We start from the raw sequence: 72,089 nt of genomic DNA, 5'->3' as shown, positions 1-72,089 counted from the left end.
CATAATAGGTCCCCTTGGAACTTGATGGTTACAGAAACAATAGAACCCAGATTCTCCTGCTTTAAAACCACAGATCTCTATTATTTGAAGTAAAGAGGAATCTCCACTAGTTAGTAATAGTACAGGATTTATGAAATGAAGCTGAGCATTCATTTTATTCTCTCCTAATGGGAAGTGGTACCCATACACAGTGACTAGCTCATTACACTATTAACAAATCACAGCATGCATACCCATTTATCAAAGGGATCAAAAAAGAAGTACCTCACTTGATTTTTTCTCTATTACATGGTAACTACTTCAGTCGTTACAAAAGCTGCTGTGTGACTGTTGCCTGTGGAAGGAAAGAATGATTTAGTAGAGTGCTAATACAACAGTCTTAGTGGGGTTCGGTTTTAGCTACCACTATAAGAAATATTCTTCTGTGGTTTAATGGTCCCTGGTTAGGGTTTGTTTTAAGACAGATTAATCCCATGCCTGTGTGGTCAGAACAATGTCATCAGCATAGACAAATATCCATGATGATGTTTGAGGAAGGTCGCTGGTATAAATATAACAGAAGATCGGTGCTACAATTGAGCCTCTTGTATACCATGGCTGGAAGTGTTTTGGCCAGCTCACCAGATCACCAAGGAAAATGCAAAACCAACAATAGTCAGAATTTGTTGAAAGGATTCCACTGCTGCATTGCATGGGATAATTTCACTATCTTTCAGAAGAAGGCCATTCCTCCATATGGTATCATAGGTGGCAGATAAGTCTAAGAAAGCCGCCCCAGTCTTGAGTTTTTGGTGGCATCCTGTCTCAATGTGTGGTATTAAGGCAAATATTTGGTTGGTGCAGCTACTGCTGCTTAGTTGAAAACCCATTTGTTCATTCGATAACATTGCTTCCACAAGTAGCATAATCCTTGCCAGTAACATTCTCTCCATGAGTTTGTACAATGTGCAGAGGAGTGATATGGGCCACTATGATGGGGGATTACTGGTTGGCCTCCCGGACTTGGCAATGGCTATACCACAGCCTTGCACCAAATCCTTGGGACAAGCCATGAGGAATGGATATTGGAGAACAGCCATGTAGATAGAGCTGCCAGACAGTTCCCTCCTTTACCTCTGATATATTAAAGAAATTCTGGAAAGATGACATCAGGTCCTGTGGGTTTCCTGGCTTTTTGGAGAGAGAGGGAATAGTTCGTCCTGGACTATGATGGAGATAATGATGTGGTGATGAGGCAAGTAGTGAGATGACTATTTATCAGAGCTCTCTTCACACTTTGTGCTTAATAGACTTGTCCCCTAGTGCTTTTGAATGTATAAGCTGCATCCTTGCAATCACATCTGCTGAGACTTCAGGATTTTGATGTTTCACTGGTTTTGCAACCCCAAACTCATGCAATCATAGCCAAGTTTTGCATCTGGACTAAGTAAAGCCAAGAGCTTTATTCATCTTTGACAGTATACTAAATTCAGTGACTCTAGCAGGGATGTTACAGAGTTTGGGTCACAATATGTTTAGTACTTCTTAATAGTTTATCAGTTTCTGATTTCTGGCATGGAGCGTACCTTTTCTGTAGACACTGACGATTGTTCTAAGATATGAACACCTATTTAAAGAGGAACTAGAGTGAAATGACCAGCTCATTTCACTTACACCAATGGTTCTCAATGTTTTCCATACCCCAGGACCCTCCTCCCATCTAGCTGAAACCCTCTTCTCATTTAATAATATAGGGAGTGCAGTGTGGTCATGACCCTCTTACATGGTTAGGCCACTGATTAGGCATCAAATTGTTTAAAATTTCTCTGTTGATATGTATTGGCAAAGAATTGAGCCAGTGATCTCCCCTGGGCCATCCAGTACCTTGATATATTATTTTATATTTTTTTTTTTTAAAGTTCTGTGTTGTTTGCCCTTGGCAAAATGAAAGTGTTCTGCACACATAGCAGGGACAGACTGATTATCTCCTTCAAACAGAATGACTTATACAGATATAATTAATAAGAACATCTGTGTGTATTTCAAACAACAGGCATGAATTTTTCTTTTATTAAACTATAACTATCACACAATGAATTGAGTTAAAAATTATGCATCTTTCTTATCATTTGGGAGCTGCTTTGGGGTTCCTGCAAAGTTCAGTTGTTCCCTCATGACATATTGATCAAGTTAATGTGGTTACTTTGTTCCATATTGGCTCCTTTGCTAGCAGGAAATAATCAGATACAAATCTTGCAGGTATTTGGCAAAAACCCAGCAAGGTAATTTTCAATGTGATAAAGCAACTGGTAAAAGTTTAATCAACATCAGTTAGAACAATTCCTCATAGTCATTAGTTAAAATACCACTAATGCTGTATTGGTCAATGTTCTAGAAATATAGGAAAGAAATATTGTATCATTTGTTCAGATAAATACATTCACAAATTTAAATATGAACAGTTCAGCCAACAAAGGAGCATCAGCTAGAACATCATCTTAATTAGGAAACTGCTAGTTACAAATTACAGCCTGCTACTGCTGAGAGATGTGTTCTGCGCACTCTATATTGTGTTGTGGGAAGGGAAAGGTGTGAACTAGGCAAAACATATCTTACGGGAAATAGGGATGGCTTAGGTGTTTTGTTTCGGGGAGTGAGAAAGAACATCCAATTAAATACATAACACAATAAAAAAATCCTTTTGTATGGCTGCTACTAGCCTATCAACTACTTATCATGTCCAAAGGCAGCTCCCTCTCATTAGTCATTTAGGTAAAGCCCTGCCACTGGCAATGTTCATCTGGGACTGTGGAAATGCTACCTAAGACTGTCACTCATGCCACTTACTGCAAGAGAAGCATTATTGTGTGCCCACACTTAAAGCATACAGATTTCACCCAACGTAGAAATTAAAAAGTCACTGAAACCATGATTGTACCATGAAAATACCCCTACCTTCTGCTGTTGCTGTATTTCTATTCATACTCAAGGAACAGGCTCAGCAAATAACACAGATCCTACTAGCAAGCATGGTACCTATGCTGCAAATTAGATCTACCTGCTATGCATATGAGACCACTTGATACTTTGTTTCTTCATTAATGCACTTAGGGTCAGCTGCTAAGTGGTGACTCCGACAATTCGGCAGTAAAGCACAGTCAAGCAGGGCATTTGCTAACAAAATTAAAACACTTTTATTTTATTCTGCAGCTAGGGTTAAGCAAAGACTTTGCTTTTGCCCCTTTCCCTCAACAATCCAACAAAAATGCTAGGAAACTACTCAGACCCTTTTACAGGCAACTGCACTTTGCAGGCCAGATCCTCAGCTGTTGTAAATCAGCATAGTTCCATTGAAGTTAATGGAGCTACATTGATTTACATCAGCTGAGGTTCTGCCCTGCCTCTTTACTATCATGCTAGGTGCTGATTAATGGCTACTTTTCCATTAGTCCTCACTTTGTGTTTCCTCATTTCAGACTCATCCAACAGTGGAAATAACTAAATACCACAAGACAGATTATTTTTACAATAGTTCTTTTCCACTGTGAAATGGGAAGCAGAAAGAATCTCATGCATGCTAGCATGAGATTTCAAACCCAATTTGTGCAAATTTGGATCATATTTGGCTCTCCAAATGTTTGAGGGCTTAACCAGGCACCAAACTAAACCTCCAAGGCTCTTGAAATTATCCATCACTGAATACATCATTTTTTTAATTTTATTAGCATATATAGCCATTTTTCTAATTTTTCTATGTTCAAAAATAGTAAATATCTTCTTTATGTAGGTTTCTTAATAGATCTAACTCACAGGGGAAGAGTTTTTGAGAAATGCAAGAAAAGATGCAACAGCTGTCAGTATTCAGGACAGAAAATGAAAATATAGATTCATTTTGGGTCTGATCCAAACTCCATTAAAGTCAAGGGAAAGACTTCAACGTTCTTTGGATCAGGCCCTTTAGAACTAAGAGTTCTAATCGGTTTGAGATCACCATATATTTTTTAATATATCAAGACAGGTAATACACAATGTAGAATAAGGAACCCACTATAGTCATTTTTTTTATTTACACAGATATAAAACTTATTTTTAGAGAAATGCTGCCCCAAGCCAGACCTGAATGAAAATCTGATTGATTTATTGATTTGTTTGTTTATTTGGTGTGGTGGTGGTAGTGAAAACTGCAGTTCTGTAAAAGCAAGATTCTTACAAACAAATAGTAAATACATATACCCCTTAAAATTAGATCGTCACCTTCTTGAGTCTCACAAAGCTACCTTGCATTTTGGCAGTCTCATACCTATGCTGAGTTCTGCCTTTGCCAGTAAAAATGATACCTGGCTTCCTGGCTCAAGGGAAAGGAAAACTGTCAACTGTTGATCATGCTTTGAGAAGGAAGAGGTATGTGAGTGCCTAAAATACTATTTATGCTACAGTATCACCTAGAGGCCCCAGCTAAAACTGGGCACTGTTGTGCTAGGCATATAGATGCATAGTAAGAAATGTCGCCTACCCTGAAACTCTTACATTCTAGCTAGACAAGACCAAAAATGGGTGAGAGAGGAGGTACTCGCACAAGCTCACACAACTAGTAAATGAAAGTGCCAGGAACAGAATGTTGGCCTCCTTAGTCCTAATCTAGTGCCCTGGCTGCTGAACTACACAGCCTCTCCTGTACCCTGTGAACAAATGTCCGCTCTCTTCTTTCCCTAATGTCCAATAAGTGAGCCTAGTAATTACCTCCACATTACCCTTTCATGCCCTAAGTACACACTGTTTTTACCTTAAATAAGATAGGACAACAGAAATTATTACAAATGAGAAATGACTTGTCTTTATAAACTGACAAAATATATCAGAACTTGTACTGTCTCAGTTGTCACATGAAGCCCATCTGCCAGGTGGTGCCAGCAGCACTAAGAGCCAGGTTCAATATCTAGGGGTTCCTCTCAACAAAACAAACAGAACCAACTTGAGCCCCCCACCCAGAAATCTGGGAAAACTAAATACATTCCCACTCACACGCCCTGAGTCTGTGTGTAACAAAAGAAAATGTTCATTGAAATGGAGAGGGAAGTCAACAATAATTTGGGAAAAGAACACCACAATGATTCAAACCATAAGTAAACACCTGCCCCACAGTATCTTGGGCAATGTCCTTTGCCTCAGTTTCCCATCTTGCAATATGACAGGCCCACGAACAAAAGTCCCTTTAACACACCACTCCCCTTTCCCTCTGCTGCATCCCACTCACAGTTGGTTGTCCAAAGCCAGTGAAGTCCAGGGATGCTTTCACGTGGGTTCACCTCCCACCATTGATAGTGTGTGTGGCGGGCATGGGGGGAAATTGAGCAAAGCCTCTGCTGCTGGTCACCACTGCTACTGTTCTCTCTGGTGCAGCTTACCACTCTCTATGCCACTTTTGCTGTTGCAACTTGCTTCACTGATACTTTTGATGTTCAACATTGTCCCTTCTGCTGCTTGGTACCACCTTTGCTTTTAGTTATGATGCTGTATTCTGAGGTCACACCAATTAGCACAGGTCTTAATGATTTCATCCGGTAACCTTACTGCTGCTGCACCCTCTGCATTGTCTTTCACTGCATCACTGTCCTCTTACCCCATCTAAGGTTCAGCTCCGTAGACCTGCTCATCAGTGATTTCAGCTCTAGTGACCACTGATCAGAAACAAAGATGCTCAATTCAGTCTGATGAGCTTTGTCTTTAAACACTGGAGGGGGAAGGTCAAATAGTATCTAGAACTTTTTAAACAAAATACATGCATGCATGTAAAAACACCTGTCCCCACCCCCATCTGACTTTCACTTGGATTTGGCATCACTACACAGACCCTTCAGATAAAATCTAATAATTTCTCAGCGGGGCCTAAGGATGGAAGGAGCTGAGTGATGATTGCTATGGGGCTTCTTCATCTTAAGTAGTTTTTCCAGGAGATGATGTGAGTGCATGTGACCAGCTACAGCACCACATTCCAAATTCTTGCTCTTGTTAATTTTCTAGCTAAGGGGGAAGTACCACCCCTAGATAACTCACTTCCATAGAGCAACACATTCTGATACAGAAATAGATGAACAACTTTCTATGTCAACATCTTGAGAAAATTAAGACCCTGATTCTGCACTCCATAGCATGCAGATGGCCTGCTCTGCCTGCACCAAACACTGTTTACTTAATTGGGCTCTTCACAAGTGAAGCAGTCCATCTGCAAGATGTCAGTTGCACTGTTAGGATCTAAATATGAATTTAAAAAATCTTGACATTATAATAAGAATCAAACAAACCCTTACAGAAGCACTACCATGTGCCATTGTAGGTCATCCCAGATACACATCATTTAAAAAATCATAATACTATTCAATCATCCAAAATGTATTAATATTAAGTAAGAACAGGAACATTTGCCAATAAAATAAAAGTGAACGTGCATGGGGAGAATAATACATCCAAAGATTAATTATAGTTACCAGAAAGTGTTTGTATGTTTAGCCTCCCTTCCTTGCAGAGAGCTAAGAAAACACAAGCTTTTTACGAATGGAATTGATTGCATAAGTGAAAATGTACATATGTATTGTAAAGACCAGAGAAGAATGACCATTAAACAGTTTCCCATTCTTCTTCACTAATGATACTTAAACATTTTCAATAAGGTTTGCTAATTGTGCATTGTCAAGCCTCCAACAACCATATATTGGTAGGCTGTCTTTCTCCTTTGTTCTTTTTGTTTCTAGACAGCAACTAATGAACTGGAATGATCAAAACTGGCAGTGTACAATTCATTGGAAAATACATTGCTTGAGGAATTCTTTAAGTGTCGGTGTGAAAAGCACATGAAAAATCTAGCAAAATTGAGAACAATATGGATTTGAATTCTGTTCAAATTTGATAGAGCCACATACTATTAATGTGACAACAGGGACTGAACAGCAGACATACAGAGCTTGAGCAAAAAGAGAATTTCTGCAGCTTAAAGCTATAACAAACCCACTCCATGAATCCTCAGTCCTCTGTGGATTGGACACGGAGTAACACACACACACACACACACACATAACACATGATGGTCATGGGTTACACTAATGCAAATAGATTTATACAAATTTAAGACTACATAGCGTTACGATATTGGGGAAACATTTTAATAATCACTTCTGCTTCAGGTTTGCCATGGTGGGAAAAAAAGTCAGGGACAGTATGATTTTCCCAATTGTCTGTATTTTTATGTGTGTCTGTGACTCACGCTGCAGTGGCAGCTCCACCCCAGGGGGTTGGGTCCAGATCCTCACTCCAGGTGTTGTGTGATCAGGCGTGTGGGGTCACAATGCCTCTCAGATTTGGCCCAACTGTCCCTCCGTCATGACGGGGGAAGACAAACCTGAGTGTTGCTGTGACCAGGAATGGCCAGGATCCCCTGGGGGACTAACTTGAAGGGGAAAGGAGTCCAGGAGAGCTGGCTGTATTTCAAGGAATCCCTGTTGAGGTTACAGGGACAAACCATCCCGATGAGTCGAAAGAATAGTAAATATGGCAGGCGTCCGGCTTGGCTTAACGGTGAAATCCTAGCGGATCTTAAACATAAAAAAGAAGCTTACAAGAAGTGGAAGGTTGGACATATGACCAGGGAAGAGTATAAAAATATTGCTCGGGCATGTAGGAATGAAATCAGGAGGGCCAAATCGCACCTGGAGCTGCAGCTAGCGAGAGATGTCAAGAGTAACAAGAAGGGTTTCTTCAGGTATGTTGGCAACAAGAAGAAAGCCAAGGAAAGTGTGGGACCCTTACTGAATGAGGGAGGCAACCTAGTGACAGAGGATGTGGAAAAAGCTAATGTACTCAATGCTTTTTTTGCCTCTGTTTTCACTAACAAGGACAGCTCCCAGACTGCTACGCTGGGCATCACAAAATGGGGAAGAGATGGCCAGCCCTCTGTGGAGATAGAGGTGGTTAGGGACTATTTAGAAAAGCTGGACGTGCACAAGTCCATGGGGCCGGACGAGTTGCATCCGAGAGTGCTGAAGGAATTGGCGGCTGTGATTGCAGAGCCATTGGCCATTATCTTTGAAAACTCGTGGCGAACCGGGGAAGTCCCGGATGACTGGAAAAAGGCTAATGTAGTGCCAATCTTTAAAAAAGGGAAGAAGGAGGATCCTGGGAACTACAGGCCAGTCAGCCTCACCTCAGTCCCTGGAAAAATCATGGAGCAGGTCCTCAAAGAATCAATCTTGAAGTACTTGCATGAAAGGAAAGTGATCAGGAACAGCCAGCATGGATTCACCAAGGGAAGGTCATGCCTGACTAATCTAATCGCCTTTTATCATGAGATTACTGGTTCTGTGGATGAAGGGAAAGCAGTGGATGTATTGTTTCTTGACTTTAGCAAAGCTTTTGACACGGTCTCCCACAGTATTCTTGTCAGCAAGTTAAGGAAGTATGGGCTGGATGAATGCACTATAGGGTGGGTAGAAAGCTGGCTAGATTGTCGGGCTCAACGGGTAGTGATCAATGGCTCCATGTCTAGTTGGCAGCCGGTGTCAAGTGGAGTGCCCCAGGGGTCGGTCCTGGGGCCGGTTTTGTTCAATATCTTCATAAATGATCTGGAGGATGGTGTGGATTGCACTCTCAGCAAATTTGCGGACGATACTAAACTGGGAGGAGTGGTAGATACGCTGGAGGGAGGGATAGGATACAGAAGGACCTAGACAAATTGGAGGATTGGGCCAAAAGAAATCTGATGAGGTTCAATAAGGATAAGTGCAGGGTCCTGCACTTAGGACGGAAGAATCCAATGCACCGCTACAGACTAGGGACCGAATGGCTAGGCAGCAGTTCTGCGGAAAAGGACCTAGGGGTGACAGTGGACGAGAAGCTGGATATGAGTCAGCAGTGTGCCCTTGTTGCCAAGAAGGCCAATGGCATTTTGGGATGTATACGTAGGGGCATAGCGAGCAGATCGAGGGACGTGATCGTCCCCCTCTATTCGACATTGGTGAGGCCTCATCTGGAGTACTGTGTCCAGTTTTGGGCCCCACACTACAAGAAGGATGTGGATAAATTGGAGAGAGTCCAGCGAAGGGCAACAAAAATGATTAGGGGTCTAGAACACATGACTTATGAGGAGAGGCTGAGGGAGCTGGGATTGTTTAGCCTGCAGAAGAGAAGAATGGGGGGGATTTGATAGCTGCTTTCAACTACCTGAAAGGGGGTTCCAAAGAGGATGGCTCTAGACTGTTCTCAATGGTAGCAGATGACAGAACGAGGAGTAATGGCTTCAAGTTGCAGTGGGGGAGGTTTAGATTGGATATTAGGAAAAACTTTTTCACTAAGAGGGTGGTGAAACACTGGAATGCGTTGCCTAGGGAGGTGGTGGAATCTCCTTCCTTGGAAGTTTTTAAGGTCAGGCTTGACAAAGCCCTGGCTGGGATGATTTAACTGGGAATTGGTCCTGCTTCGAGCAGGGGGTTGGACTAGATGACCTTCAGGGGTCCCTTCCAACCCTGATATTCTATGATTCTATGATTCTATGACCTAGCATGCCAGGTTGCAAAGCCCAGACTGGGGAGCTGGGCCTGGCCCCATTGGACACAGGAGCTGCTGCTTCGTGACGTGAGCTCACTGTCCACTGCCATGCCCTCCCCCTGTCCCACCTCTCCTCTGCACCCAGGTTTGGGTTACGGTTGTGGTGCCGGTGCAGAAAGTGCTGCAGCAGCTGATGGGTGTCCCCTCATTTGTCAGGGAATTTTTTAACCAAAGCATCACAGAACAGTCACTAAACCCATGAATTTTACTAAATTCACCATGGGTGTGTGCAATACCATATTCACACTGGATTATTGCTGGAATCTCTGGGTACAGTTCTGGGGCTGATACAGAGGCAGATTGCATTAGGAGTGTCACAAATGGAAAACGGTGACACATTGGAGTCCAGAGTAATATAAATCATGACTTGGCTTAAACTGGCAATGCTGTAAATATTGTTACGGAATTGAACCTTTTAGACTCTTTGAATAGTACATGAACAACAAAACAGAAATGAAGAAAATGTAAGGCAGGTGTTTCCAGGAGATACATATTTGCTTAGAACAGTGCATTCCGTTTCAGGTTGTGAGGATAGTTACAGATGAGTAAAAAAGATTATAACGTCTATCTATAGTCAGATAAGTGTGCTGTTTCATAGGTGCCTGAAACAAAGAAATGATTATTTTTGTTTTAATATTATCTTCAACAAACACTACACACTAAAGTCCAAAACCTTCCACTGCCCCTTAACCTTAGCCTCGGTAATCTGGCTTGAGGCAGAAGCTTCCTCCAGGCTTGGAGCAGAGGAATGCTCCCACCACAGACTACACAGCAGCAAGAGAGACGTTCTACTGCCTGTAAAGCAGGACTGATACTACAGAAGCCCTTGGTGTTCTGCAGGGAGCAGTGGTTAGTGAATCCATTGGCCTGGCCCCCACTTCCTTGTGCAAGCTCCACAAATCCTGCCCAATCCTAGCCAGGAGACCCACATTGCTTCTGGAAGCCCCCCAGTTGAAATTAGTAGAATTTAATAGGGATGCAAGAGGTGCTCATAAAAAATAGGGTTTTTCCCCCCCTGGAATAATTTGATGAAAATGAAAAAAAATAATATCAAATTTTCATGGAATATTTTGATTTTTGGCAAAAATTTGAATACCAAAATATTCTGGGCAAAAAATGAAATATTTTGACTCAGAAATGTTGCCACAGTGCCTTATGATATCTGCAATTTGAATAATTCATACTTCCATTCTCTTCTACACAATGGGCTCTCTGGTCAAACTACATCATGGTCTCACCTCTTGTAAAAGGAAAGTAGTGCATTATGGGAGTTAATCCAGCCTGAAAACCCAATAAATCATGTGCAATATAACCAATTCCATCCAATGTATTGTACAGTGGTCTTTAGGAGTCTAAAATCCTCATAGGCCAGATCCTCGTTTGCTATATATTGGTGGAGAAATGCTAGTTTACACCTGCTGAGTATCTGGACTGATATTCTTCAACAATTGCTGCCTGCACGCATAGACTGAAGATTTGTGATTATCACAGTCTATTGCATGTAGGTGTTATCTAAATGCCCTCCAAAAAAAAAAAAAAAAATGGAATAGAACTCTCTTTGGTTGAAAAGAAAACCCTGAATGTAAATATAATATTTTAGTTCTTGGGTATCCTTTGGGAAATGTTGGTTGAAGGGAGAAAGAAGCACAGAACAGAAGAACAAATACAATTTATCCTGGTTCACACAGTTACTTTAAATATCTAACACCTACAAATAATTTTAAAATTTAATAATTTTAGTTTGAACATGTAATTTTCTCCAGTGGTCCCAAAGAAGTCTTCTATATACATAGACAAATTTCACAGTTGTCCAAGTTTTTATATTAACCTTCAGGATAGCAGAAGAGAATCATCATAGGTTTTGCAATTAGCTGTGGTTTTGTAATGTCACAATCAAAGGGAAGAATGTTACTGTAAAACTGAACATCCGATCAAAGTAAAAATGTATTTATAGAAATAAATCTGTTGCTGTGGCAACTATTTTCCACTCTTCCCTGAAAACTACCAAAAGCAAAAATGACAACAATAGCAATAACACACAAACAAAATTATAATCTGTTTTATTGTGTGGAAAAGTGTCAACTAAATACAGAGTTGCAGAGTGAATCGTTTGAGAAAACACAGGCCTGTAAGAGGTGTTAAATAACAATGAGTAATGGTGAAAAAAAAATTAAGGCAAAAATGATTTTTGGGGTGCTAAGCTGAAAGTTCAGATCACTTCCTCTCTCTTACCCAAACTTTGTAATTTGTAAAATTTGTAAAATTTTGTAAAATTGAATTTGTAAAATTTGCTAGAAATCTTGTGAGAAGAGAATTTCTTGTGAAGTGGCTTGTATGCCGCACATCACAGCAAAAATATCTCCCTTCTTGCAGCACTTAAACTTCCCAACTCCCTTTACACTTACAATCACTGGCATTCTTCAGCTCAGTTCCTAAAAGATAAAATGCTAAGGGCCCAATCCTACTCATGGGAAGTTGCCCCATAAAAGTAAGGGAGTAAGGCTTACTCAGAGATAGGAAGGTTGCAGAATTTGTCCCTAAATGACTTTCTTGTTATATTTATAAATAAATGTAATTCACTATTCAACACTGAGTATAGGAGCAACTGATGTGTAAAATGTCTGCTCATATGCTTCAGAAATATTACCAGAAACAGCAGAACCTACCTTCACAGTCTTGTTATTCTAATGAAGCTCTCCTGATTTTAAGTGTTTTGCCATAGAAGTAGGCACAAGCACAGAATGAATTGGAGCATGTCATATAGAACTAACTATGAAAGCAATGCCTTGTTGTCCTGTTACTAGATGCATCCGTTTGAAAGTGACCTTTTTGGCCTATGAATTTCCTAGTAATTTCCTAATGTTCAGAAGCTTATCTTCTATGAAGATGGGCATTTCTTCACATTGTAAGTAGGAAAAGGGGTATAAGGAAAAAACAAAATAAAAGCTTTAGATATATTTGGGTAAATTCCAGATAGTAATCTCAAACTTTGGGGGATTTAATGAAATTCTCAAAATCTTCAGAAGTGTTTTCATGCTCATAATCATCACTTTATAAGGAGAAAAAAAAGATGTATAGTATATCTTTAAACTCACCGCACATCTTCCTTGCACCAAAACTGATACTGGTCTGAATAACAGTTCCATTCATAGAGTTAGCCAAACTTACTCCAATGTACATTTATGGATTTAGCAATATAGAATATAGCAATTCTGATGCACCGAGAGTTGATATGCACATTGGTCATATAATAATCATAAATATTATAATGACTATAGCACCTTTCACCACAAGGTCTCAAAATAGTTTACAGACTTTATTTAAGCCTTGCCACACCACTGCAAGGTTAAATCATGTGTGATTGTTTTCTCATCTGTAAAATGGATCTAAGACCCCAGGATAGCAATGACAGATTTAGGAATAATTAATCCAGAAAGCCTGATACTTATCTGTCCTGCCCGAGATAACATTTCATTGTCAGTATCCAGAAGACTGTTTCAACTCTCAGCATTGTTGATGTCTAGTTTTCATAAAGAAATAGTCCTGGATATGTTGGTGGGTGCACTTTCTTTGTGTGTGTATGTTTTCTAGCCAGAATTATGGAAGACATTTCCCACTTTTATTGTCTATACCAACAGTAGGTCTGAGTTTCTCAATCTGAATAATATTGCACTACTTTATGACAGCTATGTTGAAAAGTGTATTGGTATTACCGGGGTACCTGGGGTTATACATTGTCAGACTATTGGCCTCATTATGCTGCCCCCCTTCATGTGCTCTCCATCCCCATAATACTAAGTATGCAATGTAGGAGCTTTTCTCCCATGGTGCTGTACAGCAGCCAGGATGCTCCTAGCCCATCCTCAGGGAGGGATTGGGTTAAAACATGGAGGAGGAACTCAAGTCAGTAAACTTACTTCATGATACCCCATGGGGAATTGTGTATGTGTGGGGGACAATGCAAAGGCTAATATCTATTCCCTCACCTGTGTCTCTGGCCCAAATTCTCCCCATTTGTGAAGCCTAATAGCTGTGGAGAATACACAGAAGACCTACTGGGAGACTGAGGGAAAGTAAAGTGCACGATGTGGAGCCAGCACATCACCCTCTTCCATGCCTCTCCTGACTGGATCCATGGCTGTTTCCTATCCATGGCTGCTTTTGGCTCCCTGTTAGTAAATGAATAAAAACTGTCTTCGTTATTTAGCTAGGTGCAGTCTACATATTTAAGAAGCACAGTGCATGTCAAAGAGTAGACAAAATTGTTCTTGCAAAGTTAGCTTTGTTCTTGGTGTCTCTCTCACAGTAACCGAGTGCAAAGTGTTAATATATCACAAGTGGACACTACTAGAGCAAGTACACTAAACTATTATTTAGGAAATAAGATGGTAGTTCTAAATTCTTAAGGCAAACAAACATATATATATAATACATAAATATACAAAAAACCCACCCTATTTTAAAATAACAGTATTAAGGGTAAAAAGTCAAGCAATCAAGGAAATGCCTTAATTCTGGCATTCTGCCTATACAACCTAAATTCAGTCTTCTTATGTGTATACATTATGATACAATCTTTAACAACGTAATTACATAGTATTTTTTCCACAGGACTCCTCCCTCATTCATGTACATGGTGGACAGCACTCACTTTGGGTATGTCTACTCTTTGAGCTGGTGGTGTGATTCCCAGCTCAAGGAGACATCTTAGCACTAGTTATGGTTGAGCCAGCACACTAAAAATAGAATGTAGCTGTGGCACGGTGAGCTGCGGGATGGCTAACCACTCTGAGTACATAATCATCAAAGATGGTACGCTTGCACTTGGGGTGGCTAACACATCCTGCCACTCAGTGAGAGCTGGGCACACCCTTGACACAAAGGCCACCCCTCTGTCAAATTTCAAGTTCCTGCTCCAAAGCATGGGGGCTTTAGTGTTTCTCAAAGGAAAGGACTCAAGAGGTTATTAACATAGTGTTGCCCATTTTCACCTGAATGGCCAGTCAAAGTTTGAGGCCCTTCAGGCGTTCCATCTGGGAGTAGAAATCTGTGATAGGTATTTCTTTGGTGCGGCTTTCTTTATTTACAAAGAACATAGAAAGTCCTGTGTCTCTGAATGCAGAAGGAAGCAAATAGCAGGAAATAGTTTCTTTTGCTCGCTGCACCAAGAGCACTCAAGTCTGCACCCTGACCCAAAAATCACTCCCCAGATTTCTTTCAATCACTTACCATGATTTCAGCTGCTCCTTTAGGCTCTCTCTCTCTCTCTCTCTCTCTCTCAGAGTGTCTACATTTAAAATGCTACAGCTATGCCATTCTAGTGCTTCGGTGTAGACACTATACTGATGGGAAGGATTTTCTCATCAGTGTAGGTAATCCACCTTCATGAGAGGTGGTAGATCGGTCAACAGAAGAATCTACACCAATGTAAGCGCATGTTTACACTATATACTTAAGTTGAACTATGTTAGGTTGACTTACATGCATCATGGTAAATATTGTGGTGGTTCATGTCCACACTGCCCTTCTTCTGTCAGCGGTGTGCATCCTCACCAGGAGCGCTGCCATCGACTTAAGAGGGGCTGTGTGTGGGGGGGGGGCGGGGGGCTGAGAGCCCAAGCTCTCAGCTCCACACACAGCTCCCCGCTTGTAGCCCAACTCCCTGCTCCCCACCAGGAGCTTGGCTGCCTTCCACTTTGGCTCCCCACTGGGAATGGGGTAGCTGTACTTGGCTTCTCTGTTTCCCATTCCCCAGTGGGAATGGGGCAACTGACCTGACACTGGGTACGGATCTCCCTGCCAGGAGCCCAGCTGTCATCTTGGGCTCTCAGCTCCACACTCCCTGCTGGGACAATGGCAACTGACTGGACTATGGACCCAGAGCTCCCCCTGGACACAGCTGTGCTTACAGTGCAGGGGAGGGGAGGGGAGCAGCTGGGCTCACGGCAGGGAGATCCACCTGGTGTCTGGTCAGCTGTCCCATTCCTGGCGGGGAGCAGGGAGCTGAGAGCCAGGGGAAGCAGCATGAGACGAAAGCCTGGGTGGCAGCCCAGCTTGGAGCGGAGACCAGGCAGCAGCCTGACGGGGAGCCAGGATATGGAAATGGACAAGAATGACAGCCAATAGATGTTAGCAATGGAGTGTCTATAGGGATGCTGCGTCACACTAACTACACTGACATAAGCCCTATGCATTGCGTGGAGGTGGAGTTATTATGCTGGTGTAGTAGTGCACTTACATCGGTGGGTGCAAGGCTGCAGTGTATGCACAGACATAATTAGGTTGACGTAAACTGCCTTACATCCACCTGAGACTGTAGTGTAGACCAGGCCTAAGTTTCTAGTGTAGGACAGGCCTCAGTCTCTCTTGTCTGTTCTCAGTTTCTTTGTGTTCTGACTTCACACACCCCTATCCAAAACAATACATAGCAAAAGTTCCTGTGTGGGTTCACACACTTCTTTTGTGGAGTTACGTGGAGTTTTTGCTTACAGTTATGTTAACTGTGTGAGTTCGCACCTATCAGTCTCAATCCTCAAACAAGGTTTCAACCAGCTCATAACAATAGATAAAACAACTTATTTTTTCCCAGCCTCATCTCGGGGGGAAAGGGGGAAACTGAACCGTCTTGCAACCCCCACCCCCCCAAAAAAAAATTAGCCTGAGGCAGACATCTTGCATGTAAAATTTCAGGTCAAACAGTTAAAGTTTGGCCTTTTTATATAAACTTAAAACAGTATCTTATAACAGGACGTTCTATGCTATCATAATAGGTGATGTTGCCAGTGCTGCATATAATATTTTACTTTATTTTACCAGTTGAGCAGCTATGTACAAGAAATGAATATTGATATGTCTCTCATGTGCAGCATGCTGCTTGCTGTGCATATGCACGTAAATGCAAATGTAAAATCCTCTTATATATACACATGTTTTATCCCCAGGCATGCATAGCATCTGTTATACTATAGATATGCTCAAGTCATCATGAGAATGGCTTTACTTAGTAAAGATTCAAGAAAAATAAATTTTTACATGGGGTTTTGAGGTTGCAGGCATAGAGTGGAAATGGGAAGATGTGTTCAGCAGGAATAAAAGTGATGAGAACTGAGGAATATGTGGTTTCTTTTCCTCGCCATTGAACAGAATGGCATCTTTCATCTCAATGGGAGATTTTTATAGGTGTTGACTGGTTGTTTGAGCTTCGCTTTTTAGATAGCGGAGAGATTTTTCATCAGGGAGAGGGATGTGTTAAAGTGTCAATGATTTTTTTTAACCTCAGTCTAAGTGTTGTGAAGGGACGTGGGTAGTGGCTATCATAAATTTAGGTGTTGCAGGAAATGAGTTCCTTGAGGAAAATGGACAGATAGACAACAAAATACAGCTTGATCCTGTATAGCATATTTCATGCAAATTGGTGTCTAAAATACTTCAAGTTTAAATAGTACAGAAGTCTGTTCCACATGGTGGTAGCTTCTGAGACAGTTTTTACACCAGTAGTGGAGGAATAGAGGAACTCAGTGAGAAGAGCAGGGGAGCAGAGAGAGAAAGTCTTGAGGAAGGCTGGAGCAAGTCCTGCAGGCTTTGAAAACTGAAGCAGAAAAGATCATTAAGGGCTAGACTGTGGCTAGCCTTATGAAACTGTGTGGGAAGAAGAAAGGGCTGGAGTGGGGGTGAGTAAGGAGTCTCTCCATCCTATTGCATAGCCCAAGTAAAGGCTACCCATAATTGCTATTCCTGAACTCAGGGGAGCACAGGAGTTGCTTCCAAGTTGCTCTATTTTGGGAACTACTCCATGGAAAACAGGAGGGATTCGGAGGGAGTGTACTTTAAAGGGCTGTAGCAAATTACTCTCTTCCTCTAATACCTTAGGGCATATTGGTGTAAAATATGGGGAGGGTGGGTTCTGCAGAAAATTTCAACTTTTCATCAGAAAGTTTGCACTTTTCAGCCAAAAAGTTTAAGGGGTTTCAGGGTTTTTTAGATGAAAAACTGAAATTTTCTGAGAAAAGCAGACACAGCTTTGTTTAGCCAAAAGTCCGTTTTGGGGATCAATAACCAACTTAAATGGAAAATTGTTGACCCGCTCTACTCTTGGTAGCCTAAGTCAGAGATCCAATCAAGACAAAACTATGCCTATGTGCATTTTATAGAATTCCTGGAGAGCCTATCTTTGTGAAGCACTTCTTCGTACATTGGTGCAGACACCAGCAGAGGACATTAAGGTCAAGGATTTCACAATTTACAAAATAAATCATTCTGTTGGAACAAGTCCAATAAAATCTAATCATCTTCTAATTTCAGTGGTGTACAAATGTGAACTCAGGTGATTGTAAGTGGGCTTTTTTCTTTGTTTCTGGAAATAACAAAGAGGGATAATTTCAGTGTGGGGTACAGGAAAATACCTACCTATTACAGGTGGATCTGTGGTTCCAGGATCGGACTCCTGAGTCATCTCAGGACCCATATGTAAATCTGTGGTAGAGATCATCCTTGAATCGAGAGATTGACGATGATGATAGGAAAATTAGGAATACCTACAACTTCATTGCCATATATTAATTCCCCATACACTAGCCTTGTCATCTATTAGTTATATATGGATCCTTCAAGAATGGAATAAGGTCCATTTAATTTTAATGGAGAAAAATTATTTTCATATATAGTAAAATGAGGTGAAAAAGTCCTAAAAGACCAAGCTTTTTGGCAAAAGCAAGTCAGTATTAGTTAGAGACAGCACAAATTAAACAGAGCCCTTTCCATTTCTCAGATATGTATCCAAAATGACGCATTACACTGAGAGTAGGGTATTGAACATATCACAAATGTAAATGATTTCTTCTTAAAAAGGTTTCAGAGTAACAGCCGTGTTAGTCTGTGTTCGCAAAAAGAAAAGGAGTACTTGTGGCACCTTAGAGACTAACCAATTTATTTGAGCATAAGCTTTCGTGAGGTAGGGTATTTTTAAACAAGTGTTTGGTTCTGTCATAAGAACATAAGAACAATCACACTGAGTCACACCACTAGTCCATCTAGCCCAGTATCCTGTCTTTAGACAGTGGCCAGTGCCAGGTGCTTCAGAGGGAATGAACAGAACGGGGCAATTTTGAGTGATCCATCCTGTCATCCAGTCCCAGCTTCTGGCAGTTGGAAATGTAGGGACACATGAAGCATGAGGTTGTGTTCCTGACCATCTTGGTTAATAGCCATTGATGGACCTATGCTCCATAAGCTTATCTAATTCTTTTTTAAACCTAGTTATACTTTTGGCCTTCACAACATCCCCTGGCAATGAATTCCACAGGTTTCAGTTAAGAAATACTTCCTTATGTTTGTTTTAAACCTGCTGTCTATTAATTTAATTGGGCAACCTCTAGTTCTTTTGTTATATGAAGGGATAAATAATACTTTCCTATTCACTTTCTCCACACTGTTCAGGATTTTATACACCTCTATCATGTCCCCCTTTAGTTGTCTCTTTTCTGAGCTGAACAGTCCCAGTCTTTTTAATCTCTCCTCATATGGCAGCTGTTCTATCCATACGCCCAATCATTTTTGTTGCCCTTCTCTCTACCCCTTCCAATTCTAATAGATCTTTGAGATCGGGCCAACAGATCTGCAGTCAACTTTCAAGGTGTCAGTGTAGCATGGCTTTCTATAGTGGCATTATGATATTTTCGGTTTTATTTATCCTTTTCCTAATGATTGCTAACATTATTAGTCTTTTTTTTATTATTTTTTATTTTATTTTTTATTAAACTGCTGCTGCACTTTGTCTGCAGGGCTGGAATTGCCTGCCCCATGCATTAGATTCACTAGCAGTTCAATGCATCTGATGAAGTGAGCTGTAGCTCACAAAAGCTTATGCTCAAATAAATTTGTTAGTCTCTAAGGTGCCATAAGTCCTCCTTTTCTTTTTGCGAATACAGACTAACATGGCTGTTACTCTGAAACCTAGCAGTTCAAAGACTCCCTCTCTGTGGGGAGGGGAGTTAATCAGACTCCCTGAGCCTCTCTCTCAGCTCCCAAACTCAACGTTCAAACTGAAACGAAAACCAGTCTTTGGGCTTGTCTACACTAGCAACACAGCACTTTAACGTGGCTTGTGTACTCGCGGCACAGCGCTGGGAGAGAACTCTCCCAGTGCTCTAAAAAAAACACCCCCACGAGGGGAGTAGCTCCCAGCACTGATATGGACAGGCAGCTTGCTGTGCCTATAACGAGCCAGGGCTACTCAGTACCTTCATTGAGAGGGGACAGCCTGACTCAGAGACTAAGGGCTTGTCTACACGAGCATGTTACAGCGCTGAAACTTGCAGTGCTCAGGGGGTGGGGTTCACACCCCTGAGCAAAAAAGTTGCAGCATTGTAAAGTGCCAGTGTAGACAAGCCCTTAATCTCTGAGTCAGGCTGTCCCCTCTCAATGAGGGAACTGAGCAGCCCTGGCTCGTTATTGGCCCAGCAAGTTGCCTGTCCATATCACCCCATCCTGAAATCTCCCTATTGACTTCAGCATGAATTTCTAGTCCATTCTGTCCCCACTCCTGACTCCAGGCATGCTGGGAAATGGTGTCAGAGGGTTCTGGTTGTCATTATTGTTGTAGATCTACCCTGTAGAGATTCAGTCTGGCATTCTAGAAGCTGGCAAACTCCAAGTGGGAGATTACATAAATGAATAAATAATTGAGATGAAAAGATTAATTTTCTTCAACACATTTTGTTTGACATTGGTAGCAGAAGAAAATTGTTTGAAATGTGTCCTGTTAAATGTGGTTTTAAACTTTGCTGGTAGCAAAACAAAATAGTAAATTTGCTGTAAGTAAATAGAAATCAGTTGGGTGTATAATTCATCCTTCACACTGTGAATCAAGGGACGAGCTTGAAATAATGAGTTTTTCCACAATTTAATCTGACTTTTTTTCAGGTTCACAGTTTCTGTTCTTGGTCATTTTTAATAAAACATTGATACAAATATGTATTACAAGAGTAAATATTATTTACTTGGTTTTCACTAAATTAATCTGAAGATGTATCTGAATCCAATTTAAACATGATTTGGTTTTATAGACATCTACCCTAGAAAAAAAACAGATAAAATCAATAAGTACCATTGTAGAGGTAATGAAAAAATAGATCAAAAAATTAGATGTTTTGCTCTTCAACTTTTATTTTGCCTTGTTAACAGTTCTGTTGATCTATACTGGGCATATGCTAGAATTGAGCTTTAAGTGCCACCTACAGAAAGTTCTATAGTTTTAAGTAGTCATAGCAACAAGTAGAGCTACCTGAATTTTCATTGCCAGAGGATGTATTCCCATTTAGCTGTTGTGAGCAATAGCGGTAATGATGGCAGTTAGAAACACATGCAAATCTTACTGCTCAGAAAAGTTTGGGTGATTTTAAATTGCAGCTAGCTGGGTTTTGAAATGCCTACATGTGCACACTGGGAATACATACGAAAACCTCCACTCAGTCCTGTCAGCTTCAAACAGCTGACAAGTTGATACATATATATATTTTTACAAAAAAAAGTATTTTAAAAAAAAATTGCATCTTTTATTTCTAGCCAACTAATTTGGTTCCACCTAACTCTCCAATACATTCCTACTATGTCTATTTTGTATACTATCCCCCCCTTCCCATCAAGTAGATCTACAGTATGAAATGACTGCCCTCAGTCATCATAACACTTGTATAAGTAGTCTAGGTTCTGAGTTCTTTGTAGTTTTACTTTATAAGAAGGACCAGTGTCAATTGTTTAACAAGCTCCCAGTTGTCCTTTTTAACAAGATACACATCAAGTGACAGTGTGTCAAAAATGTTGTTATGCCTTGATGTCTGAGGAGAGGCTTTTGGAGGCTTAATTTTCATTCCTGTCTGCAGCCAGGTTCATAGCTGGCTGCTTTACCTCTTGCAGTAGAATTCCTTTGACTTATGAACATCCTGATTCACCAGGACACACAGATGAGTGAAAGAAACACAAAGATGGATTTACGCAGCAAGCTGCTATTTTATTAACTTAACACTGAGGAGGGGCACTGCCCCTCTCACATATTAGGCACTTAACTGAGTCCAGTGCAGGGCCTCTCCCTCCCTCCCTGAGGCATACTCTGACATGGACTTTGAGGCACAAGAAGGGGTTTAGCTCCAGCATGTCTGAGCATGAACCTCCTCCCCGCTTCTCCCTCCCAGGAATTGGCCATACCCCTTCTGGTCCAGCTCTTCCCGATGGGCTGGGAATTGGCTTTAGCTCTTTCTGTTGGGTAATATGGATCTCTTTAAGCTATTTTTTCCCCTCCCCCTGAACTAAACTCAGCATGACAGTATCCAACAAGAAAACATTGGGTCTATTTTCTCCTTCAGTATTCAGAGTGAAGTATCCACAAACATGTTTGTTATTCATATTTCTTCATCAGATATTTTCTGCTACTTTATTTCAGATTATGGATTGTTCCTGAGTTATTTGCTCCAACTATAAGAACAAGCATTATCTCTGGGGAATAATTTCTTACCCCCTGTGACGGGGCGGACTGGCCCTGCACTGGGAATGAGATGGTCAACTGTTCCCTGCTGGCAGAAGAAGCCACGCCCCTGAGGCTCTGCCAGGCATGCTCCAACAGAGAGTCAAGTACAAAAGCCTGCAGAGCTGCTCAGTCAGGGCTGGCAGCTGAGGAAGGAGGACACCCAGCGGAGGCTTCAGCCCAGGAGGGAGCCGATGGGCCAGGAAGTGGGACTAGAGACTGGCTGCTGTGGGAACCCCAGGGAGCCCCAGGAGCTGAGGAACCTGAAGGCCCTGATGCCACAGGGACTGCTATGTCAGGAGAACTGGTAGGAAGTGACCCAGGGAAGGGAAGGGAGTGGTATCTCCCACCGTTCTGAGGGCAGCGTGTTGCGGTAGGATTCCCCGCTGACCCGGGGCGGATCACATCCTCAATGACCGGGCCCTGGGTTCGAGCCCGGTGAAGGCGGGTGGGCCTGGGCTCCTCTACTGGGGGTCTCTAACCTCCCCCTGCCTTTTTTTGTGACTACACAGTTCACTGACCCCCTCTCTTACCTCAGAGGAGATAGATGAACTCCGGCTCCTGGGCCACACTATTCTACGAGGGGAAGAAGATTTAGAGGGAGTGCCCTGATAGGGCTCACAGGGCCTGGGTTAGCCCTGAGGGAAGGGCTAGGCCTAAAACAAGCAGTATTAGGGCTGTGGCATTAGGAAGGCACTGGGAGTGCTTGCCCTGCCACACCAAGGGTCACATAAGGAGACACGGCCCCCTGAGGCAGAAAGAAGGAGTGCCAGAAAAACAGGCTCAGTCTGGGACTAGCTGCTAGAAAGGGGTGGTGCACGCCGAGGCCCCCAGAGAGAAGGGGGCTGGGGCAGAGAGGCCCCACCTTAACCAGGGAACCCTCCTTAGTGACAGGAGGGCCCTGGGGAGGGGAGACCCAAACTGAGACAGAGACCCATGTAGGACTGGAGCAGTCTACAGTGGGGATCCAGACCATGGAAGAGGGAAGCAGGTTGCTCCAGTTGGTGGAGAGCCTGCGGTAGGAAAGAGATTCCCTGAGGGCCCAGCTGCAAGGAGCACAAGGGCGCTAGGGGATTTCTTCCCACTTCCCCCAAGAGCATTCTTAAGGGGGACGGTGTGTAGTGGGGTGGCTGCCCCACTCCTATACTAGATGGGGCTTCAACAAACCAGAAAAGGTGTGCAGGTGGGCGGCCAATCAGAGAAGGCCTACTAGGGAGCCAATCAGAGGCTGAGTGAGAGGCAGCCAATCAGGGCCAGGCTCAGTCCTGTATAAAGGCTGCCCAGGAAGGGAGCAGGTAGTCTCTTCCAGGCCTTTAGAGGGTGAAGGTGTGCCTCTAGTGTGAGGGAAAACTAGCACTAGGGACAGCAAAGTGCAGGGCAGGCAAGGGGAGCAAAAGGGAACTCCAGCCTGGTATCTGCCAGGCTGCAGGCCCTGAGGGAAGGGCCTAGCTGGTCCAAAGGGGAAGTGGCCCAGAAAGAGGAGGACAAGGGGAGAGAAGGAGGGTAGGAAGGCTGCTGCCAAAGGGTCCTTGGGTTGGGACCCAGAATAGAGGGTGGGCCTGGGTCCCCAACCTTGCACATACACCCAGCCATTGGAGGTGGCAATAGCAGATGGCACCAAACCCTGGTACAAGGGGTTAGACTTTGGGGTGTGGTTGGCCACTATGGCTGGGTGAAGTGAAAGACTGCTGATAACCCCCCCTGCCCCCCCCCCCGGAATGGGGTGAGTGAGGACTATGGGGCACTGCCAGAGGGCAGTGTCTTGAAGAGGCTGCTGCAAGAAGGGAGCAATGCGGGTCGAGGTGCTAAGGGCAGGCGAGAGACAGATGGGACACCATCACGGGAAGGTGGTCCACATTGGACTGAGCTAATTCCCTGACGAGTCAGCAGGAGGCACTGTGGTGGTGAGTCCTAACCCTGTCACACCTCCCTAATTAACACAATATTATTCTTGATTGGAGAACAAAAATGTAATAACTGGAGGAGGGAAATCAAAGAGAGTCTAAGATGTGATCACCTATTTTGTGTGTGTCTCACCCTCTCTCTGATAAACAATGTATATATTATCAGATAGTAGGAAACTGAGTCATTAGATAAAAGTTTTCAAAAGAGTGTTTACAAGACTGAGGACTAAGCTTTCATTTTCAAAAGTTCCTAAGCAGGTTAGGAACCAAGCTTCCATTGAAAGTCAATGGGAGCTAGTCACCTAAATCACCTAGCATATGTCTATACTACACATTTTTAGTGACATGGCTGTGCCTTACAGCCATGCTGCTGAAAGACACACAGTGTAGCTACTGTCAGCAGGAGAGAGCTCTCCTACCAACAAAAAACTTTTACCCCTGACGAGCGGTGTTAGCATTGTTGGCAGGAGAGCATTCTTGCTGACAAAGCTCTGTACACACGGGCACTTGTCGTCAGCAAAACTTTTATCTTTCAGGGTGTGTGTGTGCTTAATAGCTCTGAATGACAGTTTTGTCTTTCACTTGCCAGTGTAGACAAAGCCTTAGGCACCTAGTGGGATGTACAGAAATGACTATCTTCATATTTAGGTACCTTGATAAATTTGACCCTAAGTCACTTTTGAATATTGGATAAAGGGCTTCTCATTACTATTATTTATAATCTAACAGTGCCCAGGATACCAGTCATGGATCAGGTCCCATTGTGCTAAGTGCTGTACACACACAGAACAAAAAGTTGCCCCCTGCCCCAAACAGAGTACAATCAAACTAAGGCACTTCAGAAATTTTTGAAAACATTATGCATCCTTCTTAATGTCAGAGTTTTCACGGTAACAAAAATGTTTCTCCATCTAAACTGTACATACAGGGCCTCCAAACAAAGTGTAACTAATTATCCTACAATGCTGCTCTTTCCTTCCATGATCCTTAGTGGTCCTCATATACCAAAGGATTGTTATATTTAGAAATATGAATGTGGGGAATGCACATTTTATCTTTCATCTGGTATGCTGCCTATAATTTTTTCTGTGTCAAAAAGAAACTACGTGTGCTTTAGTGAGGAAGACATTTTCCTGTGTGTGTATGTTAAGCTTTTGGGGATGAGAACTATGCCTGCCATAAGGCCCTGAATGGAGCTGGACTGGAACCAGATTTTCCATTTTGCGGGAAAGCCTACTATTTTGACTTTTGACTATTCTGGAATAAACTACAATCAATATTGAATTTTGATAAAATTGAAACTTTCCCCAATTTTTCCCTTTTTAGAATGTTTTTAAATGAGTTATATAAGTTTTGTCCCATTTTGACATTTTTAGAACAGAAGGTTTTGACTTTTGTTTTGAAATGACCTTTTGAAACATTTGCAAGTTATCAAAATGCTTCATATTTTTTCAAAACAAAATGTTGTCATAATGGATATCTTGCATCAAAAACTGTTGTGTTTTTTTTTTTTTTTTTTAAACCAGCTCTAGCCCTGAATCTGATTGTGGCCTCTATGCACTGCCATATTACCTCCAAGAATAGTGGGCCAAAGCATGTCCTTAATTTCTAAGCGGAATGCCATGAGGATTTCAGCAGTTAAAAGTGATGGTGTGATATAGGTCAGTAATACTAATACTCTCTGTATTTTTTCTTTTACATATCTCCTATCACAATGGGCCTTAATGTATATATGCTGCAATATTGGTTAAGGGTAGGGGTTTTCAAAAACCCTTAGCATTGTTCTAACTTTGCTCCTAGTGAAGAAAAACTCACATTAGAAACCGAGTTAGATCAGCAATGAGGGCTTCTGAACATTAATTTTGGGGGGAGCAGGATTAAGCCAGTGTGGAGTACTTTTTAAAATCTCACCTAAATATTTTTAATCAAAGTACGACAAACAATATTACAATCAAGGATATAAAATCAACAATATTGAGCTGATTGTAAAAAAGATCAACAAAATTGTAGTACCATTATAGATTTATTAAACATTATATCTTTTGCATAAAGTTCACAGGATATAAATAGGGAAGGAAGACTGACAATAATCAATAATTAACAAGAAGAATGATTCAGAATTACATTTCCAATATTTATCACTGTCAGACTGGCTTCATGTATTTTTTAAGGGAATAAAGTAACTTCCATTAATTAGCTTACTTTGGAGAGGTCTTACTCAGGCAGTAGGGAGTAGAATATTTTATATACCTACAAATCTTTAACCATTCAAGCTCATTAAATTTACAATTCATGTGTCTTCCACCCCATTCTCTCAATGCAAAAAGATAGAGAACTGATCTCTCCTTTGAGCATAAAAGATGGGACATGAACCATATCAAAAAGCTAACCTTTGGCATGAACTCTTGACATTTACAGCATGAGTATCCACGACCAAGTAATACAAATAATATAGCTTTGATATATCCATAATACCTAGTATCTGTATGAGAGATCAGTGAGAGAGAGACAACACAGGGGCTTTAATTTCCTTTGAGACCTAAACTTCCCTCAATTATATTTAATCTTTATTAATATAGCCAATGTTATTTTTGAACCAACATTATTTCCAGAAAAATGCCTTTAAAGTATATGAAAGGATTATTCCATATCCCAGAGTGGGGAAAATATTTTCCCCCAAATAAGTCTTTGGATTTAACAAAATAGACTACATGCTAGAAAGACATGATTAAAAATGATTGTGGCTGGATTTTGTATTAAATGTAAAAGTACAGGACATATTTGATATACTGGAGCACAATCCAAATTAGTAGGGAGCTGACACCCCTGCCCTGCAACCTGGGGTGCCTTACAATGGCCTTGCTGTAGTAGCTCCCACCTGGGATACTCACAAACAGCTTTCCAGTATACAAACCACACAGTGTCTCTGTTTCAGAGTAGCAGCTATGTTAGTCTGTATCCACAAAAAAGAAAAGGAGGACTTGTGGCACCTTAGACTAACAAATTTATTTGAGCATAAGCTTTCGTGAGCTACAGTTCACTTCATCGGATGCCACAAGTCCTCCTTTTCTTTTTAGTGTCTCTCTGTGTAACTTCAGCCTGCCAGCTACACCCTGGCTCTCACCAGCTTTGGTTATATTGCAGGGTGACCTCAGCAAACCCCTCTTCCTGGATCTTCTCCCAGAAATGTATGTTCTGTACTGTCCAGCCCTCTCCTGGACAATATATTTATATTAAGTCCATTTATCCTTTAAGGAAATAATATACCAGTTTATCATCTTAAATAGCTGCCCAGACACTTCAATTTAAGCACACTGGATTATATGAAACAATAAAACAAGTTTATTAACTAAAAAAATTAAGTGAATTCAAGTCATAAGGCATACAAGTTAGAAATAGTTACAAGAAAATTTAAAGATAAAACATTTACTCATGCCTAATTTTACCAAGTATGTTAGATTCAAGCAATTTCTCACCAGATGCTCCAGCAGATTAGTAACCAAACTCTCATATCAGCCCCTACCCAGAGTCCAACAGCCATTTCCCTTTGTCTTCTCAGGTGTGGAGAATGAGGTGTGCCAGGAGAGGGAGCGTGTGCCCTCTGAGATTTGTCGATCCTTTTTTAAAGTTTCAGTCCCCCTCTTTAAGAACATTTCCAGCTGAGACAGAGGCAACAAAGGGTATATGTGGGAGGATATCCTGATTTTTAAACTTCCTTTGTTTTCCTTCCCTGCTTGATGATTCTGTTTACTGCTTAAATGTAAATTCCTTCCTCACACATTCCTTCCTTTGTTTAGGACAACCTGACTTCTGCCTAGGGCTGTGGGGTTTGGAACATGTATTAATATCATACAGGGAAATCGTATGTGTTACGTAGAATGTTACCACATGTATTTTACCAGGACAATACTGACCAGCATATTATGAATTTTCAAATGATACTTTACAAGGCATTCTTTGTATTAGGATTATTACAATGTGTGGGCTATGAATACAGGGTTGTATTTCATCACAGGCAGTCAGCACCTTCAGGATTAGGTGCAGTAGCTTGACTATTACAGCACTAGCTTTGATAATCTCCTGCTGTTTTCTGACTTTTGACAGATCACTTATGTCCTCTTTCTTTTGTTTTGATTGATGATGCCAGAAAACACGTGCCCCCCTTGCCCCCCAAACACATCACCAGCTCATTTTGAAATTCTGCCTGATACACCTCCCTTGAATTTTCAAGAGAGGGGGTTAATACAGTTTCAACAGCAAGCATTTGAACATAGAATCAAGCAGAATTGTAACAGAAAACCTTTGAAATGTTGAGAATGCCTAATGACAATCTTTGGGGGAGTCTCTCCCCCAATCTCAAGGGGGGGAAAGATACTTCATCTTGCTTTATGGCATGATCTCTCGGATCATCATAACCACGTGTATCACAGGTAGCTATCCTTGTACAAAAGTTGTTCTTAACCATAACTATTCCTGGTACAGTCATGGGGTAAAATATTTTTTTTTCTTACCACCACAGATCATGAGTGATCAGGGGTCACTGATGGATCCTGGAATCACCAGCAACTCAGTTTGAAAACAGAAACATTGGGAGTATAAAGTCCTTTCATGCAATTACTCTTGTTTGCAAAATGAAGATTAAAGTAGGTCATACAATAAGGGCAGGGTTAGAGTAGGTGATTGCCTGCAGCACACACTCGCTGTGATCTAATAGGAGAGGTGGTTGTGCAGACACTGCCAAATCAAAGTATGAGTACTTTCCTGAAGCAGACTATTGCTTTTATCCCTAAACCAGCCCTTTCTGGGCAGTATTTCTTTGTTACTTTGCTTGTGGTGGTATGAGATTCTTAAAAGACATGAAATATAGCCTATTTGTCTACAGCCAGCAAACTCTCTCAAGTGTAAATGCTGAGAAACTATACAGTAGCTGAAGAACTCTCACAGGAAACCCAGGGCATCTTTTATGGGTACTTTCTCCAAAGGGTCATGGGAATGGGGGAGGGGAAATAAATCAAGTAGTTGGAATTTAAAGAAATGGGCTGACTTTCTTTCAGAAGCATAAGCACATTCCAGGGAAATAATTCCATTCATAGTTTTCATTGAAGACACTTTAGATGTCCTTCAAATAACTTTTATACAACTTATATTTCATTATGCCTATATAAAAAGATATAATTGTCTAGATTGAGATCACCTCCTGTTGTGGGATGGAAAATAGAAGGCATCTCAGAGGCAGAAATTCTCTGTAAGGATCCCCCTAGTGACATTCCCCTTCATTGTCCCTTTGGTGAGTCAGGGTTTGCCTTGCCACAGAAGAGGGTCAATGGCCTTGACACATTCCAGAGGACAAACATGAAGGTCCTATGCTTTTGCACCAGGTCTGTTTCTCCAACACCTGCGCCTTGGGAGCACAAATCTAGGGAACAGTCTCTCCAGATTCTGAAGTGGGGAGAAGACTGTGCCACTGTAGCACTTATAGTCTAGGCATACCCTAAATTATTCTTGATTTACACTGTCTTATGTGTAAAGGAAATTAGCCTCCTTGGGACTAAATTCTGCTCTCATTTAGATGGGTTTAAATCTGGAGTCACTTCATCAAAGTCAATGTAATTACTTTGGATTTTCATTGCAGAAATTGCCCCCTAGCTGTGCTTTAACTTTTACAGTATTGCATGTAATTGCTATATCCTTTTCAAGGTATGTTGTCAGTTTGACATATAATATTGACAGCAGCTGGAGCTAGACACCATACAGATTCATTCTATGCCACATAACTGTCTTAGCCCTAGTGAAGCTAGCCACAGATGATATGATAGCTTAATAAATATGAGGCAGCATAAGCTGCTAAAATAAATTAGTCCAGTAATTCATTCTTCATCTTCAAACTGACATTACCACAAATCACTAATGATTTTTCAGAATGTTACTTTAATGTGACAGCTTTGTGTCAGGTTTTGGAAAATACACACTCCATTAATTACAAATATAGGAAGCTATGATTTTATGTATGTGTTTACTTTATATTTATATTTTAATTTATTTCATATGAAAGAAAAACCAAGATTTCAGAAGGATTTGCCCAGCAAGCTGTTTGACATCTCATTTCAAGACTGGTGTTTGTGTGTAAACAAACTGAGTTATTGGTGGGGTCCATCTACGCTGCAGCTAGGAGGTACAACTTCCAGCTTAGTAGACATACATGAGCATCTCTGATCAAGCTAGTGTACTAAAAATAGCAGTGTGACCAGTGTAGTATGGATGGAGACTCAGGCTAGCTGTCTGAATAGAGTTCAGTCTGAGATCCCAGGTATGTACTCAAACAACTAGCCTGAGCTGCTGCCTGTGCCACCATGGCCACAGTGCTATTTTTAGCATGCTAGCTTGATCAGAGCTAGTGCATGTATGTTTACTCAAGCTAGGAATGACACCTCCTAGCAGCAGTGTAGACATACCCTAGGTGCTGTCTAGGGGTATGTCTATACTGTGATGTAAACCCAGGGTTTGTAGAACTCAAGTTATCAGTCCCTAGGTTTGTTAACCTAGGGCATGAGCACAAACGCTCATTTGTAACTGCAGGTTAGGAATTGTTGAACCCTGGGCCCTAACCTGGGGCTCCAGCATCTGCACTTCAGTAGGACGGTTGGAGTCCAACCACCCACATCCCAGACTTCCTCTAGCCCTCCCCAAATGTGGCTGCTCAAGCCCTTCGTTCATGGTGCAGCATGGGAAAACTTGACTGTCCACCAAACTTGATTGTCCAGAGGATAAAGAAAGCTGGCCCATGGGTTTGTGGGATACTTTAGGCAGACTCCCAGACCATGAGTCCAGTGGGACATCTAAGCAATGGGGCTTGAAAACCCTGGGTCTTGGTTCAACTCAAGCTTTGATCCTGTGTGCTCTCACTCTCAGTGGAATCCTGGGGCCCTCAGTCCCCTTGGATTAGCATTTTTGTGTAAGCAAAAGGGGAACTTAGACTTGAGCCTGAGTGTGAATCCTGGGATAACATTGCAGTGCAGATATATCCTTAGAGTATACCCAGACTCCTTGTCACAAATTTCTCCTCCACTGGGAAGCAGCATGATATGTGTTCTAGTGATCAATCAGCAAAGGCAAAAATAATAGAGATGGTTGGAAAATGGGGTGCTTCTTCCCCCTCCCCGTGGAAAATTTTGACAATGAAATAATTTATTTTATTTTTTTTGTTAAAAAGCTGAAAGGTTTGGGTTTTCAGCCAAAAACTTCAATCTCTTTGTCAAGTGTTTTTGATGAAAAATTTAACTTCTGTAGAAAATATACCTCTTTTGTGAAAATTTTCCTTCAGACAAAACCTCAAATTTCCATTGAAAACAATTGAGGTGAAAAATATTCAACCAGACCTGAACAGTACATTTGTTAATATCTGACAACTAAATATTGTAAAATATATTTGTGATGAAGATTCAGACATAGCTGTTGCTAAAGATGATAGAATATTTAAGCAAAACAGTGAGCTAAAAACAAAGTATCAATATAGCTTGTATATGTCTTTATTATTTTCTGTTTGTGAACATTCACATTGCAGTTAACAATCTGGTTTACATATTATTTGTATTACAATAGCAGCCAGAGTCCCTAGTCACAGTTAGGATCCCAGTGTGCTGAATATAGCACAAACTATGGAAGGGGCAATCCCTGCTTTAAAGATCTTGTATCCTAATTTTCTGAATGATCACAGGAAGTGAATTTTAGACTTATAACAGATTCATATTAATAAAATGAAGTTCATTTCACCTGGAAGCAGAAATTATTGATAATTAAGTCATCCAATCAGAGAACAGAAACAACATAGTGTGACTGGTTGCCTAAGTCACAAAGTTCAAATGGTGAATTCTAAATGCTGAAAAATCAACTGAATGCTTACCACAAGAGGTTTGTGAACAATCCTGGGCTCAATTGTGTTAATAAAAAAAAAAAAGTCTGAAAATTAGAAATAGCAAGTAGATTTAGACAAAATTGATATCCAGTGTCAGACAATTCACAAACAGAATAAAGGGTTTAATATTTTTCCCACTATGAATATTTTGTTTGGCTGCACACTGAGAAAAGATCAACAGGCTCCAGGAACAAATCAATACTCCCCTAAAATAGCTTCGTGCTTGAAGTTAGTATGTTTTATAGACTAACCCTCTTTAATTTCTTAATTGGCCACTTCAAGAGTCCTCTCAAGCCTTTGCTCTTCCCCCTGGTAACATATCTGGACCCTGTGCCTGGTGTTTTTTTTCCCCTTTCATTCAGTTCTTTTCCCAGGAATAGCACTAAAGTTGATACCAGACTTCTGATAGGTTTCAGACAATAAGTAAGTATATATACACACATTAGAAATTCATCCAGCACAAGTCCAATAGTCAATGACCACCCCTTCTTCTAGCAGTACATGAATTCTCAATGGTATAGCTAGATTTAGCATTTAATTTGCCATGGCAGCAATGCTGTTCTTAAGCCTGTCCACTGCCAGAAGCTACATTTTTTAAAAAAAATCTTAAAGTTTTGCCTAATGCAGCACATACACCAGCTCATTTTCTCTGCATTTTAACTTGGATTGATATGAAACCTGCATACTGTCAAAGGAATACCTGGACGTTAAAACTGACCTTTGCTTAAATCTTCGTGTGTCTTCCTGAAGGCTGACACATTACATTGTTTTCTAATGAGTGTGATGGGGCAAGGCCAGATGGCTATAGAAAGGTAGTGGGAGATAGATATATTAGCTCCAGGCTAAACCAATCCCTAGTACCAGGTTAAGTGAAATGGAAGCTGCTCCAGGTCAATTAAGACACCTGGGGCCAATTAAGAACTTTCCCAAAGGCAGGGAGAGGGCTAGGTTGATTGGGACACCTGAAGCCAATCAGGGGCTGGCTGAAACTAGTTAAAAGCCTCCCAGTTAATCAGGTGGGTGTGCATGTCAGGAGCTGTGGGAGGAAGTTGTGCTGGTGGAGAGGCTGAGTAGTACACACCATATCAGGCACAAGGAAGGAGGCCCTGAGGTAAGGGTGAAGTGGAGCTTGAGGAAGTGAGGGCTGCTGTGGGGGAAGTAGCCCAGGGAATTGTACATGTCATGTTTCTAAAAGGTCCACTACCATAGCTGATACTATTAGGGTCCCTGGGCTGGAGCCTGGAATAGAGGGTGGGCCCAGGCTCTCCCCTCCCCCCAACCTTTGCCACCTGATTAATCACTGAGACTCAGAGACAACAGAGACTGTGCAAGGAAGGATGACTTCTCCTCACCTCCCTTGCTGACTTATGATGATAATGGCTCAGTAGACTGTGACCCTTGTCTCTAGAGAAAGAAGGGTTACATGGAGAGTCACGGTGAGCCTCTGAGGCTAGCGAAATCCGCCAGGAAATGTGGGACCCATGGAGGCAAGGACAGAGCTTTGTCACGCGAGATTGACATTTTCAAATTAACTTTCCGTGTAATTAAATCTCACTAAATGAGAAGCCCAAAACTCATAGGCTGAAAATAGCTTCAGCAACATCAAATTCCCAATGAGTTTCATTACTCACCTCATCTTTTAAGGTCAATTTTGCTGCCTATGACTTTCTAGTTCTCAATTGTGCCAGCTTGTACTTGATAAATGGTGCAAATGTATGGGTACTTTTAATGACCACTTTCAAACGCATAATTTTGTATATAATAAAAAATGTAACATTTCTATAGTCTCCTCTTTCAGTTACACCTGTTTCCTTCAATTATTCCGTTATCATGGAACTCCATGTGAGTGGTTCATGATGAGGATTGAAAGTTGACACATAAATTTATTTTTGTTACAGTAATAGCTTGTACTATATTTTTGTGGGATATACATGAAACAGTTATCCACGGAAATGCTACTAAAAAGCATTTCTGAAAAAAATGAACAAAGCTATTATATTGACAGTACTAGCTCAATAAATGCTTCTATGAAGAGTTACACAGCTCTCCACCAGACACTTGGATTATGTTTGCCGATTTGCAGACAGCTGGAGAAACAGCTGCGTAATCTACAAGCAAAAACAAAAAGAAAAAGAATACACAACCCAATAATATGGAGCAGAGCGCCAATTCCTCTATAGTTAAGGACAAGGTTTAGAACAGCTTTCTGCTTAAAGATAGACTCTTCATATAAAATAATAGTAAGATACTGAAAGTGTGTGGCAGCTAGTGATGCTGTACCCTTGAGGCTTCTCCTTTTATCTAGTTGTGGCTCAATCCCACATTCTGTTTGTACCCACAACCCCATCAGGTTCATAATTGAACACTCCGGGCCTATGCCTATGTCATTCTCTGCTATTAGAAAATTTAGGACATAAATCAGAGCCACAGCTTGCATAAATTGGCATAATTGACTTCAATGGAACTATGCTATTTTACACTAGTTGAAGACCTGGCCCTCTGTCAAAGGTGGAGTATCACAGCACATATATTAAACTAATTGCTTAAGACCATGTTGAAACTTATCTTTTATTTTTATTTTGTCATACCAGATTTATTACTTGTGCTTCTTTGCAGTGCTTTATGGTATATTGTTTCCTGTCTTTATAAAAGTTAATTAATTAGATTACAAAAGTCAAGACACAATAGATGACGAGAAACATTTAACCCAAAGACAAACCATAAACTAGTTTGGTTATGATACAGCACATTGTAGTTTGAGACAGATCTGGAAGTACTTGAACTCTTAACAACATTTTGGAAATAACTGATGTAAAATATTACAAAAATGCCTCAAATGCTGATGAAAAATAAGATAATGAAAATGAAACACTCCAATTTGCATAGGAAAGCAACTTTAATCAATAGTAGCAAATTAGTGTTAATAAATAAAGAGATAATGACTAGTGGAATACATAGTAATAACTGAAAGACATTTTAAATCTTTATGAAACTAACAGAACAAAATTTCATCTATAATTAATAATCCCATTTGATTGAACTAATTGAACTAATCAAGCTATACTTTGAAATGCTCATAAATTTAATCAGAAAATAGACAACCTCTTACAACCTCAGTGAATTAATACAAGAATGCAAAATGGCCCACAGTCAAAAAGAAGTCTCCATGTTCCAGGTGAAAGACAACTATATATGATCAGGGACAAACAATACATTTATTATATAATGAAATGAAAAAGCATAAATCATTTCTTTCCATTTTTCAGATTGTTTAAAGATTGGCATTTAGTTGTTGGATTTCATATGACTGAAGAATATATACATAATAAGAATCCAGCCCAATGACATCATTTGTGAAAGGGAAAAGTTGACTGGATAATTAGATATAATTCATTGCCAGTTGAAGTCTAATTACATATCATGTAAAAACTCACTTACAAATGAGTGACAAATGTGTAACAGAGAATATTTGCATTATTAATAATTGTTTGATATTGATAAGATTGATTCATGCAAGCAATTTTAACCAATTCAATCATCAATCATCATTTTCACCATCACCAACAGCTTTGCTCAAAGCACTGATGTATCAATGCTTTTCACTTCAAGATTTAAAACATTCAAAATACTTATTAATTTAAGTTATCCAGTGTAAATGAATGTGTTTGGAACAGTTATTTAGAATAATTAAATCTCCAAATTCCTTACTTTTACTGATCTTTCCTTTTCTAACTTTTGAGAGTGTTCTGATGAAAGCAAATAAAAATATTCCCGAAAGGTTTATATATATATGCTACATACATACCTGAAATCTCACAGGGAATGTTTAACACTATATTTCCTCTGCATATGTGTACACACACAGTTAATCCAATGTTTAAAATTCTCTTGTAACCTACCTATTTTGCTGCCTAATCCACATCTAGCCCTGAAAGGTAAATGTTTTGGAAATGACAACATTTTGAGTGTCTGGTGTCAGGGTCCACATGACTAAATGTTGCACTACAGGCTATCACGCTGGAGATTTACACCCCAGCTTACTGTACACTAACTGTCCGTATAGACAAGCCCTTATTATTTCATGAGGGTAGATGACAAAAGGACATTCGGGTGGAAAATGTTATATAACCTTCACTATGAGAAGCACTATGAGCTCCACCCATAAATCCAAGTAATGTCATTGTAGACTTGTCATCTCTAATCAACTTTCCCTAGGACTTGCTAAGGTGGAAATGAGTCAGAATGCACAGAGCCCAGTCCCAGGAGAGAATCTCCCTTTCATAGCCCACTTCAGAAAGAAATTATTTTCATATTATATACATACCTATAGGCATGCTGTGTCTCAATTGTATAGTGATTTCTCTAACACCAGCTGCTCACAGAACTACTTCTATAATTTACAGAGATCAGGTAAAAACCAATTTCAGATCTTCCAAAGCAGAGATTTCAGTGCCTTTGTTCTTCAGTTTATTACTCTTCTTCCTAGGGTCATGACTGGTTTCTGCTGTCAGGCCTGCTTGCTTTTTTCTGACATAACCTGGCTCATCATTATAAGGGTGTCTGAATTTAGAGTTTTAATCAGTTGCTGTTATTTCCTCCTCTGACACTGGAAACAAAAGCACCAATGAAAGTTCAAAGTAAAATTACCTGGGAGAGCACAAGCCTTAGAAGAGAGAAAGAAAACAGAATGGAAAAAATAGAAATTAAAACAAAAAAACTTCAGGTGGAAATTTTTTTGCAAAAGGGAGATGATATACCAAGATAAATGTTGACAAAATGTGGGTGAAAATGGAATGTATTGTATTCAACTGTCTATATCTCTTAGGCCATTGAATGCAATGGGCATAAATTCCATTTATGAGGACAAACTCTGCTTTCACTTACAACTGAGTTATTCTGGACAAACTCTGGTGTAAATAAGGACAGAATCTGACCCATTATGTCAATGAGTAATGTTAGAAAACGCTGAGTTTGTTACAGAACGTAGAGGCCCTTCTGACCTGCCAACTTCACGCTGACCTTAGGACCAAGCAATTCTCTGACAATTATTTGGATTGACTAGATGTTTTTCCAAAGTAATATACAATCACAACTGAAGCCAGATACCCTATTTTCTGATTTCGCCCTCACCACACTTCCCATTTCATAGTATCATCTTAGCACAGACTGTACTCTTTGGCCAGAAAAAACATGTCGCTAGGAAAGGAGGAGAGGAAATAGAACTCTGAGGTTCTCCTCCCAAAAAAGCCTCTGAATTTTTCTATTGGGAAAATGGGGTTTGGGGCATCCCTCAGTTCACCTCACCAGCAGCAGAGTCCCTACCACACCACTGTATTCACTTGCCTGTTTATTGCTTGTGAGGCTGAAAGGCAGACACTACCCCACCATAGGCCTGCCCTTCTCGCCTCATGTGCAGATCCTGGATTCTGTAAGGCAGTCCCCAGAAGGGAGCTCGTATGCTACTGTCAAGGTTCCTTCCCCACTCTGAACTCTAGGGTACAGACGTGGGGACCTGCATAAAAGACCCCCTAAGTTTATTCTTACCAGCTTAGGTTAAAAGCTTCCTCAAGGTACAAATTTTGCCTTGTCCTTGAATCCTATGCTGCCACCACCAAGCGTGTTAAACAAAGAATAGGGAAAGAGCCCACTTGGAGACGTCTTCCCCCCAAAATTTCCCCCCAAGCCCTACACCCCCTTTCCTGGGGAAAGCTTGATAAAAATCCTCACCAATTTGCATAGGTGAACACAGGCCCAAACCCTTGGATCTTAAGAACAATGAAAAACCAATCAGGTTCTTAGAAGAATTTTAATTGAAGAAAAAGTAAAAGACTCACCTCTGTAAAATCAGGATGGTAAATACCTTACAGGGTAATCAGATTCAAAACCTAAATAATCCCTCTAGGCAAAACCTTAAGTTACAAAAAGACACAAAAACAGGAATATACATTCCATTCAGCACAGCTTATTTATCAGCCATTTAAACAAAAGGAAATCTACCGCATTTCTAGCTAGATTACTTACTAACAAGTTCTAATACTTCATTCCTGTTCTGTTCCTGGCAAAAGCATCACACAGACAGATAGACCCTTTGTTTTCCACTCCCTCCAGCTTTGAAAGTATCTTGTCTCCTCATTGGTCATTTTGGTCAGGTGCCAGCGAGGTTATCTTAGCTTCTTAACCCTTTACAGGTGAAGGGGTTTTGCTTTTGGCCAGGAGGGATTTTATAGTTCTGTATACAGAAAGGTGGTTACCCTTCCCTTTATATTTATGACAGCTACTGATAAAGCCCCATGTCACTAGCTCCCACTGATTTCATGAGGCCAGAGGGGGAGCTTTACACATGGCAGGTCCCCTCTTAGTACGATCTGGAGGCGGAGAAGTTTGTGCCCTTTGTGACTATTTTAGCTTTGATTCCATTAAGTCATTCTCCACCTCTTCAGGACTAAGTACCAATAAGTTTGCTGAGGGTGTAATTCATCCCATCATCCAGACCATGAATAAAGATGTTAAACAAAACCAGCCCCAGGATGACCCCTGGGGCACTCCGCTTGATACCTACCTGTTGATCTTGATACACTCCCTGTTGATCACTACCTGTTGAGCCCAACAATCTAGCTAGCTTTCTATCCACCTTTCTTCCACTTCCTGGGTGAATGCCTTAATTTTCAGGTTACAAACACACACAAAAGTTTTGGTTTTGTTAAATCAGCATTCTCCAACAAAACATATATCACTGAAAAATTCCCAGCCAGCCCTAGTAAAATGACTTCATCTCGTCTTCCCTACAGCTTCCTCCACAAGTTTTCCAGCACATGAACAGCCTAAACAATTGTAAATAATAGTCTTTTGCAGAACATTGAACCCAATGATGAGAATAAATCCATTATTGCTTTCCTTTTTGATTTTACCATTGATATTGGGCAAGAAGAAAAATAATGTTTTGAATTATTAAGTTAGGAAACTAATACTTAACTCTTGGGAGGATCTAAATCCTCCTCAGGCTAAATCAAAGTACTCTGAAATAGAAGAGCTGGGGTTATGCAAATAAACTAAACAGCTATATGGTGTAAAAATACACCAATATTGGAAGCAGCTACATGAAGGCATTTGTCCTGGGAGATTAGTATTTCTTTTGTAACAGGGAATTTGCCCATGAGGATCCCTTGGAAAAAGGTCTTTATAATAAATCCTATCTTATATTAAAACAAGAAAACTTTAATATGGGGTAAAGATCTCAGTCATTCAACAATGTCCTGTACTACTGCAGAATGTGAGAGTTTAAATCCCAAACCTCAAATGTTGCAAAACTTGGAAATCTGTATCGAAGTCCCGTTACATCCCCTTTGCAAGAATGTTAATGTTACAAGACAAAACAAAAACACAAGCACTGGAAAGCTAGAAAAATGAGAAGTTAAGATGGCACTTCCCACACAAGATAGCCATAAGACCAGGCCCCACATCTTCTTCAGATATCATAAGTTCACTTAGCTGACACACATACGGTCACAACAGCCCCAATCTAAATTTCAGGGAAAGGTCAACTCTCAATTCTTGGAAACCAAATCAAGGTGCACTACAATCTTTGTTGTCCCACTCCCAGCTTCTTAATATTTCTCATTTCCCTTTATTGCTTTAATCTCTGGGTTTATAGAATCTTTCAATTCTCAGTACTCCAGCATCAACATTGCATAGGAACTGATCCAACTATCACTGAATTCAATGGGAGTCGATCCACTGACTTTAATGGAAGTTGGATTGGACCCAAAATGTCAAGACCTCTGAAAAGCAAAATATCTTGAGCAGAGGTGGGCAAATTCTTATTTTTGTTAGCAATTTTAAAAAAGTCAAAGAAATTGATTGAGGTTAGACATAAAATAAAAAAGTTCAGCAAATTGAAAAGTAAAACAAAATTCTGGTTGAATGAAATAGTTTGTTCAACTTGAAAAAAATATATCGTTTCAATTTTGAGCATTTTAAACATTTTTGATTTTTTTTAATATAAAGGAATTTTCTTAATAAAAAGTATTTTCATTCTAAAAATTGAAATGTTTTGTTTTGAAAACATTGAAACAAATATTTTGATATTTTCAAAAAAATATGGTCTTCTAAGATGAACAAATCAGCAAAACAGACATACATTTGTGATGTTTCAATGTCACTAAAAAACAGTTTTGGACAAAATATTTCACCCAGAGCTAATCTTGAGCTGTTTTAACTACGGCAGTTATCACCTGGGTGCACTGCTCTAGACCTCAGAGGAGTGATCGCTCCCAGCCCTCCTTGAACCCTTTTAGGATAATCCAAGGCCTATCTAAGAGAAAAAAATATATAGCAAATGGTTATTAGTGAATTAAATGAACCGGTTATGAAAACCATAAACTGTCATATTAGTTCAACAGAGATCTCTGTTTGAGAAGTGAGTTGGTTATTGAGATCCAATGGCCAGCTATCCTTAAACTTGGATAAATCAACATATGACTACCTTAATTAACAGTGTGTTTGTGTTATAATTGGATTGCTTTTTAGGGGCATCACCAAATGGTTCACTTCTGCTTGAACAAACCATAACTTCTTCAGATGCCCGTGCATCAAAAGAACAGGAATTGTGTTTATGCCATAGATTTTGTTTTACACCATTATACGGTCACATGAGGTAGCATAGTCCTATACATAGGCTAGCATATTGCTACACTTCTCCATGACATATGCAAACTATTCTAGCATATAATCCAAAGTGTTCTGAAGGTAGATGAAAATACAAGATAAAATCATACTGTGGCATTCTGTGCTTCAAAGCAGCATATTCATCCCTATCATATAATTATGATATGTTTTGTACAAAGTATGCCATCTGAGGTATCATTTTAAAAGTCTTGATCTGTTGAACATTAATAGCACATACAATCCAACAGGATATCATTGTATGTGAAGTTATGAAGTTTTGCTATTTATTATGTTACTGAAATATGTTATAAGGTTGGGAACTCCCACAACCAGCTTTTCAAATGCAACAATGGAGGAGCCAGTTGCACTGATGGCCCATTCAAGGAATCCACACTCCCGATGACTATCGCAGGAACCATGTTCAATGGAGACTTCTCAGAGAAACATGTAGACAATGGAGACTCCTTGACTCATATCATAGCAAAGGACCTTTCCAGCAAGCTGAAATAAAATATAAAAGAGGAGAAGTGACATCATCACTTGGCCTCACTCCCCCCACAACACAGCACCTGGAAACATGTCTGGAGGAAAAAGGCTGCACTGGGAAGGTGGTCACAGGCTGAAGGAGAGTTCCAGCCTGTGTACTGAAGATGTGTGATCTGTTTGTACTATCAGGGTGAGACACTGCTTGGTTCAAATCATATGTATAGAACTTAGATTGTGCACTTATTTTTATTTTCTTTGGTAACCCTCTCTATCTTTTATGCCTACAACTTATAATCACTTAAAACCTATCTTGCTGTAGTTAATAAACTTGTTTTATGTTTTACCTATAACTGTGTTGTGGTTGAAGAGGTTGGGAAATCAGGTTGATGGCACAGAGGCCTCAGCAGTTCCAGATTGCACCCCAGGGAATCCCATCACACATACCTCTACAACTATAATTTAAATTCAATATTTTTACTGAACTTAAATAAAACCAATAAACATAACAACATGATGGTCACTATTAATTATTATTGTTATTACAGAACATATCCATTTATTATTGACAAATAATTATTAGGATAAGCTTAATACTTTTCGATAAGCAATGTGAACCTTTGAAAATAGCACTCTCCACCAAGCTTTGTAAAGGCATATCTATTTAATGTGTCTTTGTGTATCGCATATTTCTGGTAACTTTATCCCTTTTAATCCTTCTTTCTGTGTTTTCTGAATGACTATTGGATCAAATTATATGGACATTGAACAAAAGAAGCTTGGCAGATGCCAGATGTCAAGTAAATTATTTTTGACAGAAAAGTTGGGGCATTTAGTTAGTCTCAGATTTTGCAACACCTTTTGTTTTAAAGATTCCCCATCCCTTTCTTCTTGTTGATTACAGAGCTTGGGGAGAACAGTGCACAGAAGCAGTGTTACACCCAGCTGTCTTGCTCATCAGATAGATTCTTTTGAATATTCTCAAGCTGTAAGTAATCTGATCCATGACATTAAAATAAGAATCTAATTCTTCATCAAATCTAATTGAAATATTCTTTGTTTGAAAGCAGTAGCTCTCCAGTCCCATACATGAATTATGTGTATATAAGACAAAACATTTATGGGTTTACACAAATCCCATTATCAGTCTTTATTTCTGAAATTCACTGTTTTTATGGCACACATAACTAATGCACTGAGATGTTAGTAACCTCCATATCCTCCACCAAGTATTACTTTATCAAGAGAAGAGCATTCTCCCTTCCTCAAGTTTTTTGTTTTGTATATTTTCCCCACATTGTTTCTATTAGTCTATGTACCATAGTTTGTATAATGACATCCTACCTTATTGCTCAAACTACCTCTTATATGAGGTTCTCCTCATGAAGCCATATGTCACATAGCATGAAAATCTCACTAAGCCACATTTTTTCAATTAATGCTTTCATCACTATTTTCTTTTCATTATTCCAGCCTCTCTAGCCACTGCTGACTAAATAATTAAAGAAAGCTTCTTCTCCCATAATTAAACTTCTGTAATAGTAGCTAGTGCAACCTGGTATGTTAGACCTTAATAGGATACTCAAAATGCTCTTCCAAAATGTCTCTGACTGTCTGGGGAACTATTACAGATAATGGCCCCTTGCTTGCTATTCAGTGTATTTGCTACATCAAGTGCAACCAAGAAATGAGCCACAGAGCTCCAGGGCAATACACTGCATATACTGTAATCAATTTTAGTGTGTTAGGTTAGTTTGTTGAATACAGCTAGGACAAATTTGTATTCAAGAATTATGTTTTGTTCTCCCTTTAAATCACAGTAATCTGGAGCATGTCAGATTGCCCTAAGGTTTTATTGACAAACACACAGATGCTTTTGTTTGATTCACCAGCTGTAATGAGTTGAAAAAAGCAACTTTTTAGAAATTATAGGGAGTTTAATAATAGATATGAAACACAGGGCAATGGACAAACCTGTTTGGAAATACAGAGCTAACCTGGACCTTCTTTCACAGCAAAAGAGTTGCGTAAAGGTTTGCGTAAAGGTTTGGGTAAAGACCTTACTTCTTCCTCCTGTGTGACCATCACTGTGACTCACTACTTCTCCATTACTGCCCTGATTTCTCTTCCCCCAAAGCCTCCTGTTTCCCCACAACCTTTTAATGGGGGGAGGAGCTTGAGGTTGCTGCAACCAGTGGTGGTAAGCCAAGAAATTATTAAAAGTTTGTATGGGGGGGGGGCGGGGAGGAGGAGACAGAGGTCTGTAGAATGGCAAAGGTAGAGATATGTGTCCCCACTTTACAGATGGGGAACTGAGGTGTAGAGACAGTAAGTGACTTGACCTAGTTCACATGAAAATGGAATGCTGATCTCTCCTAATTTCAATCAAGTGCCTTAACAACAAAATCATTCTTCCTATTAGTATGACTAACTATCAACAGCTGTAAACTAAACTCTACAATGAAGTCCCTATTTCCGTGGCAGATGAGTATTACCAGACACTGACAGTCCTCCCAAAGGGAAGTCTGAGTCTTCAGCATCTAGTAATACACCAGAGGCAAGAAGTCAGTCCATGCCATCATACCGCCATCTTTCTTCTCTCCCTTCCTTCCAAAAGAAGAGTTGCTTCAGAAAACATTGAATCTAGACTAATTTCCATTTCTTTCTCAGGTTTACATTTGAGTTTTGCTTAATATTAGTTCAAGTTAAAAGAATGTTGTCAAGTCCTTTTTTATATTCGTTTATTTCAACCAGTTGTTTCCTGTCACATTCTTACCCACCTTGAAGAGAAAACTTATTTCTTCACCTGATAGTGTGCTTTACCCACTTATCAAAACACTGATTTTGCATTCCAGTGTTAAATTAATGTAATTGAAATTATCATGGCTAATAGTTTGTGCAGCAACTTTATCAAAGATGTCAGTACAGCTCTGGGAATAACATTTGTTAATTACAGCAACTGCTCCTTCTGTCCCAGCACAGGGAATAGAAGAGCTCAAAAAAGCCTGCTGTTGCTTCCGAAAGAGTAACTTTATTTTCTTGGTGACTAGTAGAAGATTTGCATATCTATACAAAATAATAATATTTTAGTCCTATTTTGGACAAGGCCTACTTGTCAGCATTCTTTCGACTTGCATACATCCTACACAAGTGTTGGTAGCATTGTGTGTTTAGAACTGGGGAAACCTTCCAAATTACACAGGGAGGAGTTAATTGAAGCATGCCTGGGGTTGGAGTGATCATGTTCAAGTTTTGCAGAAGTAGGCTTTAAATGCTGGAATTGGTTCTGGAACTTAACCATGTAGGAACAAATGCTAAATAGCCAATTTAAATACATGCATATGGATACTAATTTAATAAAAATGAAAGCAGGCTCAGGGAAGACAATAAGGGCCAATTTGTGAACCTTTCACTCACACTGGTAAGGAGGATTTATTCACCTGAGCTGTCCCACTGAAGACAATGGGAGTGCTCAGGTGAGTAAGGGTACATCTATACCGGAATAAAAGACCCACAACTGGCCCAGGTCAGCTGACCTGGGCTTGTGGGCTCACGTTAGGGGGGCTGTTTAATTGACATGTAGATGTTTGGGCTCAGGCTGGAGCCTGGACTCTGGGATCCTGGAGTGGGGGAGAGTCCCAGACCTAAGGATCCAACCCGAGCCCAAATGTCTACACACCAATTTTTAGCCCCACAGCCCAAGCCCCGTGGGTCTGAGTCAGCTGACCTGGACCAGCTGTGGCATGCCATGAGTCTCTTATTTAAATGTAGACATATCCTAAAGGTCTGATTCAAAGTCCAACTAAATCAATGAGAGGCCTTCTATTGACTTCAATTGGATCAGGCCTTAGTTCCTCATTAGTGTGAGTGAGGGGTTCTAAATCTGTCTCTAACTTGATAAGTATGGGACCCAAATCTAAAAGATGAATGGAAAACCATGACTTTAAAAAAAGATCAATATTACAATAATAAGATAGCAAATATATGCCAAAAAATAGAACAGAAAAACACCAAGTGTAAGACTGTATTGAAGTCAGTGAAAAACAAATACAATATGTGTAGGTATGAATCACTCACCAGCACAGTACTAAATATGACTATTAATATTCTAGGAAGGCAAAGTTGGATGGTCCTAGCATTTTCTCTGGCTTCTAAAAATGATGTGCAGTTATCTTCTATGCAGTGTCTTCAGACTCTTTCAGTTACATTTAGTTAGGTTTTATTGTGAAAGTTTAGAAACTCATTTTTCAATGAGTTTAGCGTCACTTAATTTGCTATTGATGTTATTCCCACTGTTTTATTAACCACTGTTTGCTAGATTATATTTTTTTCACAAGTAAGTTTAAATTAAATTTCTTAAATCAACCACAAGAAAAATATGACAATACCTTGTGTAATAGAATTGGCATGTGACAAAATAAAACAATTATTTACTGTAAGTGGGCTTTCCCTCTGCCCCGTTCCCCGCCCCATCTTGGAAGCAAGATTAAAGTTCAGATTATTTGATATTATTGCCCTTGAGGGCATGGCTGTAAACTCCCTCAAATTCTATTCTTGCTGTGTTAGTGATATAAATGTCTATTTACTTCAGTTGAAGCAGACGTCTGAGATCAATAGCAAGGATTACTGTCAGAAAAAAGGTACATCTTGCCAATTCTCACAAATAGGTGGTCAGTGGCAGAAAGTATTACATGAATTTAATACACCATTCTAGAAATGTCAGTGAAATGTTATAATTTCCTATTGACCACGTTCCAATAGGAGCACCTGATATAAAATTATAAAATATTGAGTCTGTTCTGCACTCCTGTTATATGTGATTATATACCTAAAGCACATACCTCAGTTTTCTTGCCTTTCCCTTGCTTAAATGTTTCACTCAAGTTGCAGTGGCAACAGACATAAACAGAACAGATTTAGGAGGCATCCCATCAAGGACTATGTGCGTATGGAGGAGTGTGTGAATGTGCATGTATAAAAGAGACCATTTATTTTTGAATTGCAAGAGAGAATGAACAAACCCTATAAAGACCCAAAATGCTAAAATCAGTAAATAATTTACATTTCAGTCAAAAGAAATGGTGAGGGAAAAAATGAAAATGCAATTGGCCAAGGACTCCTATACATTACATTATAAACTCTTTGGGGAAGAAGTGAGTCTTCCACTGTGTTTGGACAACACTTAACTTAGTTTGTGAACTTCTGCAATATAAAATGATGATAACAACAACATCAGCCAATAAGATAAACGTGATTCATACAAAAAAGAGTGAAGATGGTCAAAGCTAATGATTCTGCAGCAGATTTCATCAAGATACATTACAAAGTGGCACTTTGTACAGGAAAAAAACAGGAACCCTACTGGGACTAACTCACTGTCACAGGGTGACTGGCCCCTTTAAGAGGGAGTCGGTTTAGTGAACGTGGACTGATTACTTGCTGCCCAGCTGGGTTTAAGAGAAGGTGCCTGAGCCTTATAAAGGATGAGATGGCTGCAGGTAAGTCTTGGCAGATGCTTGCAGACACTACAGAGAGTAAGGAGGATCCTGCAGGGCCCTAAATGAAGACGGGAAAGATACCAGAGGAAAAGCCAGTGGAGAAGGCTGCACTACAAGCAAGAGGTGCTGAGAGAACAGGAACACAGGGAGGAAGGGGTGTGCTGAGCTTACAACTGAAGCAGAAGTGTGTTGGAACTCTGCAGGGAAGACAGACCTCAGAAAGGAGGAGCTGTGCCCAGCTGGGAACTGGGGCAAAAGACATGAACTTTAAGGTAAGACCATCACCAGGCTGTACCTTTTATACAGCAAACAGGAAAACCAGAGTACAAATAACTTTTGGAAAGCTATACAGTAGAGCCCCCTTAACAAATACCAATTATAGATCTATAAAATGGTATATTTTATAACAACAAAGCATACAGAGAAACACAGTAACCAGGATTGCGTGAAATTGATTTGCCATTTTTTTCACTGCATACTGGAGTTAATGTATGACTCATGATATCAAGTGGTACCTAAAGATCTGTACAGGAGTCAGAGAAACTGAATAAATATATACATTATTTCCCAAAGATTCCACAGAATCATTGACTTCGAGGTTTTGCATGGGGGATGGTGGTGCCATTTTTTTTGGATGATCTGACAGTTTCTTCCCTTTGTTTTGTTCTTTTCCCCTCCATCATTCACTGGCCATATTTCACTGTCTTGCTCTTTCTGCTCCACTGTGTTACTCTCTCTGATGCTATTTTACCATTATCAGAAGAACGGCTATTTAGTTGAACATACAGCTCATAGGTGTCCACCTTCACCTCCATCTTCTGCATTATTCTATGTATCTGATCCATGTTCCTTTGATGAGCAGATCTGAAAACCTTAGAGGTAGGAGATGTGGATTCAAATTGTCTCTCTGCCTGATTCAGAGGAGGGATTTGAATCTACATCTCCTATCTCCCAGATGAGTTTCAGAATCGCTAGGCTAGTGAATCATTCTCTCTCTCTCTCTCTGGTCCAATGAATATTTAAGCATTTTACAAAGTGGAACAGCTTCAGTAGGAGATGGTGAGAGTAGAATAGTCTATAGCCTGCTGGTAGAGGGCACTCACCTGGTATGAAGAGACTTCATTTCCATTTCCTGCTCCAATTAGTTTTTAAGTATTTAAAAACTATTTTGGAATGGCTTCAGATGGAAAGATTGAGAGCAATCCATCTCACAATAGCCAATAGCCAGGTGTTTAGGATGCTTGCCTGAGAGCGGGAGCACTGGTTTAAAGTCCTTGCTCCAGACATAGCAGGGATTCAAACCTGTGTCTCCCACATCTCAGGCAAGTGCCCTAACCAGTGGAATAAAAGTTATAAGGGACATGACAATTTTCTGAAGCTGACTGTATTTTTCTGGTTTGCTTACAAATGGAAACATTTTCAGAACTGAACCGAATATTTGCTCTGATTTCTTGGTATGGTATGGTAGGCTTTATGCAGCCTTTTTTTTTTTAAGGAGTATGTGACCTCATCTTCTGAAACTGCAGCGAGTAAGACTTGAATTGGACATATGAGGGAAATTACTCTGGGAAATTCTCTACTGGTGTAACTTTACTGAAGTTATATGAATCTCTTGTTTTTTAAACTTAACTCATCTGGGAACTGTCCGTCAACAACTGGTACAGTAGTTTCATATGAGGGCTAAAGGGCTGAGAAAGGGAGTTGTCTCCTTGTAGTACCAGACATTAGGAACGCCAGCCTTTTTAGGAGAAGTCTTCCACTAAATCCACTTCGAATTCCGGAATATTAAAGAACTGGACCCCTAACAAGTACCTGCACTGGACTCCTGCCATCTGCTAAATTGCACAACTTCAGCCATACCACATGACTCCCAAGCTGTTGTGGAGAAGGTGTAAAAACTCACCCCACCTCAGCTGACCTGGTGCTGAGGGAAAAATTCTTCCCAGTCCCAAAAGAGGCAACTACCACAGTGTGCACATAAGACCAAAAAACCTGGTATTATGCTAATCCTGGGACTGGGGAGACCTGTTAATCTGTGGTGGGGGTTGCTCAGGCTGGAGGGACAAGGTTTATGTAACCTCCCAGGGTGCACAGTGGCCAATGGCTTACCTGAGCTTCACTAGATTACCCATCAACTCATAAGAACATAAGAATGGCCCTACTAGGTCAGACCAAAGGTCCATCTAGCCCAGTATCCTGTCTTCCGACAGTGGCCAGTGCCAGGTGTCCCAGAGGAAATGAACAGAACAGGTAATCATCAAGTGATCTATCCCATTGCTCATTCCCAGCTTCTGGCAAACAGAGGCTAGGTACACCATTCCTGCCCATCCTGGCTAATAGCCAGTGATGGACCTATCCTCCATGAATGCCTCCCTCTCTTATCCTTCCCTCCCTCGCTGGCCACCTCCTTCCCAATCCCAAAGTGAAGGTGGACCCTTGAAAGGCCAACCAACCTTTTTTTCCACCACCAGTTCAGACAAAGGCCCCCCTCCCTCCCGCTTGCCCTCCCCCCCACACATACACTGCCTTTGAGATTGCAGGGGTTGCATTTTGTGCAACTGCAATGATCACCTCTTCCAATTCACTTGGATTTATTGTGGGCAGCAGCACATCAAGGGCACCTACTGATCACACATGCCTTGCTTCCTCTTGCTGCTATAGTGTTGAATGAACAATCGACATTTTAACAGTGAAATAAATTAATTTTACAAATGGAATTGTCTCTATAGAATAGTGCCCTAAACAAAAGTTGCTTCCTGAAAACTAACTGCAGCCAACAATGGGCCTACTTTTCTAAACGCAAGAAAGTAGTTTTAGAATTTTTCTATTAATGCACATGATTTGTAGTCAGATAGGGATTAACAAATGTAGACACCTTTGAAGTGAGATCATTTTCTTCTCTAAAGAAGGTGGGTGGATAACAAATATAGAATGGGCTTTGACATATGGTAGTTTCACTGTTCATTGAAGATGATACAAGGTAGCAAACCTCAGATCTGGATTTTAAACTCTTCAAAAGTTGGCTGTTCTGAACTGGAGGATTGGTTTGGCAGCCACAAAATTAGGATCTGGATCCAGGTTCTGGGTCCCACAAATTAAGTGATGGTTCAGGGTCATCTCTATCACTTTCTATATGTTTGTAGTACAATGGTGCCCCAATCATGTTTCTCTTTTCTAATTGCTACTGTGATACAAATAATTTTAAAAAACGAAACAAAGAAAGCACAATCTAGAAGTATGTATCTGATGAAGTGAGCTGTAGCTCACGAAAGCTCATGCTCAAATAAACTGGTTAGTCTCTAAGGTGCCACAAGTACTCCTTTTCTTTTTGCGAATACAGACTAACACGGCTGTTACTCTGAAGTATGACAGAGTGCATTTGGACAGTGGGTTACCTGGTTTTATGGATTTATTTTTAAATTTAGCTTTCTACAGACTGTCATTAATACTTTTTAGATATTAGAATTTCTGGTGTCATTCTAGGCTATACTGTGCAATAGAACTGGGGTCCTTGGCTGCTGCCATAGATTGGAAGTTATACTTTCCATATTACTATTCTGCGGGGTTTAAAAAAATATTAAACAGTACAAATACATTTGTTCCAGGCTAGTGATTCTGCTCCATAGCCTACAGCTTTACACAGAATGGGGTAAGAGTGATAGCAAAAACCGATCTGGTTGGTTGGCTGTACCTGGTTAGCTTACACCATTTTTTTTTTTGCTTTTTTATGTACAGATATTATTCCTACACCTTTCTCTCAGTCTCCATCATGTCTATAAGGCTTTTCCATCCCTGTGATCACAGCACCATGGTAAATGAATCAGGGAAGCATGCTTTCAAGTTTTACCAACCTCACTGTGCATGATTTTCTTTTATATTGCTAGGGAGTGTAGATAATTATTTTAGATCATCTACCATACTGCAGTCAGAGGAAATAAAACCCAGCTGCCAATATACCAGTAATGAGTCAAACTTCAAATGTCTTGCTTTGAGTAACCACTGAAAAGTTAAAAGTGGACTTGCAAAGAAAAAAGCAACGTATTTATGCACTTTTTATGTGCTTTATGACACATGGAGAAAGTTAAAAAAAATGTAAACAATTTTCTTTCTGCTTGCTGTTTTGGAAATTCAGGTATTTTCTACTCTGCTTCCTGGAAAACTCTATAGACTGCTGGAAAACAAGTAGGATTAAATCATGAGATATACGTTGAAGTTAAATGTGATTAATCGGAAGGAGAAATTATTTTTATTCAGACTATTTAAAACCTGCCTCTAGTTTTGTTTTGGGGTATTTTTGCTTGCTTTTTGTTAAAGCCTACTTAACTCAAATTGCTTGAGAAACATTTGAGAGAAGAGATCATTTTAAACAAGAAGCTCTCTCTCTGCCATTTACCCTCTTCATTTGGAATCTCTCAATTTCTTGTCCCCTATGTGGAGTGGTCTATTAAGTGGACATGATCCAAATTAAAGCTACATACTACTGTGATACAAATGATTAACAAGAACAATACCCTGATTCTTGTTGTTGCAGCCATTTACAATTGCGTACAGCGAACACAATGTGGGTATAAATTGTTACCAAATCAGAATAAAATCATCACTGGTAAAGTTTGTAGATGACACAAAAATTGGGGGAGTGGTAAATACCCTAGAGCAGAAGTCACTGATTCAGAGTGATCTGGATCACTTGGTAAGCTGGGTGCAAGCAAACAATGTTTGTTTTACATGGCTAAATGATAAATGTATACATATAGGAACATAGAATGTAGGCCATACTTCCAGGATGAGGGACTCTATCCTGGGAAGCAGTGACTGAAAATGATTTGGGGATTATGGTGGATAATCAACTGAACATGGACTCCCAGTACAACACTGTGGCCAAAAGGGTTAATGTGATCCTGAGATGCATAAACTGGGGAATCTCGAGTAGAAGTTGGGAGATTGTTTTACTTCTGTATTTTGCTGCTGCTGCAAAACCATGGCCAGTTCTGGTGCCCACAATTCAAAAAGAATGTTGATAAATTGGAGAGAGACAAGCCACGAGAATGCCTTATTGGGATATACCCAAGAAGATGAATCTATTCAATTCAACAAAGAGAACATTAAGGGGTGACTTGATTACAGTATATGAATACATTCATGGGGAATAAATATTTAATGATGGGGTCATCAATCTAGCAGAGAAAGGTATAACATGATTCACTAGCTAGAAGCTGAAGTTAGACAAATTCAGACTGGAAATAAGTAGTAAATTTTTAACAGTGAGGGTAATTAACCATTGATATAATCTACCAAGGGTTGTGATATAATTTATATCACTGGCAATTTTAAAATCAGGATTGGGTGTTTTTCTAAAAACTGGCTAGGAAATATTTTGGGGAAGTTCTATGGCCTGTGTTATACAGGAGGTCAGACTAGGTGATCTCAATGGTCCCTTCTGGTCTTGCAATCTGTGACTCTAGAATGGTGCAGATAGCTTCATAAGGAGCAGAACAGTAAGAATCAGCCCCCCAAGCTAAAGAGTTGACGTAAATGGCAACACAGCCTCAGGATTACCTAAACTGTCCCATAGCAATTCACTTGGAAATATAATAGCCTCCTAGATCATCCCCTCCTATAAAAATAGCATGTGTGGGGCTCAGTAGAAGGAAGTATCTAAGAAATACATTGCAAAGATTCACCCTATTGTTCTACCAAAGGACTACACAGTAAGCCAGAGGATAGACCACAGAATCCACCCCCCAACCTGGCAGATTCTGGGTGATCCATAGGGGATCAAGGCACTGTGACTCTGCACTAGCTCTAGCCTCAGTGACCCCTTACTCCTTGTCAACATGGCTCCCCAGACTGTGGGAAAGTGTCACCAGGATCATGAGGAGTGAGTTTCATTCAAAAGATATTACAGACTGAGGTGGCATTATATTTTCTGTTTAATTTTTGATGGTGCTGGAAGAGGATCAGTGTGCATCCCCCAGCCTATCCAGTCCTCCCACCTGGCCTGCTTAGTCTCCTCCTCCTCCTCTCACTGTTTGAACATCAGATCTACAGAGTGTGCTCTGTGGGTCTCAGAGAAGGAAAGGACAGAGCTACAGACAGTATGGGAAGGAGACAATGCAAGGGTGGAGAGTCTCCTCCTTGTGTGGATCTGAGAGCGATGATCTAGGACTATAGGAGCATCCAACATTTCACTGACCCATTCTTCTGGTGGGGAAATGACCTAATGAAAAAAGTGGATGAAGAAGATGTCTTTTAACCCAGAAGCCATTCAGCCACACCAGCTGCAGGATATGGGGATAAGTAAATTGTGTTCATCTCAGTATAACCACTGCTACATAGCAGAAGATCCTTTCAAGAAAACAAAGTGGCCATAGGGAACAGAAACACAATTTAAAAGTGAAGCTTAAATAAACAACAGGAAATAGGCTTTTAATTAATCTAAGCTTCTTTTTTTTAATAAACATTTTGAACAGAATTCAAAATTTAAAATGAGCCTGGAAGCACTAGAGACTCAAATCCTCTCTTTACTTAGGGCAGCACAGGCTGGGCATGCATAATGCATGGTCCTCAAACTGTTGTGCCAAGTCACCTCATTTCTTCCAGTAACCACCCATTTCTTTAGGGAGAGAATATCTGGCTTTCAGATCTCCATACTGAACTCAAAGGATATTTTGAAGAGAGCGCCAGTCTTGTTAAAATCTGTGTGTTGTTTAACAATATGGTAAACTAAAGGCAAAGCTAGCTCCCTCAAACATGACACTCTTGCAATTTAGATTTTAACCCAAAATCTAGATATATAAATAAAGAATTTCACAATCACCACTTAGCACACAAGGTATACTCTAGCTTCTTTTTTACTCCAAAAGAAATGTAGCACAAATCTATATAACCATTTACCTGAAGTGACTAATATTTATGTTACTTCTGCTGATTTTCATTCAATAAAATTTCATTTTATTGTTCATCTCTTTAGTTGTATTTACTTGAATTATGGTGTGTGTGGTTCAACTGAGCTCAGATAAATTTCTGACAAATAATTTTTACTGTACAAGTCTCTTCTCTACCAATCTATTCTATTTTTCCTTTGCACTCTTGTTAGATTCATTTTTCTCCTGAAATAACACTTCATCTAAAAGATATACAAATCTATTCCTCTCCTCTAAACAGCACTAACAAGTAAAAAATACCACAAAAACAACAAAATATAACAAGGTACTAAGAAGTTGTGCTTAAGACATCACTGCTTTATCATTTTGTTGTTGTTGCTCCTTATTTTCCATTGTTCATTCATTGTCTTTTAAAATCCAGATTCACTGGGACAATAATTGTGCTTAAATTTACACACATATTTAAGCACTTTGCTAAATTGGGGCCTTACATAGTATGGTCTTTGGGCAGAGGCTTCCTACCTGTTTCAATATAAATAACAAACAGCAGTTAGTACTATGTACTTAGACTGTGATCTTCACTTTAAACAGTAATGGATTATAATGACTTCTAATCTGTCTATATTATTGACTAGCAGACTAGATTTATCTTTATATGTAAACATTCGTGTTCAGTACTCTTTAAAAATGCTCTACCTGGTCTTGTCTTGAGGCTTTCATGTCTCACCTCTTTGCTAAAGATAATCCACAGAGCACTTTCAATAAGAAGTTCATTATCACAGAAGAACAGAAATGTGCACAAAGTAGTCAGGTTGGGAGCCAGTGAATAATGGGGGACTAGGAATTATTCTCGGGGTTTTTCCAATATCTTTGGTGCTCTTGATAACCAGAGCTCCCTCTGAAATGAAAATTAGGACTTCTGCAATTGGGTTGCAATACAGAGTGTAAGGGATAGGCTTTAAAGTTAGCAGTGCTCAGGGACCCCATTATTTCAGAGGGGCTTTCCAACACTAAACCTCACTATGACAGGTAAGAATATCTGGGAATGTTTTATTGTTGATTAATTTGATTTTTGGTTTGTTTTTACTCTGTTTGCTCACTTTGCTCACTGTGTGAATCATTACAATCACAGTATTGGTAAGTTTAATTTTATGCCTTAAGCCTCCTGTCATAAATATTGTATGATATATGCAATTAAAGTGCCTAGCTGCATATCCATAAGGGTCAGTCCTGCATCAGTGGGTCGTCAATGGCACACAGGACCTTGCAGGAGGTTCTAGGCACCTTACAGAATCAGGCCCTACATGCTACAGAAAAATTACAATACATTTTAAAAGATAACATGTTAAATAGGAAATGTGAGGTATACTCATCATAGGTGGACAAGAGTTGCAATGTACTGGGCTGGGTCCCAAACATTCAAGGTATTCTGTTTCTCTGATTGAAACAAATAAAAATCATTCATTTGTGAACAGCAGTAATTTTGATTTGTGCACCACGCATAAGACAGCAAAGAACCCTTGGCAGGTCATTTGCAAACTGATTAGGAAATCACTTGTATGTTATCCTCATATGTCGAGATCTGTATTTATATTTTAATAAACAATTACTCATAAAAAAATCTCAACAAAATACATGAAATGTAGGTGTCATCTATTAATTCTACTAGTAGTGACTAAAACCACAAAACAACTTGTTCAAAAAAGTTGCGGTTAGAAAGACAAAGATTTCAGAACACAGTTTCCTATCTGAGCAAAATGTCTAATATTTCGCGTTTACACACTTATTGACTATTTTATTATGAATAAATTAATTTCTTGGTTCAGCAGTGGGGACATGGAGTCAACAAAATTACTCATGTGCTTAAAGTTAGGAATATGCTTAAGAGTCTTGCTAAATCAGGACATCAGTCCCTAGGGTCCATTATCAAACAACAGTCACTGCTTTAGCCATAATTAACGTTTCTGAATGCCCTTGTGGGCAGACCATAACATAGTTTAAAGATTGCATTTTATCATCTTAGTAATATATGACTACTGGAACCCATTTGCTATAATAAATTCAGTGTGACCTTTTCTGGGTTTGTTTTGTAGACAAATAGGAAAATCTGACTTTGTTAGCATGTACTGAAATCATTAGGCTTTCCACTGAATTAATGGAAGACTTGCCTTGCAAGAATGTTGATTTCAGAAGATTATCAAACTGAGTTACTGCAAACTCTTATTAAAAAATCAAAATCAAATGTCAACATGGTAGAAGTTGCATGAAAGGACGCAAATTGCTCTGCAAACAAGACTCCCACGGTGGCTTTATGAAAATGATAACAGCTCACAAATAAGTACTTTTTTATTATTTAGGAGAGGTGGAAGAGGGAAGAGATTAACATTTTCCAAAGTTTAGACACTAATTAATAGTGACCACAATGCTAAGCTGAGATAAATCCATTGGAATTAATCACAAAATGTATTATTTTATGTATGGCCATGAGAAAAATTACAATGAAAATATTGATAATGTTGGGTTATGATTCCCTCCCGCCCCCATATACTGCCCTGTTATAACACATAAGGGCACAATAAAGAATGCTTCAATAACTGCTTGTGGAGTTTGCCTGATATGCACTGCAGAGTAATAACTTTTTAGCATTTAAATTTGAAGATTACATACACTTTCTGCCTTGAGTGACTCTGAAAAGTGGCTGTACCATCCTGTCAAACTCAGTGATGTGGGTTTCTTTGTGGATGATCACACTTGTTGAAAAGACACTACCCTTTCAAAAAAAAAATAAATAAATAAAAAAAAATCTGTCAGTCATGGATTCTCTCATGATTTAATGACTAGGTAGTAGGAGAGCTTGTCAGTTTTTATGCCTGCTAAGTCTAAATCACATGCAGCAGCAAAAGCAGAATGTGAGTGAGTTTTTATTTTATGTAGATAAAAAGGCCATTTCCTTTCCAATTAATGTGCGTTTTTCCCACCTTCTACCTTTCAATTGCTTAATTAGAATCTGTTCCAAGGTAGGGATGAAAGCTAATAAATATGGTAGGGTATATTTTGCTTTTGCATGGAACTTTATGCTCCAAGGTGCCAAGTATTCTCAGATACCACTTACTTCAGTGGGAATATAGCTCATTAGAAACTGGAAGAAAAAAGTCACTAATGCTGTCAGCTAAGTTTTTCCTCAATGTTTGATCTGCACAAAAATTTTCTGACCAGAGTCTGCTTGGAACTTGAGGGGGGTGTTTGTGTGTGTCTGTTGAAATTATTAACATCTATTAGTTAGGGAAATATATTTAATCTCTGTAGGTTTTTGAGACTTCCTACAGAATTGTAGAGCAGGAATATAATTTTCTGTAATATTCAAAGGACTTGTCCATAGGATGCCCATTCCAGAGTAGATCAATCCTTGCCTTCCCTCAACAGAATAATCACAGGGGAACTCTGCAAGGAAAACTTTGAGAAATTTTCCTTTTCTTCTCTCCACCCACTTCTTCCTTCTGTAGCCCAGTGGGCCAGCTTATCTCTATTATATTCACTGTTTTGCATTATATTCTGCTTCATTATATCTAGCAGTAATGCAAGGACCCTCCAGGCTTGTATCCTGTCAGACATTGGTTTGAGCAGTTAGCACGAGGTTTGAGGCCTATGAACTTTGGCATAAACAAATTTAGGTAACTCAAGTTTTGGGGAACTGGAAGTAGAGTGTCCATAATGACATCTGTCAAGCACAACCACAGAACATGAACTGACACCAGCTTCTAAAAAGTTTTGGATGAAACATCCAACCCCAAGAGTGCCATAGCAACAAACTGATGTATATGATAATAGGGTGAAATCATAAATACACTAACCTATAGAAGGATACCTTAACATTGTGTGACAGGGTTGGGCAGGATGGCTATAGGAGAGTAATTTTTTTTTTTTGAAGCAAAAGTTGGTTTTTTTTATTTGCATAACACACTTACAAAACAAAACAACAGCATATGCAATGTTTAACACAGCAACCAATCACAATTGTTTTCTCATTAGCTTCAGGGAGGGAAGTGTTCAAGTTTGCCTGGGCCCAGAGTGGGGGGGCTTCCTCAACTCTCGTGGTCTTCCACCCTTCCAAGTTACCTGGTGGTCCAGAGCGAGGGGGCTTCATCGACTCTCAAGGTCTGCCACCCCCTCGAGCTACCTGGCGCCACGCCTGAGTGTCACCAACAATTCCCTCCTCCGAAAGCACCCAACAAAAGGGGCAGGCTGTGGGGTGGACAACCCGGGGGGGGCACGTGCACCCATGTGTGAAAGGACCCCTCTAAGGTGGTGGTGTCCGCAGCAGCAATGGCTGGGGCTGGGGTCCCTTACTCTCTCCCCCAGTCAAAGGGTCAAAACAAAGGGAGCCGGACAGGGACACTGAGCAGAGAGCCTCGGACAGCGCCCACTGCTCCTCAAAAGCATCAAGGGAGTCGGTGGACACGGCCCAGAGGAACTCCGCCCGGATACGTGAACGGACCGAGGATCGGAAAGCAGCCCCACAGTCACAGGAAACTCCATCTGCCAACCTCCTCTCTCTGGTTTTATAGATGGCCGTTTTAGCCAGGGCCAGGAGGAGGTTAACTAGGAGATCCTGCGACTTTGTGAAGCCACGGATGGGGAGTGCATAAACAAAAAGGTGAGGGGAAAATGCAACCAAAAACATAATAAAAGATTTGAGAGGAGCCGGAACAGGGGCTGCAGCCTGGCGCACTCCAAATATACGTGCGCCAGGGTTTCCCTCACATCGCAAAAGGGACAAGTATCTGGAATGGGGTTGAACTGTGCCAAGTACGTGCCCGTGCTTACAGCTCCATGAAGGAGCCGCCAACTGATGTCCTCGATGGGCCTCGGAACCAAGATGGAATATAGGCTGGTCCACCGGGGCTGCTCACCCTCCAAAGGTGGCAAAAGGTCTCACCACTTTGTGTCAGGGCGGGAGCATGAAGGGTGTGGAGCACGAGCGTGTATAGATGTTTCCTTGGTGTGGTTTGTAAGCATACCAGCTGCAGTTCATGCAGCCGGCTTGCCGTAAAGGGGTGAGGGGGTCGATTGGATCTACGGGGTAGGGGTCCAATTAAAAGGTCCTGTGGGCCTGGGGTAGAGGGTGGGCGGGGCGTGCCCTTGAGCAGGACCCGATCGAGGTAAGCTCTAGCAGCGGGCGGCAGAGCGGCCTTCACTCCTGAAGTACGCGCCGGGGGGTACGAGGTTTGGAGAGCCCCATGTGCTGAGCGAGCGTCAGGGGATCCAGCCAGTCTCCCCGGTCATAGTCCAGGAGGTCTCCGACTCTTGTGACTTCTGCCAGGATCAAGCTCTGGTGCACCGATTGGGAATCCGCCACCTGCACACGGAGCTGGGGGTTGTGTAGCAGGGGCTTCACGAGGAGATCTGCCCCCTCGGTGGCCGCCACGGACCTGGTCATTAAAAACCGTTTCCAAGTCCGGAGGAGGTCCTTGTAGAAGACCGGCAGCCCGGAGAGGTCTCGCGGAAGACCTCTCAGACAGAGATAAAAGAGCTGCTGGTCATATCGGAGCCTTCGGATGCGGCGCAGGATGGCGTGCGCCAGTATGCTCCATGCCGAACTGCCTGCACCATAAAGGAGCCTCTGTAGGGCCTGGAGGCGGAAGATGCAGACCTGAGCGTGCAGACACTTCAGGCCCTGTCCTCTTTCCTTCAGGGGTAGATGAAGAACCCCTACAGAGACCCCGTGCATTCCTGACCAAAAGAATCCCAGAATCCATGTCCGGAGGTTGGTCAGGAAACCCGGAGCCGGGACCAGAGGGTGGACAGGACTAGTTGATTAAGCACCAGTGCTATCCCACAAAGGGAGAGACATCGGAGTAATCCAGTCCATTTCCAGAGCCGCTCTATCACCCCGCCCTCTAAATTTTCCCAGTTCTCCGGTGGAGAGGGATGCGTGGCAGAAAGGTAAACGCCGAGGTAGAGCAGCAGACCCGCACTCCACTGGATGGTCTGAAGTGCGGGTGGGAGGGAGCTCGCCTGCCGCCAGTCTCCTACCGCCAAGCCAGAGCTCTTGACCCAGTTGACCTGGGGGAAGGAGGCTGCCGAATAGATGGCCTGGCAAGCCTCCACCTGCGCCCTGAACCACGAGGAGCACGTCATCGGCATACGCCGACAGGACTAGCTGCAGGTCCGGATCCTGCAGCACCAACCCTGTCAACATCCTGCGGAGGAGGCAGAGGAAGGGCTCGATCGCCGGAGCGTACAGCTGGCCCGAGAGGGGGCACCGCTGCCATACTCCTCGCCCGAAGCTGACCGATTCGGTCAGGGTCCAGTTGAGCTTAACCGGTCACTCTGCGGAAGCGTACAGCACACGGAGAAAACCCACAAACTGGGGTCCGAAGCCAAACTCCCACAGAGTGCTCAGGAGGTATCTGTGGTCCACCCTATCGAACACCTTCTCCTGATCTAGGGACAGGAGGGCGAACAACAGATCATCTCTACGCCTGAGTTCCAAAAGGTACCGAACCAGAAATAGGTTATCAAAGATACTGTGGTCCAGGACGGTGTAGGTCTGGTCTGGGTTGATCATGTCCACCAGCACAGACCCTAGCCGCAGCGAGATTGCTTTCACTATGATTTTGTAGTCCGTGCTGAGGAGCAAGATGGGACACCAATTTTGTAAATCGCGGAGGTCCCCCTTCTTCGGCAATAAGGCGAGCACAGCTCGCCTGCACGAAAGAGGGAGGACCCCGCTCTGCAGAAACCCGGCCCAGACGGTGACTAGGTCTGGGCCGAGGACATCCCAAAACACGCGGTAGAACTCCACGGTCAGCCCGTCCATGCCTGGAGACTTATTAGTGGGCATACGACGGAGGGCTTCCGAGAACTCGGCCAGATTGAGAGACAACTCTAGCTGGTCTCAGTCGCTCGCACTGACCATAGGGAGCTCCTCCCAAAGCACTCTGCAAGCGCTAGGGTTGGTCGGATCCGGGAAGAAGAGACTTGCGTAGAAGGCTCGGGCCCTCCCGCACATCTCCGTCGGTTCTGTGAGGGGGGTGCCGTCTTCTGCCAGGAGGCAGGTGATGTGTTTCTTGGCCCCCCTCATTTTCTCCAGGGCATAGAAGAAGCGAGAGCCGTGATCCATCTCCTGAAGGAGGCAGATGCGGGATCGAACAAAGGCGCCCCGGGCCTGATGGTCTCAAGGGCCCGGAGCTCCTCCCGCTTCTCCCGGCATGCTCCTCAGAGGAGCGGGTCCTCGGGGCTGGCGGCCAGACACCTCTCCAGCTCTAAGACCTCCCGTTCCAACTGCTCTATCGCCACATTTCTCCGTCAGCTGGTGCCCCGGGTGTAGTCGCGGCAGAAAATCCAGGTGCGCACCTTCCCCAGATCCCACCATCGCCGCGCCGAGAGAAAGGCAAGCCGCTGTCCTCGCCAGGCCAGCCAGAATTCCCGGAAGGACGTCACAAAGCCCTCATCCTGCAACAGGCTGTTGTTAAAATGCCAATAGGCCAGCCCCAGCCTCTCCGCACAGAGGGAGGCTGTCATGGTGCCTAGGTGATAGTCAGAAAATGGGGCCAGCTGAATGTTGGAGGGGTGGGCTCGTGAGAGATGTAAGCGTGATAAATAAATGCTGTCCAACCGGGAGTGGCTCAACCGATGGGCTTCCACCCGGACAAAGGTGAACGTGGAAGTGTCATCCGGGTGGTGGTCACGCCAGATGTCCACTAGGGAGTGATGTTTGACTATCTCCCAGAGGGTGTCTGTGGCGGCCGGGCTCTGCTCGGTCCCCGAGCGGTCTCTCTCCTCGAGGGTGGTATTAAAATCCCCTCCCAGGATCAGGCACTCGTGAGAATCTAAGGTGCCGAGGAAGGCGGATTCCTGCTGATAGAATTGCAGCAACTCCAGGCCCAATGTCGGGGCATAGATATTAACGAGGTTAACTACAAGCCCCTCTATACAGACCCGGAGATGCAGCAGGCGACCCGGCACAGCCTCGGTGACCCCTAGCACCTCGGGCCGTAGGTCGGGGGAGAACAGAGTTGCCACTCCAGCCTGCCGAACCGTGGAATGGCTAAAGTAGACCCCGTCCCCCCACTCCAGTCGTCAACTGTCTTCGGCAGTTCGATCCGTATGGGTCTCCTGCAGTAAAATAACAGAGTACCTTCCCGAAGGAAGGAGAGCATCTGGGACCTGCGGAGAGCCATCCTACAACCACGGGTGTTCAACGTTGCGATGGTGAGAGATGTCATGGGGAGGGCCGGGGGGGATCCCCACTGGCAGGGATGCTCGCATCCCCCAGCGGGCCGCGCAACAGTCCTTGACCTGTCTCATAGGTGAGTAATTGGTCACGGAAGATGCGGACCCGCCGGTAGGCCGCAGAATCCTGCTTCCCCATCCCTTTACCTTCCCCCATGAGGGCCCTTGTGGCCCAGAGGATTTGAAAAAAGTCCCCCCATCGCTGGAGAGCAAGCTGTACCTTGTTGTGGGAGCCACGGACATCCTCTAAAAACTTCAGCATCTCTTCTCACAGCTCATGGTGGGGTGGGGTTACGATTTCCCGGTTGTTCCCCGACGGGGCCCTTGGTGCAGCCCTGTGGCTCACTAAAACAGGCAAGCAGAGTGCGGACCCCCAACGGGGTGCCTGATGGGCTGGAGCTTCTAGGCCCGCCTCAAGCCCTGGGGTGATCGGGGGCAGTGGAGGGAAAATAGCAGCCCCTAATGGGTCGGGGCAGGAGAATGCAAAGGCCGCTCCCTGGGGGTCATCAGTTGGAAAAGGGAAGGAGACAGCCCCGGGGGTGGCGATAACATCACAGGAGGTAGACTGGATAGGGGTAGGGGCAGGGGCCAGGGCAGAGGTGAGGTTCTGGGTTTCAGGAGGCAAGCAGCTGGATGGTGGCGCCTCCCGATCAAGCTCGAGGGTTAAGGGGGTGGGGAGGGAGCTCTCAGTGACACCGGGCATGGGCTCTATGGTGGATTTAGCGGCCACAGCATTAGGAGGTGGATCTTCTGTTGGGCCCCCGCCCGGGAAGGAAGTCGATTGCTCCGCAGCAATGGGGGATGCCCCTAGCGACTCGTGTCCCGGCCACGTGGCGCCAGCTGTCACCTGAGCAGGATCGGTGGTCATCAGCGGGGTGCCATCAGCAGCCAGGTCAATAAAGGAGTTCAGGGGCTCCTCGGAGGTGGGAGCAGAAGCAGCAGTTAGGGGGAGGGAGCATGGGGAAAAGAGGGGTGGAGTGATGTCACCCAAATCGAGGTTTGCTGGCAAAAAGTCGTCCTCCCCCTGGGCGACCGGGGTCAGATCTAAAGCCTCGATCTCCTCAAACATGGAGGAGAGGACACTTTCCGTTGCGCCGGGGTTCTCCCCGCTGGCACCCGCCACGACGGTTGCCTCGGGGTTCACGGGGGCTTCGGATAGTGTCAGAACAAGAGGGGCTTCCTCGAGGGTCTCGGAGGGGAGGGTCTCCCCTGGAGGGGAGACACTACCCTCTGGTGCTACCATGTCTTTCCTGGCTGACACTGGTGCATGGGCAAAGCAGAAGGTTCGGCATCGGTGCCCCCCTTCCTGGTCTTCCGGGGGGCCTCCGCATCGGGTAGATGAGGTGGAGCTCGAGCCTTCCGCTTGCCTCACTTCCCCTGGACTAGGGCCCAGCCCTCCATGGCATCATCTGGGGGCTGGTTAGCAGCAGTTGTGTCAGGGGGTAAAGGCGATGGCTCAGGGACTTGTTGGGGGGGGGGATGGTGGGGTGGCATAAGGGAGGGAGGATTCTCCCTGGGGCAGGCTCTCTCCTATGCCTGATGGTATCTCTGCCACACCCTCCTCCATAGGCCCCGCCAGATTGTCAGCAGTGAGGATGGGGCTCTCCCGCTCGTCTGGGCGTTGTAGGGGAGGTGCCCCTTCGGTCTGAGTGGGAGAAGTGGTGGTCCGAAGAGGAGGAGGGGTGGGTTTGGGTATCGGGCGGCCAGGGTGTCGGCGATGACGGGGCCGGTGTCCTGCCGGGTCTCGGGGATCCCAGGTGCCCCTCCTTGCTGGGCTAAGGGGCAGTCCCTCCGGACATGCCATGACGCCCGGCAGAGGTAGCACCGGGCTTCCCCCGTGGAGAAATACACCCAGTAATGGGCCCCTGGTGGGGGACTAGGAAGAACCCCTCAAGAGCCTCTCCGTCACGCACTGCCGACGGCAGTAGAAGCTGCACTTGCCGGCACAAGGAAAAGAGTGACGGAGAGTGGGGTCCTTGCAGCCCAACGGGAGAGGGCTGATGACAGAAACAGGTTTCCCCAGGGTGGAAAGGGCGGGTAGCAGGGCAACATTGGGGAGAAAAGGAGGGACAGAGGTCAGGACCAGGTGGATGCCTAGGTCCTCTAGTGGCTCTAGGGGGACAAACACCCCCCACCCCAGCCAGGCCCCTCTCCACCACCTCTTGGGCGGCAGCCTCTGATGCTAAGAAGAAGACGACCTTCCCATACATTTTGGAGGCTGCCACAATGGCCGAGGGCCCCACCACCCTCGCCAACACCCCTACGTACGTCTCCACGTGGGGCGAGGTGGGCACCGGGAGGCATCGGACACCATGCAGCCTTGTCATGGTGGGGAAGAGGCCCCGGCTGCTGTTGACAGTGGTGGAGGTGGTGGGCAGGAGAGATGACAAGGCGGCAGGTGGAGGGGCTGCCGCCGCCCGGGCATACATCCTGGGAGCTGGTGGAGGGGGTAGTGGGGAAGGACGCCATGGTCGGTGGTGGGGCCGCAGCAGTGGAGGTGGCCCCTGCCATGGAGGGCCTGGTGGTGTTAGCGGGGCCCTTCCGCTTCTTCTTGCCCTGGCCTTTCCTGCTGGCTATGGAGGCTTCCCGAGAGTCTGGGGAGGCGGTGGGCATGGCAGCAGCTGAGGTCACCCCGGTGCCCTCCATTGCCAATGCCCCAGTGAGGGCAGGTGGTTAACAGGAGTTGGGGTCAGGTAAAAAGGGACAGGCTGTGGGATGAGCAGTTCAGGGGCGGGGCACATGAACCACGGTACGCTTCTCCAGGGAGTCCTGTTTGGTTGGTTGGTGCTTCTGGCCCACACGGTGGAATCAGGGCGAGCAGCTAAGTCCAGAGGCAGGTGTTAAACAGCCAACAATGACGATGGAGGGGGCAGTGAGGAAGATCATAGTGTGGGGGTTGGGAGGACACAGATGGATCAGAGGGCAGCTCCTTGCCACACCCCCTGTGTCCCTACAAACACAGTCAAGACACAGTCAAGGCCTCCCCTGACACGAGAGCACAGTTGGAAAGTTACTCAGTCTTGGGCCCCCTCCATGGCAATTTGTAAGTTCCCCGGGCCGTGTTCCTTCGGTAGTCGCTGTTTCTCTTTCTCTCTGTTCCGGGCTTTCTCCGCAGCTGCAAAATTCCAGGGATGCCGGAGCAGATGATAAAAGTTCCTGTCGGCCAAATACGGGTCCACAAACAAACAGGAAGCGGCTAGGTCTGGGGGCTGAGTCCATTCATTCCCCCCCTCTGGAGAGCGGGTCAGCAGGCCACCCCTCTCTCGGAGCGGCAGCAGCGTCCGAGGGTGGGCGGTGGGGGTGGGGCTAACAGCCGGCCAGCAGCCAGCCAGCACTCTAGCAACAGCAGAGAAAGAAGAAAAACAACAAAAAGAAAAGAAAGAGGGGAGAGCATCTGGCCCAGTCAGCGGGGAAGCCGAAAGCTGGGGAAAATAGCAGGGAAAGCGCAGGCCAGAGGGGAGCAGCAGGACAGCAGGCTAAGTAGGTCCCTTTTCTCTGAGTAAGGGAACAGGGAAGGGTTGTTTTTTTTTTGAAACAGAAAAGAATTTTATTGTGTAACACTTGCAAAAAATTAGCAAAGAAAACAAAACAAACTATGCAACAAAACAATGCAAACAGAAGGTATAACACAGCAGCCTTCAGGAGGGAGAAGTGTTCAGGCTAGCCTGGGCCCAGAGCAGGGGGGCTTCCTCGACACTCGTGGTCTTCCACCCCCTCGAGTTACCTAGTGCCACGCCCAGTGTCACCGATTATCCCTCTCCTGAGAGTGCCCGGCAAGATGGGCACGGCTGCGGGGTGGGCGGTTTAGGGGTGGGGGGGGTAGACACCCATGTATTATAGGACTCCTCCTAGATGACAGGAATGATGGTATCCACAGCGGCAACGGCTGGGGCTGGCGTCTCTTGCTCTTCCCCTAAATCAAAGGGTCAGACGGAGGGAACCAGACGGGGTCACCGAGCAGAGAACCCCGGACAGCGCCCACCGCTCCTCGAAGGCGTCAAGGGAGTCGGTGAACGCCGCCCAGAGGAACTCCGCTCGGATACGTGAATGTACTGAGGATCGGAAAAAGGCCCTACAATCGCAGGACGCTTCATGGGCCAACCTCCCCTCTCTGGTTTTATAAATGGCTGTCTTAGCCAAGGCTAGGAGGAGGTTAACCAGGAGATCTCGCGATTTTGTGGGGCCACGGATGGGGAGTGTATAGATAAAAAGGTGAGGGGAGAAATGAAGCCAAAAGCACAATAGAATATTTGTGAGGAGCCAAAATAGGGGCTACAATCTGGCACACTCTAGATATATGTGCGCCAGGGTTTCCCTCACATTACAAAAAGGGCAAGTATCCGGGATGGGGTAAACCGTGTCAGAAACACGCCCGTGCTCACAGCTCCGTGAAGGAGCCGCCAACTGATGTCCCCGACGGGCCTCAGGACCAAGGTGGAATACAGGCTGGCCCACTGAGGTTGCTCACCCTCCAAAGGTGGCAGGAGGTCCCGCCACTTTGTATCAGGGCAGGACACCAGGGTGTGGGCGTGAAGGGTGTGAAGCATGAGTGTGTATAAATATTTCCGTGGTGCAATTTGAAAACTGACCGGCTGCACTTCATGCAGCCGGCTTGCAGTGAAAGGGTGAGGGGTTTGTTGGGATCTACGAGGTAGGGGCCCAATGAAAAGGTCCGGCGGGCCTGGGGTAACGGATGGGTGGGGTGTGCCCTCGCACAAGTCTCGGTTGACATAAGCCCGAGCAGCGGAGGTCAAGGCGGCCTTCACTTCCTGAAGTGCGCGCCGGGGAGTACGGGGGCTGGAGAGCCCCATGCACCGAGCGAGCGTCAGGGGATCCAGCCAGTCTCTCCGGTCATAGTCCAGGAGGTCTCCGACCCTCGTGACTTCCGCCAGGACCAACCTCTGGCGCACCGAGCGGGACTCCGCCACCTGCACACAAAGCTGGGAGTTGTGTAGCAGGGACTCCGTGAGGAGATCTGCTCCCATGGTGGCCGCCACGGACCTGGTCGTTAGAAACAGTTTCCAGGTCCGGAGGAGGTCCTGGTAGAAGACCGGCAGCCCGGAGAGGTCTCGCGGAAAACCCCTAGGAGAGAGATAAAAGAGCTGTCGGTCGTATCGAAACCCTTGGAAGCGGCGCAGGAAGGCGTGCGCCAGTATGCTCCACGCTGAACTACTTGCACTATAAAATATTCTCTGCAGGGCCTGGAGGCGGAAAACGCGGGCCTGAGTGTACAGACACTTCAGGCCCTGTCCTCCTTACTTCAGGTGAAGTAAGATGAAGTAAGTAGATGAAGAACTCCAACAGGGGCCCAGTGCATTCCTGACCAGAAGAACTCTAGAATCAATCTCCGGAGGTGGGTCAGGAAACCCGGGGCCGGGGCCAGGGTGTTGAGCTGGTACCAGACCGTGGACAGGAGTAGTTGGTTAAGCACCAGTGCTCTCCCTCAGAGGGAGAGACATTGGAGTAGCCTCATCCATTTCCGGATCCGCTCTATCACCCCGCCCTCTAAATTTTGCCAGTTCTCCGGCGGGGAAGGGTGAGTGGCGGAAAGGTAGACACCGAGATAGAGCAGTGGACCCACACTCCACCGGATGGTCTGAAGCGCGGGTGGGAGGGAGCTTACCTGCTGCCAGTCCCCCACCGCCAAGCCAGAGCTCTTGACCCAGTTGTCTCGGGCGGAGGAGGCTGCTGAATAGATGGCCTGGCATGCCTCCACTCGCGCCAAGTCGCTCGGGTCCTGGACCACGAGGAGTCCGTCATCGGCGTACGCCTACAGGACCAGCCGCAGCTCCGGCTCCCGCAGCACCAACCCTGTCATCCTCCTGCGGAGGAGACAGAGGAAAGGCTCGATCGCCAGAGCGTACAACTGGCCCGAGAGGGGGCACCCCTGCAGCACTCCTCGCTTGAAGCTGACCGGTTCAGTCAGGGTCCAGTTGAGCCTAACCAAACACTCCACGGAGGCATACAGCACCCGGAGAAAACTCACAAACTGAGGTCCGAATCCAAACGCCTGCAGAGTGCTCAGGAGGTACCCATGGTCTACTCTATCGAATGCCTTCTCCTGATCAAGAGACAGAAGGGCGAAAGACAGACCATCTCTCCGCCCGAGTTCCAAAAGGTCTCAGACTAGAAAGAGGTTGTCAAAAATGCTGCGACCCGGGACAGTATAGGTCTGGTCTGGGTGGATCACGTCTGCCATCACGGACCCTAGCCGCAGCGAGATTGCTTTCGCTACGATTTTGTAATCCGTGCTAAGGAGTGAGACGGGACGCCAGTTTCGTAAATCGCGGAGGTCCCCCTTCTTCGGCAGCAAGGCGAGCACCTTTCGCCTGCACGACAGAGGGAGAACCCCGCTCTGCAAGGACTCACCCAGACGGTGACTAGGTCTGGGCCGAGGATGTCCCAGAACGCGCAGTAAAACTCCACGGTCAGCCCGTCCATGCCCGGAGATTTATTGGTGGGCATGCGACGGAGGGCTTCTGAGAACTCGGCCAGGGTGAGAGGCAGCTCTAGTCGGTCTCGGTCTCCCACGCTGACTGTGGGGAGTTCCACCCAGAGCACCCCGCAAGCACCAGGTTCAGTCGGATCCGGGGAGAAAAGGCTTGTGTAGAAGTCACGGGCCCTCCCACACATCTCCTCCGGATGCGTGAGGGGGGTGCCGTCTTTCGCAAGAAGGCAGGTGACGTGTTTCTTGGCCCCCCTCGTTTTCTCCAGGGCATAGAAGAAGCGGGAGCCGCAGTCCATCTCCCGAAGGAGGCGGATGCGGGACCGAACGAAAGCACCTCGGGCCCGGTGGTCCTCGGGGGCCTGGAGCTCCTCCCGCTTCTCCCGGCATGCTCCGCAGAGGGATGGGTCCTCGGGGTTGGCAGCCAGGCGCCTCTCCATCTCTAAGACCTCCCGTTCCAACTGCTCTATCGCCGCATTTCTCCGTTGGCTGGTGCCCCGAGTGTAGTCACGGCAGAAGAGCTTGGCGCGCACCTTCCCGAGATCCCACCATCGCCGCACCGAGGGAAAGGCACACCACTGCTCTCTCCAGGCCAGCCAAAACTCCCGGAAGGACGTCACGAAGCTCTCGTCCTCCAACAGGCTGTTATTAAAGTGCCAATAGGCCCGCCCCGGTCTCTGCACGGAGGGAGACCGTTACGGTGACTAAATGATGATCGGAGAATGGGGACGGCCGAATGGCGGAGGAGTGGGCCTGTGAAAGATGGAAACGGGATAAGTAAATACGGTCCAACCGAGAGTGGTGTGACCGATGGGCCTCCACCCAGACAAAGGTGAATGTGGAAGTGTCATCTGGGTGATGGTTACGCCAGACGTCCACTAGGGAGTGATGATCAACTATCCCTCAGAGAATATTCGCAGCGGCCGGGCTCGGCTCGGCCCCTGAGTGGTCCCATTCCTCGAGGGTGGTGTTAAAGTCCCCTCCCAGGATCAGGCACTCGTGCGAATCTAGGGTGCCGAGAAATTCGGACACCTGCTGATAGAATTGTGGCCTCCTTGAGCTGATTTGCAGGGTATAGATGTTAAAAAGATTAACCACGAGCCCCTCCATACGGACTCGAAGGTGCAGCAGGTGGCCCGGCACGGCCTCAGTGACCCCTAGCACCTCAGGCTGTAGGTTGGGGGAGAACAGAGTCGCCACTCCAGCTTGCCAAGACGTGAAGTGGCTAAAGTATGCCCCGTCCCCCCACTCCAGCCGCCACCTGTCCTCGGCGGTCGGGTCCGTATGGGTCTCCTGCAGGAAAACTACAGAGTACCCCCCTTCCCGAAGGTAAGAGAGCACCTGGGACCTGCGGAGAGCCATCCTACAGCCCCTGGTATTCAGGGTCGCAATAATAAGAGGCGTAATGCGGAGGGCTGGGCGGGTGGGGGCTTCGTGTTGGCGGGGGTGTTCAGGGCCCCCGGCGGGTTGCGCAGCAACCCGTGACCCATCCCGTGGATGAGTAGATCGTGTCGGAAGCCGTGGGCTCGCTCGTAGGCCGCAGCACCGTGCCTTCCTTGCCCCCTGCCCTTCTGTATAAGGGCCCTTATGGCCTGAAGGATTTGATCAACGTCCCCCCATAGCTGAAGAGCCAGCTGTACCCCCTGCGGGCGCCACGGGTGTGTTCTAGGAACTTCCGTAGTGCATGCCACAGCTCATGGTGCGGTGGGGTTACAATTTCCGGGGTGTTCCCTGGTGGGACTCTTAATACAGCCTCATGGTCCACTAAGGGGGGTAGACAGGGTGCGGACCACCGACGGGGCGTCTGACAGGCTGGGGTTATTAAATTCATTTCACGCCTTGGGGTGGAGGGGGATGGCAGGGGAAAAATTGCCACTCCTAATGGGTCGCGACTAGAAAGTGCAAAGACTGCTCCCTGGGGGGAATCTGCGAAAGGCAGGAAGGAAATAACCCCAGGGGCGGCATTAACATTGCAGGAGGAGGGGACTTGGGCAGGGACAGGGGTGGGGGCAGGGTCAGGGGTAAGGCTCTGGGGTTCAGGAGGCAAGCAGCTAAAGGAAAGTGCCTCCTGAGCAGAGTCAAGGGTTAAGGGGTAAGGGAGGGGGCTCCCAATAATGCTAGGCACTGGCTCCATGGTGGTCTTAGCGGCCATGGCATCAGGTGGTGGACCACCTTCTGCAGGGTGCTCGCCCAGGAAGGCAATTAGGGGAGGGAGCATGGGGAAAGGGGGGCTGGGGTAAGTTTGCCCAGCTCGAGGCCAGCCGGCAGTAGATCATCCTCTCCCTGGGTGACCGGGGTCAAATCTAGGGCCTCAATCTCCGCATACACGGGGGAGAGGCCAGCTCCTGCTACCCCAGGGGCCTCTCCTCTAGGGCCCGCCTCAACGGTCACCTCGGGGTCCGCGGGGGGTTCGGGTGGTATCCAGGCAGAAGGGGCGTCCTCAGGAGTCTCGGAGGGGAGGGTCTCCCGTGGAGGGGGGATTCTGCCCTCCAATGCCAGTCCGTCTTCCCCTCCCGACACCAGCGGATGGATTTCACTCGTGGCCGTAGCGGGAGGCTCAATATCAGTGCCTCCTTTCCTGGTCTTCCGGGGGGCTTCCGCGTCGGATGGATGCAGCGGAGCTCGAGCCTTCCACTTGCCTCGCTTCCCCTGGACTATGGTCCAGCCCTCCATAGCGTCATCTGGGGGTTGTTTAGCAGGGGGCGTGTCGGGGGGCAGAGGCGATGGTTCAGGGATTCGGGGGGGTAGCGGTGAGGCAGCATGAGGGGCGGGGTTTCTCCTTGGGGCGGGCCCTCTCCTATACCCGGTAATATCCTTGCCACACCCTCCTCCATAGGCTCTGCTGGATTGGTAATAGAAAGGGTGGAGCTCCCTTGCTCGCCCGGGCGTTGTAGGGAAGGTATCTCTTGGGCCCGGATGGGAGCAGCGATGGATTGAGTAGGAGGAGGGTTGGTTTCAGGTGTCGGGCAGCCAGGGGCATCAGCAGTGACGGGGCCAATGTCCTGCCGGGTCTCGGGGGTTTTGGGTGCCCCTCTCCTCCGGGCCAAAGGGCAATCTCTGCGGACATGCCCCACTGAGCGGCAGAGGTAGCACCGGGCCTCTCCGGTGGAGTAAAAGACCCGATAGTGGGCTCCCTGGTAGGGGACTAGGAAAGACCCCTCGAGCGCCTCTCCGTCATGTGCCCCTGCCGGCGGTAAAAGCTGCACTTGCCGGCGGAACGAAAGGACGTGATGGAGGGTGGGGTCTTTGCAGCCCAACGGGAGAGGGCTGATGACAGAGACAAGTTTCCCCAGAGTGGAGAGAGCGGGTAACAGGGCAACATTGGGTAAGAAGGGAGGAACGGAGGTGAGGACGAGACAAACGCCCAGGTCTTCTAGCGGCTCTAGGGGGACAAACACTCCCCCACCTCCAGGCCCCTCTCCACTGCCTCCTGGGCGGCAGTCTCCGAAGCTAGAAAAAAACGACCTTCCCATACATCTTGGAGGCCGCCACAATAGCCATGGGTCCTACCACCTTCGCCAATGCCTGCACGTATGTCTCCACGTGGGGTGAGGCGGGCACCAGGAGGCAACGGACACCGTGTCTCCTGGTCAAGGCGGGAAAGGGTCCCGGCCGCTGGTGATGGTAGCGGAGGTGGGGGGGGCGAGATGACGAGGCGGCAGGCAGGGGGAAGCCCGTCACCGCCCAGGCATACGTCCTGGGGGCTGGGAGAGGGACAATCGCAGAACTGGTGGAGGGAAACGCAGGGAGGGGTGCCACGGTTGATAACGAGGCCACAGCAGTGGGGGTAGCCCCTGCCATGGAGGGCTTAGTGGTTTTAGCGGGGCCCTTTCCTTTCTTCCTGCCCCGGCCCTTCCGGCCAGCTGGTGGGGGTTTCCTAGAATCTGGGGGGGCGGTGGGCGCAGCAGCAGCAGTAATCACCCCGGTCCCTCCTGCTGCCGGTGTCCCAGCGGCGGGGGGGGGGGTGGCAAGTA

Source organism: Eretmochelys imbricata, chromosome 5 (assembly GCF_965152235.1).
Source record: "Eretmochelys imbricata isolate rEreImb1 chromosome 5, rEreImb1.hap1, whole genome shotgun sequence".
Lineage (NCBI taxonomy): Eukaryota > Metazoa > Chordata > Testudines > Cheloniidae > Eretmochelys > Eretmochelys imbricata.
This window is presented reverse-complemented; position numbering follows the sequence as displayed.